At 47.6% G+C, this 60,948-nt stretch overlaps 2 protein-coding genes across 10 annotated transcripts; both read right to left on the bottom strand.

The window, feature by feature from the left end:
- Positions 1-1,016: 1,016 nt before the first annotated feature.
- Positions 1,017-25,013, bottom strand: TPD52L2 (TPD52 like 2). 9 transcript variants are annotated; one of them, XM_073308927.1, is made up of 11 exons: positions 24,755-24,842; positions 24,057-24,237; positions 23,223-23,341; positions 21,833-21,981; positions 20,185-20,244; positions 18,791-18,850; positions 12,528-12,629; positions 6,279-6,305; positions 5,296-5,337; positions 3,162-3,210; positions 1,017-2,845 (listed from the first exon to the last, which is right to left on the bottom strand). In XM_073308927.1, the coding sequence occupies exons 2-11, from the start codon at positions 24,079-24,081 to the stop codon at positions 2,753-2,755; spliced, it is 726 nt and encodes a 241-aa protein (XP_073165028.1). In that variant the 5' UTR covers positions 24,082-24,237; positions 24,755-24,842; the 3' UTR covers positions 1,017-2,752. The 9 variants fall into 9 exon arrangements, with proteins under 9 accessions (XP_073165028.1, XP_073165027.1, XP_073165029.1 ...); XM_073308926.1 differs by lacking the exon at positions 24,057-24,237 and having other exon boundaries at positions 23,223-23,368; positions 24,755-24,858; XM_073308928.1 differs by lacking the exon at positions 24,057-24,237 and having other exon boundaries at positions 24,755-24,858.
- Positions 25,014-34,823: 9,810 nt separating this feature from the next.
- On the bottom strand, positions 34,824-36,170 carry ABHD16B (abhydrolase domain containing 16B). The gene has a single exon (XM_073309340.1). The coding sequence runs from the start codon at positions 36,168-36,170 to the stop codon at positions 34,824-34,826; it is 1,347 nt and encodes a 448-aa protein (XP_073165441.1).
- Between the last annotated feature and the right edge of the window lie 24,778 nt (positions 36,171-60,948).

Genomic DNA, 60,948 nt, shown 5'->3' with positions numbered 1-60,948 from the left:
CAGGGAGAGCGAAGCAGGGCAGTTGGTGCTGGCAGCCCGAGCCCCTCCATCCGCAGGGGAGCCAGCTGCCTGAACCCTAGCGCTCCACACAAGACTGGCAGCCTGAGCCCCCGGCTGACTGGGGCCAGGCAGTTGGGGCTGGCAGCCTGAGCTCCTCCGTCAGCGGGGGAGCCAGCCGTCTGAACCCCAGCGCTCTGCGCGGGGCTGGCAGCCCGAGCCCCAGGGAGAGCAGGGCCGGGCAGTTGGGGCTGGCAGCCTGAATCCCGGCAGTCAGCGGGACCTGTAGCCCAAGCTCAGTTGACTGGAGCGGTCAACGGGGTCCGGCAGCAGAAGCCCCACGGAGTGCGGAGGAAATTTAAACTTAAATCCCTGGAAATATTCATTTTTAGGAGGGGTTTCATAAGATTTCACAATTTAGTGAAAGGGGTTCGTGGCCTGTTAACGTTTGGGAACCACTGTACTAGACTGGTTTTTCCTGCTTTGGTACCTACTTTGCTTTGGTAGAAAGTATGTTCTGCTCTGTGCCTCAGACGATATGATGTACTGAGCTCTTTTCTGCTGATTCATTGCAAAACGAAATTGTCGGCTCATACCCTCATTCCACCAAGTTCCTTTTGGTTCCAATCTCTCCTCTTGACAGGGGCCAGCTCCTCCAATTTTGAAGCTGCATGCAAGTTCCATTACCTCCCATGAACTTTTTGTGCAAAACTGACCAAAGTTCCATTACCTCCTTTGGTCAGTTTTGCACAAAAAGTTCATGGGAGCATACCGTATGTATCAACTGATGTTTGCTAGTGGCTGTTATAGGGAAGTACTAGACTGGAAGTACCAGTTCATCAGCTGAAGCATACCACAGGCAGAGGCTTCTAGAGGCCAGAATGACGTACATTACACAGAAGTCACCAGTTTAGGCCTCCCTCCCAAAATTACTCTGCTAGTTGGATATTGCCCTTGATGGGTTCGTAACCTTTGCACTTACTCATTTAGATTTCTAAGTATAAATTCAGGACCAAAAATTCACGTAATTTGTTTCCCAATGGAAAGCTTTATTGACAAATTTCCCCAACATTCACCTGTAGAGAGAAACAGTTCAATATTTAAGCTCCAGCAGTCCCCCATTTAACTGACACTGTTTTCCCCACATTGCGGGTAATTTCAGCCACAAACAATAAAACCTGGTAAATGACACTCTACACTCCACCTATTTCCTATCACATCTGCCTTCTAATTTTTCATAGTATGCTTCCCCCAAACACCTGCAAAATGGGGGAACAAGCGTGGTTATTGAGGTTTATGATCAGCAGACTAAAATGTCAAAACTTGCTTCTCTAAAGGGCAAAAAAAAAAACTTATCCTAGAGGAACTCAAACCACAGAAACTAATTTGATATGTATGTAAGCAAACCTAAAGACCTGAGTAAGTCCCACTTAGCCTCTAAGGCACAGAATTGCTCACTCTAGGTTTTTATGCGGAGGCACCTTTGCCTAGAATAAGATCAGGCCACCATTGGGTAACCTTTCATTCTACAGCTCCTGAGTGATAGTGTCGGACAGCAGAATAGCAAAACATCCAGACGCTTGAGCAATAAGTTAGTCTCCAGGATTCTCTGCAAGTACTGTAAACAAAGATTATGGGTGGAGATATTAGCCAAGAGAATGTACCATCAGATTTAGGACCCTCCAAACTGAACCACCTATACAATGGCAGGGTAGAGACAGGATTCTCCAGTACAGTGCCCACATTGCTAGAGACAGAGTTTTGTCCTTTTCTAATCTGGCCACACTGCTAGCTGCCTTCAGAGCTTCTTCCTTAAAGGACGATGAAGGCATACACCCAAGAACAGAGAAGCAAGTTTTATACACTCAGGCAACAGAGTGCACCAATGAAATGAACACAATAACTGGCACATAGGCATGCTGCTACTATTGTATGATGCAAAACTCCAGTGCTCCAACCCCAACTTTGTAACCCTCACATTTCTCTCTATATAAAAAGATTATAAAACAAATAAAGCATAAGGTGATGTAAGGCTTGCGATTCAACTTCAGCGTCCAAGGTATTATTTCCCTATATGATGCTAAAGCTCTCTCACTTAGCTTTTATTTTTGAAGTTCATTGCATTTAAAAATAAAGATTTTAGTTCTGTTAAAGCTAGAGCATTAGTGTAACAACTAGGCAGTTATTTCCTTTTTGGGAGCCCAGAGAAAATGACTGTTTACCCCATTCCCATCTTAATGAGAGAGAAGATTTTCAATGCCTCTCAGGCCCTGCTCCTCTATGGTAGTGGGAGAGAGCAGTGATGGGAGACTGGGAACTACTTCTCTTCATAGATAATTTAGAACAGAGGGCTGCTGCCAGAAATTGAAGATTTGTGTTTCCCATGCAGTTGGCTTCTTCCATATTTGCTCGTCCCACCCAATCTTGCCTACTCAAACAGCTTATCACTGAGTGAGAAATGCACGTGTTTGGCACCAGAAATGCTATTTCTGGACTAGGCTGAGTAAACTCCATTTTACCTGCTCTCCCAAAAGGACAGCACAGTGATACATTTCATCTACAAACTTTAGTGTAAAATATTTGTGTACAAAACATTTTTATTTTACTTGACTCCAGCAGCAATGTCTGTGTATGGATGTATGGATACTTCTCTTCAGAATGGGAACTGCCCCCTTCCTGTATTTGCACGCTGTTGCGAAGAACTAGTGGGGCTCCTGCAGTTGTGCACAGCCGTGCAAAAAGCCACACTGAGGGGTTAGAAAGGAGCGTTGTCCTGGGGGGACTTGTCACCAGAGCCTGTGGGGGAGTGTGGGTCAGTGCTGTTCTCCCTGCTGCCCACCACTTTGGACTGCAAAAGGAAGAAAAGTTGTTGAAGATGACAAGAGAAGGACACTGGTCTTGTGTCCTCAGTGCAGACAGTTAGCACTTCTCCAAGGGGTGTACTGACATACAGTAAAGTTATTCTCCCCCCATAATCTATTACCAATTGTTAGCCTTAGAGACTGCACACTCTTAAGAACAGGGGCCCCAAAGTGCCATTTACCCCGGAAGTTCTCTGTAAGCACTAGAGCCCCTTTGACAGGTTTAAGCTAGTTTCACACAGACTGTCTTGCATGGGGATTTGCTTATCATGGGAGTTTAGCAACAGGAGAACAGACAGTTACCTTTATGGTTCCAACTCGGTCTTCAAATGACTTGAAGGTCGTAGAGTTCCTTGAAGGAAAAAAGGCAATGTAAAGTCAAAAGGGGTAAGCTACTGGAGCAACTGGTTTTTAGTTTGAATTGAGTAGGCTGAGAATATCAAGCCTGTGAAAGTTCCTTGGCCATTCAAATGCAAGAGCACCACCACCCACAACACACCTAAGGCAGTTATCACTCCAGTCATCTTGCCATCTTCCTGCAAGTTAGGGTTCACTATCTCTAACTAGCCAACTGCATTAGACATGCTATACTTGGCATACAGCAAGGTCTGGAAGGCAGATATTTATACCACATTGTATTTTTCCCATTGTTTGAATAAAGGCCACTCAAGCTAAAAACCTAAAAGACAGGCTGAGTTCCATTATGAGTCAACGGATTACAGATTAGGTAAGAGGGGAAAGCCTCATAGACAAAGGAGTGGTTTCTCGTTTATGTAAGAAAGCCATGTTTTTAGTCCAAAGGGGAAGCTGAACATTTTAGACAGGCTTGAAAAAAGTCTTTCAGCTTTCTACATTACCTACTATTAAGCTGAAAAGGAAGGGCTTCTCCGGAGCAAAAGAGATTAACGGAACATTGAGAGTTATAACCCAACAAGAATACACGGGACTCTATTCTCTGACCACATGACAGAAGTAGTCACTTATGTCAGCGGGAGAGATGTGTGTCCTTTGGTATGAGAAATGAACCTTAGAGGTAAGCAAATAATTTTAATTCACTGTTTGATAAATGCACCCTTTACACCTGATACACAAATGTTTCAGGAGTAGTAGTCTGTATTGAAGAGTTATGATTTAGCACATATATCATGGGGAATTGTTCCCGCGATGGACTGCAGTGCACAAGCTCTTCTAGCAAGAACATTCACGAGAACAGAATTCAGTTTCTGTTCCTAGACATTGCATACAAGACTCATTTTGAATATTTGCACCCATGCAACAAACTTACCTGCTTTAGTATGCCAGAAATGCAAAAGGTGCGAGTACAACCAAAGCAAAATTCATCTAAGAACCTGAACAAGTGAAAAGGGTCTGCACTCTTTGCCCAGCTCTACTCCCATCATACAGTTCATTCATCCCCATGTGTGGGAATGGAGATTACAGTTTATACCAGATTCTGCTAAATTCTGAAATTTAGCTAAAGTTTTTACTAGAAAATGAGCAGCTTTAAGGATAGTTTTGACTTGTAAGATACAGGATTAAGCTTCTCAACTTTGTGGAGATTACTTAAGAGTGGAAAGGATTTGTATTGCTAACTCCTATGAAGATGAAAACACAAAGGCACATTTCTGTTCAGGGAAATTATACTGTCCCAAACAAAAGTAAACTCATGCAAAGGAGGCACTAAGGGAACATTTTTCTTACATGTTAAAACCAGAGCTTCCAATTAAACATTTTATTGTCAAGAGAAACCAGGCTTTTTAATCAGTTTGTAATTTCTTCAGTAGCTAGTGATCATAAGGGTAGTTAAATTTTGGAAGAGGTTACATGGGGAGGTTGTGAAATCTCTTGCATTGGGGGTTTTTAACAGGTGAGCAAACACTTGTCAGTGATGGTGTACATACACCTGGTCCTGTCTTAGCACAGAGGGATGGACTAGGTGACCTTTTGAGGTCCCTTCCAGCTCTATACTTTTATGATTTTACCACATAAGGAAGACATTGTTCTACTGCAAAAGTCAGGGTATTTTGGCATGCTGGACCATTAGCTTGTAAACCAGGGATACAGCGGGAGGTCAGAGAGATGTCATCTGCACTACTAGTTACAACTGTATTGAAATTCTAAAAAAAGGATCATAATTCTCTTTAGGGACCTTTGAAAGCCATAAAATTGCAATTTGAGTTTTGGCAGGGTTACAACACTTCACTTGACTCCTCATTAAGAGAGTCTAACATAGCCACTAATAAACCTATGCAACAGGCCTCAAAGCCCTGAACTAGAGGGGCTGCAGGAGACATTACCCCACAGTGCACATTTGAGGTCAACTGAAGGAAACAGTCCCAATACACAAAATGAAAGTTGAATTTAAAGGCCCTAGAAGTGGGTTGGAATTAACTACGTCTCCCACTCATCCCACTTTTATAGACATTTCGTACGTTACCTCATCGCTGGCATACTTATCGAATGGCGAATGGAATAACTGCTACTCGGAAGCATTAAAAGTGGAGAAGGAAGAGTTAGACAATTCAAACAGACATTGGGAGCATATGAGGTTAGGTCTTGCACAATTTCCAGACACGTACTGTACCCAACAACATTAAGGCTGCTGCAAATAGCTGAGGCAATAGAAGTAACCCACAAAAGCCCCTCTCTCCTGCCCTTTGACACACTGTAGTCCAAACTAGTTTTGTAATTATAGACTAGTTAGCCTGAATATCTCTAACTCAAGAATGCAAGATATGGACAGAGTGAATGGTGTTTAGAGGCTTTATGCTTCAACTGCTGACAGATTTGCTTATGTCAGTACAAAGAGCCAAACCTCCCACAGAAAAAAGTTTAATTTAGGAAAAGCTTTTTAAACACCACACTATGCCCAAGAATATCCAGAAAAGGCATCTGGCCCAAGATCCAGGACTAGATTATTTTTATTTGAGAGAGAAGAGATGTTGCATAGGCACCACACAAAAAAAGAGCTGACAGGGTCTATGACTGGCTTTCTTGCACCAAGTTACTCTGTTACTCAGGGTTTAATTTTAAGAGGCAGGATATTCCCAGAATTTAGGAACAGCAGCGAGAAGTACAAGACGTATGCAGCGAGCCTGAGAATGGAACCGCACTGAGCTGTCAGCTTTCAAATAAAAAAATCTGCTGTAAACTGCCTACAGCCCCATCTACACTACAAATATGACCAAGTCAAGGGACTCAATTACAGCACTGCAATTATTTATGTTCAACCCTCTACCAATGGCAATCTCATTGTAAAGCCAGTCCAGGGGCATCTGTTGCAACCAAGTTCCCTAACTCGTCTGTATTACCAGTGCAGATGGCCCCACAGGTCAGCTCTAAGTCTGCAGTGCCCCCTGGAAAGATTAGCAAAAAAAATAAATAAGCCTCCTCTTTTAGCACCCCTGGAAAGCACCTTACCTAAAGGAATGCGAGAAGGGATGAGCCCTGGAAGAACCCATCGGCAGCAGCAGGAGAGAAAAGTGAAATGTTAGTTAGGCCCCCGTGTCCAGCTGACTGCCCCACATAGCTGCCCATAAATCTTGCATACAAATGCCTTAGACAGAAAGCCCACCTATCTACAACAAAATTTGCCTCAAGAGGGATTAAGAAAAGCTGCCCAAGACGTATTTCTTACCCTATGATCTTATATTATGTGAACTGAGGTATGAAGTTTTGCAAAGATCAATAATGGTACTGTCTGCAGTAAGAAGTTACAGCCAGATCACTGCATATTCCAGCACTACTGAATCTAGCCCCTGCCACAGAGCTGTGTTCACACACTCAAGCCTTGTCTTCATTAGAAAAAAAGGTTTTAAATCCACAAGTTGTCAACACTTGGATTTTACCAAGGGTTAGCAAACAATGGAAAACCCACCTCTACCCCCTACAGTGGCCACACCCTAAGCTTTCATTTAAAAAGCTTTGCTAGCCTTGCTGTTGTGAATACTCCTTACAGGAAACAAATGAAAGCCAGGGCACTGTTTTCTTCCTGAGTCTGCAGACATGGCTGGTGAGGGCATGATAACAAGAACTGTTCATCCTTACTATAATTTATGCCACAATCCCAAACTGCCTTCCACCCATTCTTGGGTGCCAAGTCACAACTACTCCACCCCCCAAGACTAAACTATCCTATCCAGGCCCGTGACAGCTTCTACAATGGTTACATGTTGCCAATACAAAAGAGTCTAAGGCATGATGAGAACATGGAGATGGCGTAAAATGAATTTACAAAGAAACACCACTGCGGCTACTCTGATTTCTCTTTCCATTTTGTATTATTTAAACGTAGCTGTCAGAGCTTCATCCTTTGCAGCCAGTGCAGGAGAAACTAAGTAGTCTCGCCACACACTTCAGACAAAAACTTTCCATGGAGAACAAGGGGCTCTGATTACACCAAAGCCCAAGAAGTTGTGGTTTTGCCCCCAACATATATTAAGGCTCTCTCTTCAACAGCTAGAGCCAGAGGCAAAGCCAAAACATTGGTATGTTTGAAAGTCAGAGTTTCTACAACTCATTCCTGTAAAAAGATTAACAGCTTGGACAATATACACAAACATGCACCACTCCCAACATTGTATGTATTACCACAAGCACAGCTCAGCCTATTTAGCACCTAAAACGGAACTTTTGAAGATCTATTTGTGCTTTTTGTAGCCCTTTTCCTTCTTTGATAAAATGTCTCCAGATTACATAAATTCAGGAGCTGTCCTGCAGCCAATCATCAGCTCAAAATAATATTTAACAATCAGTATGCTTGTAGTAGTAGTTACAGTAGCAGACTCCTTCAAACATTGAAATGAAATGTATATTAGAAAATATACATTCTGAAAATTATCCTCTCTAATGAGGAAGATGGCATTCCCTTAAGATTAGTTTACTGAAATTATACACTACAGTAAAATGCTGTAAGGTAAGAATGCCTGAGACCTGCATCAACAGAGAATGCAGAGATAACAGAGAAAGCTAAACTGGCTAAGACTTTTGTAGCTTTAATAGCAATGCTGTACACTACTTGCAGAACACCCATTCCCATTAGTTAAGCTAGCCCCCATATGGACTAGTCTCAGAGATTAGGCGGCTGGGGAAGATGTAATAGAGTAACTAGCAACATCAGTCCTCTTATACATAGACAACTTCAAGTACCACAGGTTAACTATTGAACATGATGAATTCTAAAGCTATTAGATTTCAGACAATCCAGCAATGCATGGCAACTAACTGATGTACTGAAGATGTCTCCCAACACAAGTTATTTTGATTCTATAGTGGCAACGTTTTATACAAGGGAATTGTGACCAAGCGTTCTGCACATTTATGTTGTCATTACCCCCTTCTAGCATTTTTCAGTAGCTAACGAAGGCTGACAAACAGTCTGCAGTGTCCCTTTCCGTTACCTCAATCCTTCCAGCAGATGGGAAAATAAATGTCTGGATCCTTTTCTTATAACAAATGCAGGATGAAGGGACAATCAGAGATAAAGCCCCAGGAGAATTCTAACAAGCAATTACAGTTAAAGGCTAGCACCGAGATTCACTGAAAACAAGTAACATCTCACCCATTCAGAGGAAAACTGCTCACTACAAGAAACCAACCTCACTCACTGTAATCTCTGATCACGTTTCGACTACCAACAGTTTACAGTTCTATTTCAAGGGAACATTGCTACTGAAGACTTTGCTCCAAAAAAAAAAAAAAAATATATCAATTGAATCTGTGTTGAAAGTCTCAGGACCGTATTTTTTCCCTGAAGACAGCAGAGAAGTACAGACAGAGAGCAATATAGGTGTACACACACAACAGAGGAAGACTGGAAGAAGTGTTATTAAATCTTCACAGGAAAGAAGCAAAGGTTACTTTCATCTATTTTCCACTATAGGGCCATAAATCCACAGCAAATCCTGCTGAGTTATTTGGTAATGCTTTGACTGATGTTACATATTTCTGACAGAGAAGCTGCCCACAGACCCACCACTTTGTCTTCCAAGAAGGAAGTGCTAATGGCACTAATGTAGGGTGTTTCCACAACCTTAGTGCTGCACGTTTAGACAGGAAATTCAGGAGTTTCTTTAATGTAAATTACAATGAACGTGTGCCTTTTTCTATTCACTTTTTCTTGCTGAACTCATACTACGCAGCCTATGGCTTCTGATGGGGCCACTGGCATTGCTCTAGGAAACGTAAGGTTACAGAGTTAAATAGAGAACTAACAAGTTCACACTGCTGAACAAATAATATTTGTGCACGCTTTAGTCATGCCAGGTTCATGGTAGCACAAATGCTCCCAATCAGACTGTGAAGGGATTGTGCTTGGAGGGGACAGAATTCACACACTTCTGCCACAGCTACCACATTTGGTAGGTAGACCCCCACATTTATTATGCACTTATGACACTGGCAAAAGGAACCACATTTTGCCCATTTCAGTCTGCTACAGCATTAAAATAAATGGGAGAAAAAAAAGAGTTATACAAATTGCGGTGTCATTAGTAGGAAAGAGGAGTCAAATGTACACTAGAAAGGTTAGAAACTGGACTAGTTCTCTGCCCAATTCACACAAGCTGGGTGCTACTGAAGATGTGCACCAATATCTGCTAGTCCAGGAATGCCATGTACAACTCAGTGAGAGTAAATTTGGAATATCCAGTACTATGATCAGAGATTACATCAAGTGCTTACCACCTGGGTACTCCCAGCCACAGAGGAAAAGGACAATCTCTGTGAAGAATTCAGAGGAACAGCCGTGTTAGTCTGTATTCGCAAAAAGAAAAGGAGTACTTGTGGCACCTTAGAGACTAACCAATTTATTTGAGCATGAGCTTTCGTGAGCTACAGCTCACTTCATCAGATGTTTACCGTGGAAAGTATCGGTATACACTGTGTGTATATAAAGTCTGCTGCAGTTTCCACGGTAAACATCTGATGAAGTGAGCTGTAGCTCACGAAAGCTCATGCTCAAATAAATTGGTTAGTCTCTAAGGTGCCACAAGTACTCCTTTTCTTTCTGTGAAGAATGAGAGCTGTGATGAAGCAACTGCCCAATCTGAATTTTGTCAAATGTCATGTTTAAAGACAGTTTTATTTTTGAACCAAAAAAGTTATTCTAATAAACTAGGCAGCTGTGTATGCAGAGTCCAGGGAAGAGTTGATATCCTGCAAAAAAACTCTAGAGAAAAAGTTAAATACTGTATTTTACAAGGTATCTTTTCTGTACACTGTCATTAACTGTCTGGAAGACTTCCAACATCATCTTTCCCCATTATGTTTGGCCCATGCAAGACAGTTCTGGCACAAAATGGAGTAAGTGGGTTTCTGCTGTTCTAACACCTTAGTGCAAACACTTTGATCACAATGCTTTTGCTCTGACCCTGTATGCAAAGTACAGCTTTACAAAAAACACACCATGTAACTCCCTTAGGACTAATACACATGTAACAGAGTTTAAGAGCAATGGCTGAAGTCATCCCGAGACTCTTTTCCCCATCCCCCCTGGAGGGGATTACACTCTACAATTACTAGATACTAGTTTTGCATGAAGGTTCTGGACTACATATGACAGGTTTCAGAGTAGCAGCCGTGTTAGTCTGTATTCGCAAAAAGAAAAGGAGTACTTGTGGCACACCTTAGAGACTAACAAATTTATGTGAGCATAAGCTTTCGTGAGCTACAGCGTTCAGCATCCAATGAAATGAGCTGTAGCTCACAAAAGCTTATGCTCAAATAAATTTTTTAGTCTCTAAGGTGCCACAAGGACTAAACATGATCACATTTAGTAATCAGCCTTGCAAGACCTAGGCAACTAATACTCAAGCACAGGCAATAATAATATTTAGAGATGAGCTAAAACTGCAGTTGTTCATCTGAAGACCTTTGAATTATTTCCACTTGAACCACTGACTCAAATCTGCCCTTATGGTTTGGTTTCCCTGTTAGACACCATACTGATGGGTGCAATATGGGCACTTAAATCAGAGCAAGCACTGCACCTAAAGCCAAACAGATAATTTTTCAGTTAAAGTGTGGCTAAAATCTAAAGAGTTTTTTTTAAAACCAGTCTGAACCCTAGTTCTAAGCTGACTTTGAACCTGAAGGGAAGGCTAAACCTTATACAGATTTGAACAGTACCTCTTTGATGCATCTGAGTTAGAGATATTGTCAACTTAAGTTACCTAGGAATTCTCTTAGTTCAGTGAAGACTGTTAACTTGGAACTTCCCTTTGCATAGCTACGAATGCAAAAAGCACTGGGCTAGTACAAGAGAACTAGGAACTGACTAGTTTAGCCATCCAAGCCAAGTGAAATGTTAGAAAAGATTCAGCAGAAAGTGAATCACCAGAGTTTCATAGCTCAGTTGAAGGAATTCATAAAGAAATTAAATTACTTTGTCAGTATCCCTTTGAGATAGGTGTTTTATTGACTGATACTTCCTGCCCTCAAAATCAGGTCAAACCAATACTAGATGGCACTTACTGAAATCCTGAGTTGATCGCACATGAATGCCTGGGAATGCCTCATTTCCTAACTTGCATTATTTCATTGTTTATAGCAACCTCAAGTCATTAGAGATATTTATGAGGTTAAATATCCCCCATATCTAAGTGAAAGACAACTGAAATACAATTGGTTTTGTGCTCCAATGGCTAATATGAACACTGGCTTATCCATAGTTTCTAAAGCCACCTTCTGCTGTCCCAGGGAGCTACCTCCTCGGCTACACGGTGAGACATTAGCAGCCTTCCTGGTACAGTAGCTAATACAAGTGTCTAAAACTTATGCAATAATTTAATATTAGCTTTTACATCTAAAGATGTGAGAATTTTGGGTAAGTGACATTAATTTAGATCTTTAAACAATTCCTCCTGTTCCCTTTCACCAAATTAGTGGGTTTATAAACCTCTGTAGTTACTGAACATGGAAAGGAAAAGTTCTAGTCCATATTAGTAACAAACATCTGGACTGAGTCACTTCCCTTATTAAACCCCCCCTGCTCCCAATACCCATTCCCCACTGTGCTAGGTAGTTGTGCCCATCAGCAAGGAATTTTAATTTTCCATACATCAGAGAACTGACGCATATTATTTTCGTCCACTTTTCTCCATCTTGAGGTTCTCTACATCTCTGATGGAGCCAAAGAGCTAGACTCTATTTTAACGCCAGCATAAGAAGTGAGAAAATGGAGTTCCATTTTCCTGCAGAAGAACAGAAAGGTCTCCCCTCAAATCTTTTCAACACCACTATTCAAAGAGGATGAATGAGCTGCAATGAAACAATATGGTACTTCTTCCCGGTATGAGGGAGACTACAATATTTTATCAGTTTGTGGAACAAGAGAATCAGATATTTAAATGTTCTGGGAACTGCTGAATATTAAAGCGATAAGTGTTACCAAAGACAGACCTCTCAGAACACTGCTGGGGAAAGCGATAAAGAAAGGATTCCTGAGAATGAAGCTCTGACCAGAAATAGCTTAGAAAAATATGTATTAAACCCTGAGCGATATATACCGGGTCACAGGGAACAGCTGTATCAGATTAATTTTGCCATTAACTGCAGTGCACAGAACTGAAAATGGAAAAAAAACTAGGCATGCATTCCAGATTTTTAAACCTCAACGTTGTGTTAATCCTGGACTCCAGTGCTATAGCGAAAGTGGAACAGAGCTCTTACCTCATGTCACCAAGTTTACGGCTGATAACAGAGCCCACATTGGAAAGGGCAGCTGAAGTCTTCTGTCCTGCCTGGGACAGGGTTTCCTGAGTCTTCTTATAACTAAGCAGAAAGAAGTTGAACAACTGAAGGTTAGTGGGGGAAATATTACAAGCAGCAATGTGAGCAGCACCTGCCAGCATTTTGGAAAAGATGCCGAGGCAAAGAGAGCGGGGCACTAGGTTAGCAAGTTGCACTGACATGGCTGAAAGCTACTCTTCTGGTCTCATATGTACTTACGGCTTTGAATCTTAGCAAGAAAATGCAAGTAGATTTAATTTATTTCTTCATATTTACTCTATATTTTTTACGATGTTGATATTTTAGTTTCTCTCTAACCATTAAATCTGATTAACATCGGATATTTCAGTGAACATTTCGAAATTTCCAGTTTGGGATTTTTTAAAATGCTTATAGCTCCCCATTCTTCCTTTTCTCCTTTTAAGGAAAAAAAACTGCCCCCTTCAGTATTAAGTAAATTGTTCTCATAAATAAACTTTCAGCCTTGAGTGAAGAGAAAGCATTTTTGTTGCAGAATTCAGTATGGAAGAAGAAACTGGTAATAGCGACATGTTACAAAATAGATAAGAATTGCAAGAATGAGCATCACCTTTGCAATTGCAGCTTAGAACCAATAGCTAGAAAAGTTTCCAGTCAGTTACCTTTAACCACAGGTAAATTAGAAGTCTTGGACAGCTTTACATCAGTTTGATTTTATACATATTTGAAAAGTTCATAAGAGGGGTCAAGAGAAGAGGCACTTCAGAGCCTTCCTATTTCAAGCCATGCTCTGGGACCACAGGTGAACAAATACATGCTAAGCCACTTGCACAACTGCATCCTATCCAAGTTACTCTTGAGTTGGCAATTAGCATCTAGATCTACAACAACTTCAACTTGTTAGAGAGAAAAAAAGTCAGCTACATACACCAACAAGAGAATATTAAATTTGGGGTAAATTAAATCTGGGTTTTCTGGCTCCTGAATATTTAAGCCTGAAGTTATCCTTCTTACATAAACTGTGCTAGAGTATTTTGGAACAGGATGTGTAAGAGTCACCCACAACTCTCTCAACCCTCAAATACCAAAGCAAGAAGCAACAAGTTCAAGTAGACAATTTAGGCTGACAGTTATTTCTCTCTCTCTCTCACTCACTCTCCAGATGGGAGTGTGGGAGTGAGAACACAGTGGCACTTTGAGCCAGATTCCAAGAAGTCCTCTTAAACTATGCTTTTTTAAGCCCAACAACCCACATTCTGTAACATGAACAGGCTCTTGACTCAACTACACTAGTTACTGCACATGCCTAGTACTTCACAAAGCTCAGTAATGAACCAACTTTACTTTTTCACCCCCCAGTCCCAACAAAAATGACTATTCATATTGTGTAATCTAGTCATTTGCCAAATTCATGCCCCCCAAATTCAGTCAACAAAGACATAAAATCCGCGGGACATTGGATGTCTAACATCCAAGTCTTCCAGCTTCACTCATGATCCTTCTCCACAACACAATTTGTTTTGTAAGAAGTGGTGGTAATTATATGATTTAAGGGTGAGAGATATGTATTGAATGCTGTTAGCTTTAACACAGGCTTTTGGGCATTGTTGCAGCTAATGAATTTACACCTGACCTGCAGAGTCAAAACTTCCTTGGAATACAAGGAATTCAGGCCCATCCCTCCTGGGTACTGGGCATCTCCCCTGAGCAGGCTGTCACGCTGTTCAGTAGTGCTATCCAACAGAACCGTGACAAGAAATGAATCACACCACACATTAATTTTTGGACTCCAGTAATGCCCATAAATTGAGAGGCCTTAGGCTCCAATACAGGTTGGGACAGCAGGTTGCACATATTAATGAAGACCAGTACTATGGCAGTGGACACATATGCAATATTATACAAACTTAAATTGGCCCCATATTTCATTTTTATGAAATTGAGAGCACGGGGAGCATTCCACATGTTTAAGATGTAATCTTCCTTTTTTAAAGTAATGCTGCAATGTTTGGGTTTCCAACACTGCAGCATTAGGAATCTGAAAGTAGATCCAATTAACAAAAGTTAGAGGCATCATTAGTTTCCATTGTCCCAGCTGACAGAAATGCAAGAGTAAACAGAGTGTAATTAGGAACAGGAACATTTTTACCGTTAACCCTCTAGTCATAATAAAGCTTAACAAACGACTTCAGTAGACTGCCTCCAGTAGGGACAACTCCATCCTCACTTAAATAAGGGCACGTCTACACTTTAGCTGGGGGCCTAATACCCGTGCTAGCGCTGAACAAGCTCAAGCACTAAAAATAGAGCGTAACCACAGAGGTGCAAGGGGCTACCCATCCCGAGTATGGGCGTGTCCAAGAAGCTAGGCACACATTCAGGGCAGCTGGCCCCTCTTGCTGCAGCTACACTCTTCAAGCTAGTGCACTAAAATTATCAGAGCTAGTACGGGTATGTCACAAGCTGGGAGTTACAAGCCCTGCTCAAAGGGTAGATGTGCCCAGTTACACCCCACCCCACGTCACACAAGCCAGAGAAAGATGGCCTTGCACTGTACTATAAACAGGTCAAAGCCAGGCACTGTCAGATCAGCAGAGAGGGGAGCAATTCCTAGAAGAGAGGGCAGGCCCTTTAATAAGTACACTGTCATCCCCCTTCCCCACCCCAATCAGTTATTTAAATATGGGAACTACTACCTTGAGAGCCCTTGATATTCTTAACAGCTGAGGTCAAAGGCAAAAAGAGAGGCAGGTCTCTCAAAGAGCCAGGACTCAACCTATACAGGACTTCAAAGTAAAAATTTTATTGTACCTGGAAGTGACCAGAAAGCAAGAACTATTGAAGAACTGGTCCAATATGTTCAGTGCAACTGACCCTGCTAGGCAGCAGCAAGTTACAGCTAGTGCAGAATGCAAATGGTCTTAAAAGGGAGAACACATCAGATTATTGCTATCTGCAAGCCAAAAGCATGAACTACTGTAGTGAGGTATGGATCGTGAAAACAGACTTGCAAATTGATGCTATATGCTGCTGAAGGGAGGTAGTTTTGCATATGTCAGATAGGTATCCAGGAGTATCAAGGATGTAAGAGCACTTTTGAACTGCATACCTCTTGGACAAATCCCTTCAACACAGCGAAGGCTTACATCTAGACCCATAAAATCCTCCCTTCTCCCACTAGCATCACCTCCCCCTTGCTTGCTCCCATCCAGCTACCAGTGTGAAAGACAGAGAAAGCAAAAATCACAGAACGTCTACAGCTGCCACTGACAGTTCTCTCATCTGACTAAATGATTCTGCAATCTCCCCCACCCACCTCATGTACACATTAGACAAGTGCACCAGCTTCTACCCTCTCTCCACATTGCATGCTTTGATTAGATGGCAAACCACGCTCTGCATCAAGGACTGGAAGCTAAGAGAAGCCTCTCAACAATGCACAAAGGATTTCTCTTCGAAAGTGCTATAAGTGTCATAGGTTAGGTCTTTGTTTTCAGTTCAGTCAGGAAGCTTGTAAGTTACGCTGCCTAGCAGCTCACGCAGTGGTACAGCAGAAGAGTCCCAAGAAACCTGGCAGGAAAAACAACCTTGTATTTCTTGAATCTGACTACTGGCATTTATTTAATCCTAGATTGAGGAAATGGGAATTCTGCACTTGTTTCCCAGAATGCCCTAGGAATATCACTTTTCATCCCTTCCCACTTTATTTTAAATTTGTGTTTAGCTTGCTAGAGTGAGACAAGGCAGATGAGGTAATATTTTTAATTGGACTAACTTCTGCTGGAGAGAGAGACAAGCAAAAACTTGTCTCTCACCAACAGTAGTGAGTCCTATAAAAAAAATATTACCTCAGTCACCTTCTCTCTCTAATATACTGTGACCAACACGACAACAACATTGTCTAGCTTGCTAGCATTCCAACTGCCAGATAACATTCTTTGCAGTGCCAATCCAAGCAGGAAGACTGGCTTACAAAAACTATTTTAGGTGTAAACAAACAGCTCTTGAACAAGCAACATAGGCAGGCTTCCTACTGCCGTTTTCTGCCATTTATTATCAATGACTGCAAGGAAACAGATCTAACAGGAAGTTTCTTATTCTAGGAGAACACACCCATGGACAGAACTCTGATTAAATGCTACCAGGGAAAGTTATTCACTGACTTAGGTCATAACTAGCATTTAAAGAACAGTGCTCAATATCACCAAGTAACAGAACAGCCAGGGTTTACTCTCATTTTGTAATACAAGTGGACAGTCTACTTGGAAAGTAGAACCCCACACTCTGATAAGTTCTGATGTTTCTCACCCCCACACAGTCCACACTGTATTACACAATGAAAAAAATCTTCCATTTGCTCCCATGACAGGAAGCCATCTTTACACTGACACACACACTGGCAGTTAATATAATTCAAGTTACCAGAAAAGAAACTGAATTCCATACCACGAAGTACAGAAAGGAGTTCAGCTACAAGTGACCCATGACCTACATCTGCCTTTATCTAAGCAAAACAGGAAAATTAAGGAGATCCTACCGACCTCTCATAATCTACTCAGCTACAGTCCATTACAAATGGAGATTGCATTAAAAATGTAATAAGCAGTTTGAGGGCTACGGATAATTTTTATATTATATTGGTAGCATTTACTCCAGAGAAAACTTCAGTCAGCTAAGCAGAAAAAAATAAAAAGTAGTCTAATTTAATATTCAGCTCCAACCAAGGAAACAAATTATGTAAGAACTCCCACAGTCAAGCTACTGTGCAAGCAGGCAATTTTGGCCATACTATGACAGGCAGCAAGGCTATTATGCAAGCTAAGCAAAGTTTATCTTTAGAAGACAGTAGTTACTAGGATTCCTGAGGAGTGAGATGTAACAATTTGCTTAGATATGAGTTAAGCTCACAGGTTAGACCCAGATTTTACTGCAGCACTGTTAACACCCTAAAATTAGCATGGAAAGGAGGAACCTCAACCCAAAGAAGGGATTGCTTAACATCAGAAGAGTGATTAAAGGGCTATTTGAGATTGACAGACAGAATACAATAGCTGTGGGGTTCGTAAGCTTTTAACATTTACTCGATGCTCTTAAAATGGTGTACTGAATGCCTTGGAAACTGAAGCCATATTGATTCTGAGATCAGACACCAAATAGGAAAAAGTGCATGCTGCATCACAACAACCCATTACTACCCCTCACCTTGTCTAGGTATTAGATAGCTCAATCTGTCTCTTCAATCCATGGCTTGTCAGGTCAGACTGACAAACCCAGTGCCAACTCTGAAGATGGTCAGAGTGATACGGATCCCGTCCACCAAAAACAGGAATGTATCAACTCATTTCTCCCAGGTCAGCAGACAGATGTTGGAGGGTAAAGATGTCACTACTGACCACAGTTGGATTTACATCAGTGACTTGAATATGAAATGTGTATTGATTGCAGGGGCGGGCAAACTTTTTGGCCTGAGGGCCACATCCGGTTTCCAAAATTGTATGGAGGGCCGCTTTGGGGAGGCTGTGACTCCCCAAACAGCCAGGCGTGGCCTGGCCCCCCGACCCCTATCCAACCCCCCCCCTTTTCGCCCCCTGATGGCCCCCCCGGGACTCCTACCCCATCCAACCCCCCTGTTCCCCGTCCCCTGATGGCCCACCCCCAGGACTCCTGCCCCATCCACCACTCCCTGTCCCTTGACTGCCCCCGGACCTCCTGCCCCTGACTGCCTCCCACTACCCCATCCAACCCCTCCTCTCATTCCTGACTGCCCCCCCCCCGGGGCCTCGCCCCCATTCAACCCCCATTCCCGACCCTCTGACCGCCCCGCCCCCTATCCACCCCCGCCCCCCACCCCGAACTCCCTTGCCCTCTATCCAACCCCCCCGAGCACCAGTGGCTGGTGGCGCTAGAGCCAAGCCGCCCAGCTGGAGACAGCCATGCCACCATGCAGCTCAGAACACCCGGTCAGGCCGGGCCCTGCAGCTACGCTGCCCCAGGAGCTTGCTGCCCTGCTGCCCAGAGCATTGGGCCAGCAGCGCAGTGAGCTGAGGCTGCGGGGGAGGGGCCCGTAGTTTGCCCACCTCCGATTTATTGGGTAAACATAAAAGGGTTTTGTCGGTAGAACTTTATGGGACTAGTCAAAGCAGAAAATTGTTAGCTTAGAGCAGAGAGTTAGTGACAATGTGCTTTTTTGAAAGGTGGTTTACACTAAACGTTAAAACACTCACGCTTCTGATTGGGTTAATTTTTCATTCCAGTCCTCCAGTGTGCTGCTGGCTGAAAGATATCTACAAATACAACGGAAATTAGAAAAGGTGCCAAAGCTTTCAAGACAGATGCTCTCCTTCCTGGACCTTCCACATAACTAATGCCTCTAGATGTTTAAGGAAACAAGTGCTATTCCCATGTGATAGACGGGGGGAGGGAATGGCTATTAGAGGAAAGAATTATAAAACACTTTGTTCTTTTAGATGTGGGCAAACATCCAAGCCCAGGTTTCCTCTTTATTCAGATAACTGTTGATGGCAAAGAAATTGCACAGATTTAAGCTAGGAGATTTAAGCCAGAAGATATCAGGCCAGTTCAAAGTTGTACGGTCTGCCACTTTGCCTCCTATGGGGAATCACTCCCTCCCCTCCACGCACTATATAGCGGCTACACTGCAGCATGGTATAGCACAGAGCATAGGAACCAGGAATTTGAGTTCTATTTCCAGTCTGATACTGCCTTGCATGACCCTGTGCAAGTCATGTAACTTTTATCTCCATTTCCTCATCTTTAACAGGAAATTACATAAATCCAAAAACTTACAAGATCTCAATCGCTAGACGTTCTACTACATGGCATAACCTACATTATTTTAGAACTAAGATCAATGAATGCCTAAGACAGATGACCAAGTAACTAGAAATGCATTGTAAGAACTACTGTCTGCTAGTAATTGAATTTCTACCACACCACACCAACTAAAATTCACAGCATTCTAACCTATACTCGCATCCAACAGATTAACAAAAGGCCCATATTTGTAAACTGTCAAAGTCACACGAACATGGTAGCAGCTACCAGTAGCTGACACATACATGCCCAAGTTTGTTTGGCCCTCATTCCGCCTAGGACTGAACACATCCAATTATCTTGTCTACCTTTGTGGCCAGAAGAATAGAGTCAGTCAGCTGGTCCCCAAAGTGTTTGCTATGATTTTTATGGAGTGAAGGGGAGAAAGTACAGATTAACTTTAAAACAGGAAATGCAATGTTCACTCTGATACGGCATGGGACTTCATTCACACTTGGCCTAACAAGGGCTAGCTGACAGGCAACAGTAATTCTTAACATTTCATACTTCATTTTATGTAAAGTGTGTCCTGGTAACTGACTGGAATTTTACTTCAGCTATGGCAACAGACAGCTAAAGAGATGACAGCAATATCTTTTGCTTCCATCATCTCTGCAGCCGTTGAAAGTCAGGTACATTGTTAATAAGCAAGAGCCTTGAACAGGACTTCACTGTGCCCCAAGCATACAATCAACCCCTTGATGCCTAAAAGAACAATAAGCAGTACAAATTGGAGAATAGCGTGAGGAGCAAGTAGGTGGTGCTGATGACCAGAGGAACTCACAGTTCTGACTGTGTCACTTTCTCATTCCATTCTCCAAGTTTCTCAGATGTTTTCGTATAACTAGAAACAAAAAATCTGATTAATCATATTTTAAAGTGGGAACATTTTCATAAGGATAAGTCATCACTTTTGAGATTTAAGTGACATGTTGAAACCAGCCAATGATCAGAGACTGAGGGGAGAAGAAATGGGGAGCAAGATGTAGAGCAAGAAAGTCCTTCCCCACATGATGGCATTATCAGTCAGTTCAGATTCTAGTTATAGTCAACATGAGAACACTTATATTGGATAGGGTTCCTCTGGTTGCAACGCCTCCTTTCCCTCTTGATCATATTCCTAATGGCAGTCAATTGTGGTGCTCTTAACTCACCTCGTTTGCATGTGCTTCGTACTGCCAGACATAGGAAAAAATCTCAGTCTCAACACTAGTAGTGCCAGTCAGGGATACAGATAGTCTGGAATGACTCATTAGGCTGTCTAAACCATGACCTCACATCTTTTCATGAAGTTTAGGTGCCTCACTATATTCTGTTCCTGGATGCAGTTTGCTGTAAGTAGGGCCCTACTAAATTCATGACCTTGCAGCCTCCCAAAACTCCTTTTTGGGTCAGGACGCCTACAATTACAGCACCGTGAAATTTCATATTTAAATAGCTAAAATCATTAAATTTACGATTTTTAAAATCCTCTGACCGTGAAATTGACCAAAATGGAGCGTGAATTTGGTAGGGGCCCTAGCTATAGGGCTCAAAAATTGGTGACCTGAAGCAGGGATTGAGTAAACTGTGGTTTTCTACGTATTAGAAATGCCTTGTGCCCTTCCCTCTGAACAGTGAGGCTTTGTCTACACTATCACTTTTGTTGGTCAGGGATGTGAAAAAAAGCAAAAAAAACCCACCCCAACCAACATAAATTCAACCAGCAAAAGTGATGGTGCGGACAGCGCTATGTCAGCAGGAGACGCTCTCCAAGAGGCATAAAAATGTAAAGAGATTAGACTGTTCTGTTTAAAAAAGGAGAGATCTCTGCAAGTTCTTTAATAGCAAAACTATTACGGAATGATTCACCTGAGCTCACAGGAGTGATATTCCATTTAGGATAAAATAAATGGGGCAGCTGCAGCAATGAGATTTAGAGCTCAATTACAGTTTGTTTCTCTTCACCTCTGTGCGTCATCAGGTGAGCTCTACTGAGCATTACATGCACTAGGCCATATGCACTATAAAACCAATTCCAATCCCTGCTAAAATATGAAATTAAGAACATTAAGCTTAACCAATGGAACACAGATCCCCATTGAGCCAACATACTGGTTTACATTACAAATACTGAATAATAGTTAGCATTTCAAAGTTTAAAAAGAAAATACTTACTCCAGGACCATTCCAAATGATCACGCCTCTGAACTATGACATGCACTCATTAGAAAATGCTTTACCCAAATCATTTCCCAGATAATCACAAGTGACAGATTTCTGGTACTTTTTGCTTGGCAGTCACATTTTACTATGACAAGCAAATATTGTGAGTTTCTTTACCCTCTCTCCACTAAGAAAGTCACAGAGCAACCTCACTGGCAAGGAACTGCTTTTTACAGAGAGTTATATACATATATATGTTTGAAATCTTTGGCACAGGGAACACCTACGCATTGGAGACTTGGACATCATGCCAGCTCTTTGACAGGTTCTGCTTCAGCCCATCAAAAGTGGTCAAACCCAGTTTTCTCTTCAGCTCTCCACAGTGCCTCTCTTTGGCAGCCAATACCTGACGTAAGGTACCAATTTCCTCTTCCACCTACAGGACAGGTTCCCAGTTAGAAGCATGCCTTAGTGTTACAGAAATTCAGTTTGATCACAACTTTTAATTAAGTGGTTAAACATGGAAAAATAAGCAATTTTTCACAGCTCGCTCAATATAAATCTGATATATTTATATACTGAAACTCTGCTAACAAAAATGTGAGAAGAAATCTAAATTCCACAGACACCAATTAAATTTGATTTTAAAATTTTAGACAGTTTAACTTAAGTATGCCACTGGTAAAAAAAAATTGGAGGTTAAGTTAGGAAAATTTCCAGAAAAATAACCCTACTGGGCCACTTAATGTCACAAAAAAGTAACAGAAGCCTTTTCTAGGGCTGGATCATCAGTTAACAGTAGATTCTATTAACAGACCTGAAAAACTGCAGAATCCTGCATACAAGGAAAATGGTTTGTTTTTATAATTCTGTTTCTTTGTTTTTATTAAGAAACTAAGATCCATCTTTTTCTGTGGTTTATTTTCTGGTTTCAATCCTGTTTGGCATCAGAACTGTAAGCGTCAGAAAATAAGTAGCGGCAGAAGGAAACAAATCTTAACAAGCCACAACTCAGTACCTCTGGACTACTTTGCATTATTGAAATTGCGTTCAAGTCAAACAATCAGACTAGGTTTCTACAGTGAGTTCAGAAACTACAAGAAAACAGCTGTAGCTCTCACTTCCTGTTTTGTTTCAGGTGCAAGTTAAAGAGGTCACCTTCATTATTTGCCCATTCACATTTGAGTGTAAATTTGCAAACCCGCAATATCTTAAAAGCTTTTAGATCCAAAGCCATTGCCTATAATGGGAAGGAACATAAAAAGGAACTCCATGTCCTCATAATTCAAGGGTAGTTTCTCCCCCACACTCCACCTGTTTTCTCACTCTAAATGGAGCTTGACGTTAAATGGCTTTTTGTTTAGCCTCAGTTTGGGGAAAAGCATTTTCCTTGTAACTTTGATGTCAGGAAAACTCTGATACAGGTGCTAAGTGCTGTAGCAAAACCAGAAGGGAGAACATGAAATAAAGCATATTGTTAAAGTCTACAAAGTTAGCAATTAATTTTATTCTTCAGCAGTGAAATGATGGATTTAGATTCCAGAGGAGAGATTAACATTACACCATCGCTGAAGTGTCCCTTAAGCTTTCTTACAGCGGATAGAATTACCACTTGTCTCTTTTACTTCTCTCAGATATAGAGGCACAATCTAAACAGAAATGGTAGCACCATTTTACCTTGGCAAGCTCAGATCTTAACTCCTCTTCCTCAGCTTCAGTCAGCCCCTCTGGTGCAGAGGTCCTTGCACGAGCAGTATTATCCACGGGTACGTCTGTCATGGTATCCGACAACAGACCTTTGTTGGGAGAGTTAAGGTTGATATCTGTCACAGACAAGAAGCAGAATGTGGAAAAAATAAGCTGCTAGCAAGCAAAGCATGTTATGCAAGCAGATGTGTCCAGAGTACATACAGATGGAGTCCAGGGGAGAAAAAGAGGAAGAGAAACTTCTCATCTAATAAAAGACTTAGCATCTTTCAGAAGTATCAGAAGAAAAATTTACTTGTCAAAAATATTTTAACAGCTCCTTGGCCTAAAGTAACACATTAATAATCACTGAGCACATGCATTGCTAATACACAAGGCAGGGTAAACAAGGTGCATCTCTCTACACAGGAGTGATAAGCTCTGGATCAGAAGTCAATTATAAACTGGGCAATCCATCGGAACCTATAACACATCAGAGAGAGACGGTCCTGCAGGGAACATCTGTGCCAATACGTCCCCTGAACTAGCTTGAAGCATCTCTCTCATTTACGGAATGTGTATAAGGGAAGGCAACAATTCAGCTTCCATTTAATTAACAAGTGTCATGACCTCAACTAGTGGTTTAGTGACCTACATGCACTACACTGCAGCTGATACTGTTAGCATTGCAGAGGCAAGAACCTTTGAAGCCATTCCAGCAAGCGTGCTCTCTAGAGCAGCATGGCATCTACAGACTGACAGAATCAAACCGTAATTACTACAAAGAATGGAGTCAGACGCCCTCATTCCTATAATTGCAAATACATTTGTTTATAGCCTCATCCTCCATTTCTCAGTCTATTAAAAATAGGGGTGGCTCCAGCTCCAGGTGAGTTTTCTAATGCATGAGAAATCGTAGAAGTTAAGACATTTCCTCTTCCACAGAGAGTTCAGCCGTGATTCTTCCGGTCTAGTATCTTCTAGACAGTATCTCTTGGGTTTCTGCCTAATGCCAGACAACATAATCAGGGTAATATCAGACACCCCCTCACTCAGCCAGGCAGGGGGATGGGCTTCCCCAGGGGAGGCCTTCTCCCCCGATCATTACTGCCCGGGGCGGGGGCTCATCTCCAGCGGGACCACGACCGTGGCTGCCAGGTTGCCGGCGCAGCGTGCTGCAGGCGGAGCAGCCCTCATACGCGCCCGCGACAGGAACAGGAGCGTCCAGCCCTTCCTCGCTCAGCCCCGCCCCGGGCGGCAGGTAGGGAGCCAGGCCGGGCCTCAGCAGCCAGCGCCCAGGCACCCCGACCCGGGCAGGGGAGGCGGCGGCGGCATGGCACCCTCCCCCCCCCCAGTCCCCCTCACCCACCGAGACCCGGCCGAGCCGCTACAACCCTGAGAGCAGGCGCCGCCTCAGCTCGGCCAGGGGCGCCCCAGCTGCAGCCGGCCCCCCCCCGAGCCCGCGAGCCCCCGTCCCCAACGGGCGCCCCTCCCCTCAGGGCGCGGCGGCCCCGGCGCAGTACCCTGGCTCGCGCTCTCCATCTCGGGCCCGGGCCCGCTGAGCGGCTGCAGAAGGGGAGCTGCGCCGCCGCCGCCGCCGCCTAGCACGCAACCCGCCGCGCGACCCCTCAGCCGCCCGCTTCCGGGGAGGCGCGGGCCCAGCACGTCATCAGCTACGCCACGTCCCCGGACCGGAAACGGCCGCTTCGTGGGTGGGGCCACGAAAGGGGTGACTCGGGCGTGGTGGGCGGGGCACGGAGCAGAGGAGCCGGCAAACGTCATGGGTAGGGGGCGGGGCCAGAAGGCACCCGATGACGTCGGGACGAGGGAGAGGGGAGCGAAGGTTTAACGGGTCGGTTGGCGAGAGAGGTGGGGGGCGCTCGGGGTGAGGGGACCTTGGGTAGGTTGAGAGGGGTCTCATGGCCTGATGGGAACTTGGGGGGCCAGGGACGGGGGGGGGCTGAGGGGATAATGGGAACTTGAGGGCAGAGAATTGGGGGCTGGGAATTTGGGGGGCTGGAGGGGTTAGGGGTTGTTGGGAACTTGGGGGGGCTGGAGGGGCTAGGGGTCGTTGGGCTGGAAAGGGTTAGGGGTTGTTGGGAACTTGGGGGGGCTGGAGGGGCTAGGGGCTGTTGGGAACTTGGGGGGCTGGAGGGGCTAGGGGTTGTTGGGAGCTTGGGGGGGCTGGAGGGGCTAGGGGTCGTTGGGCTGGAGGGGCTAGGGGTTGTTGGGAACTTGGGGGGGCTGGAGGGGCTAGGGGTTGTTGGGAACTTGGGGGCTGGAGGGGCTAGGGGTCGTTGGGCTGGAAAGGGTTAGGGGTTGTTGGGAACTTGGGGGGGCTGGAGGGGCTAGGGGCTGTTGGGAATTTGGGGGGCTGGAGGGGCTAGGGGTCGTTGGGCTGGAAAGGGTTAGGGGTTGTTGGGAACTTGGGGGGGCTGGAGGGGCTAGGGGTTGTTGGGAACTTGGGGGGCTGGAGGGGCTAGGGGTCGTTGGGCTGGAAAGGGTTAGGGGTTGTTGGGAACTTGGGGGGCTGGAGGGGCTAGGGGTCGTTGGGCTGGAAAGGGTTAGGGGTTGTTGGGAACTTGGGGGACTTGGAGCAAAGGATGCTCCTGCTCCTCTGCCAGGCAAGCGGCTACTTTGTGGCTGTGTTCGTGCCCAGCACAGGGGTACCTCTGGATAGTTGACTGCCCTGGGGAGCTTCTTGAGTCCATGTGGGGGCACTGTGCACATCTGTAGCATTTTTCAGCCTCTGCAGGCCATGGCTTTCCTGCGTATTAGACCCATTAACTTATCCCACAGTGCAGTCGAGTTGGGCTCCAGCCCTGCACGGGCTGCTCCCTTGTGCAGCTGAGTAGGCCACATTGAACCAGAACAATATGCCACTCCAAGCCCCAGTGCAGAACTGAATAGGGGCAGCAGTGGATGGGGAATCAGCACAACCCTTGGGTTCTATTCCTAGCTCTGCATGATCTTTGGCAAGTCTCTTCACCCCTGCAGACCAAATTCAGCCCACTAAAGTCACTTACACTACAGCTGAATCTAGCCATCTTTGCCTCGGTTTCTGCATCTCTGGAATGGTGCTAATGCTTCTCTGCCTCAGCGATAAAGCTTAACTCAGATACGTTATGCTGAGAAGTGCCTAGAGGCAAAATATCATCATGTTCTGCTGGCTTGCAACCTGAGCAGTAGCCAATGTAAAGGCCGTGCCATCAGAAATACAGTCAGCTTTCTGTGGGCCTGCCACTTGTCAGGGTGCTACTGGGAGAGGAGAATTGACAGCTCCCACTATATGCTGTCTGAGTAGTTATACCAATTTCCCAGATTATGAAACAAACCTAACAGCAACAACCCTATAACGCAGTTGGGACACCTAACATTTCAGTTTGCTATTCTATAGCCCCAAACTAGCACTGATTATCAAAAACACCCTATCAAAGAAGTATAAGATGGAAGAGATACATTATGCCATTTAGAAAAGGAGTACTTGTGGCACCTTAGAGACTAACAAATTTATTTGAGCATAAGCTTTCGTGAGCTACAGCTCACTTCATCGGATGCATTCAATGGAAAATACAATGGGGAGATTTATATACATAGAGAACATGAAACAATGGGTGTTATCATACACACTGTAACAAGAGACTGTCCAGTTTGATCAATGTACATGGCAGAGGGGCATTGCTGGCACATGATGGCATATATCACTTTGGTAGATGTGCAGGTGTATGAGCCTCTGATAGTGTAGCTGATGTGATTAGGCCCGATGATGGTGTCCCCTGAATAGATATGTGGTCATTGGCAACGGGCTTTGTTGCAAGGGTAGGTTCCTGGGTTAGTGTTTTTGTTGTGTGGTATGTGGTTGCTGGAGAGTATTTGCTTCAGGTTGGGGGGCTGTCTGTAAGCAAGGCATGCACTGAATGCATCCGATGAAGTGAGCTGTACCTCGCAGGGCAACATGTACATTCATTAAAGCTGATACAATAATAAAAAAAATACTCTTCCCAAATCCAGTAAACCTTGTTTTTAGGCCCAGTGTGTAATTTTCTTTGCATTTTTAGGAGATATATTTCATACAGAAGACACATTCATCCAGCCCTCCAGCCACGTCTGGCTGAGAATTGGGAGGTGGAGAAGAAAGGGCAAAGCAAAAAGAGCTGGCCACGGCTGTTTTTCTTTCAGCCTCTTCCAATTCTTGCTTGCTATGTCCTTGTTTGAAGGGGAGGTGGCAGCACCAGCAAGAGAATCCTCTCTGCCCACTTGCCAGGACAAGTGCTATTTATGTTATTTTTATTATTGTTCCACCCCAATTGTGACCTAGGTATGAGCCAAAGCCATGATGTGGTTCCGTTTAAAAAATCCCCACCTTGTCCTTCGTCATTGGAAATACCCCTTCTTCCACCACCCGAAAAAGAATTAATAGGAAAATCCATTTTACTCTGATCCATATTTCCTTCTCTGTTTTCAAAGGGCCCCCTTGCTCCAGTCATTGCATAACTACTGTAAGCCATCTCTTCCTCTGTAAGAACCCTTCACAAAGGAGTCATACCCCAGCACCACTGAAAATAGCAAAGCTCTCTTAATCTAGGACTTTACTTGCCACAAGGAGAACCCACAGCTAGCTGTTGTCTTTACATCTTGTGCCTTCATTATCAGCCTTTATGCAGGACCACAAAGGTCATTTCAAGACAACTTTGCCGTTAGCAACCATATGGCTTCCATACCATGTGACCGCAACGAGACAAACTTCTTCCCTGCCAAGTGGAATTCTACATTTCCTTCCCAAGAGGGAATGAACTCTCAGGGTGGCTCATTAATTCACAATGAAACATTTCCAGTCATCCTGCCCATTAGTCGCCAGAGGATTTGGAACTCCCATAGTGATCAGGACCTCCCTAAGAAATGCAGATCCCTTTGCTAACCCTCCATGTCTTAAGGACACACAAACATCCAATGAGAGAAAAAAATATCTCTGAAAAATGAGGTTTTTGCTCTATGTTTGTATGTGCGTTTGTGTGTGACATGTGCAGAGACTCTATATGTAGGAAATACCCCAGTTACCGAGAAGCAGAGCACAGAATATATAGCAACATGCTCTTCTGTATCATACCAAAAGGCCACTGCCAGGTCAGAAATTTAGGTTTTGTTAAAAAGAATGGCTTTATTAATAATAAATGATGATAATACTTATAGAACTTTCCAGCTGAGCATTTCAGTGCTCTTCACAAACATTAAAGGGGCATCAGTGTCGTGAAAATCCCACTTCTATGTAAAAATGCTCTATTCTGGTTAGAAGTAACACAAAGCTGCAGAGAACTGAAAGGAGTTAGCAGGAAAAGAACACTCTTTTCTATTTTCACTGTGTTCCCTTTATGCTGTTGGCAGCACTTTGCTTATACTCGGTTTCATGGTTTCCCTGTCAAACAGGTCGGCTGCAACCCTGCACATGTTTAACTTCGATTTCTGTGGGACTGCTCACAGGCTTAAACTTGAATACATGCCAAAGTGTTTGCAGGATCAGTGCCTCAGTCAGTTTCTCCTTTGCTGAAAAGAGCCTGATAACAGTTGAAAGGGGATCAGGAAAGGGCTCGTCGGTTGCATTTTTCTTTATTTTTGCCATTTGGTGTGTTGAAATATCTAGTCAGTTGTATTTTTGTTTTTAGTCAGTTTCACGTTCTGATTTTCTGCCACTAGTCTGTTTTCATTGCCCAAGATAAGGCACATGTAAAAAGGCAAGCAAATAGAAAAGGTGGAAAGTGCATTCGTTCTCCAACATTATTTCCAATAGGAACACATGCAAGGCTACATGATGGTGCAGTGGCGTATAAAAGTTTTCTCAGGATGAGTTTGTAATAACCCCATTATTCACGAGAGGCGAGGTCACCAAGAACTTATGCAGGTCATCCCAAATGAGTGCCCAAAGCTCCTTTATGCCACATCAACACACATCCTGCACATGCTGGATAGTTTACAGAAAACGTTTTTTAAAAATGTTGTAGGGAGCTTAACATTTTGTATTGGGACTATTTTTTGCATCCCTCCATCGATGTAGGTATGTGCCTGAGTTAGTATGGTCCCGATTTTAAAACAGCCCAGCACCCAAAAGCTCCCAATGAAAACAATGGGAGGGGGCCACTGAGTGCTGAGCCCTTTTGAAAATCTGGCCACTTCATTGAGATGCCTAGTCAGGAACTGAGCTCTTTTGAAAATCTGGCCACATGAACACGGATGTACAGGGCTCAGGAGGAGCCATAAAGCACCCTACCATTACCTCAGATAGCTTTGCTGTACATAAATGTACTACTTTAAAGTCCAGTATCTCCAGAGGTAGGAGCAAGAGCTGTGTGTGTCCCACTGGGAAGCTGGGACTCTCTCCCTTTCCAATGGTATAAAGCTTCTGTTTCTAGTTTCACTGGATCTCAGGACATTGGGCCTTAAATCTGTCCCAGGTGCTGCACTGATTAGTCCCTGTTCTGCCCCACTGGACAGTGAAGTTTTGAGGGAGGGAAGGTGCAACTCCACATCTGGGGGGAAGAAGAAACCATTTTTGTGCCAGGCTGATTTTTTGTATTTGAAATGGCATCTATCCGAAGCCGCTAGATGGGCTGGAAATGAATTTGTGGGCAGAGTGCAGGTGACCCGACCAGGTTGCCTGGTAACTACAGTGTATCCCCTGGCTTTGCTGTCTAACTCATCTCTGCAGGTGGGATGGATATTGATATTGACAGCTAGAGTTGTAACCAGATGAACCTGACAGCGTTCCCTTAAAGCTGGTTCCTAAGAGCACAGTTTACTCCAGCAGCGCCCAGGATGCAGGGCCGCCAGCGCTGTGCAGTGTACGTGCCTCCCCTTTGGGATGTGTTCATTTCTAAACTTCCAAACAGCCCTTTTCAGAAGCATTAGCTCACTCTCGCCACCACAGACCGGCTCGCTACAGACCGTCCCGGAGTTCCCTTTTTACTGTTGTGGTGTTTGTCATCTGTGTGGGTTTGTCGCCTTTTCTGCTATTCAACAGCAAACCGTGACATTTGCATCAAGCCTGGACCCTGTTGTCTTTCAGTTCCCTGCACATGGGGCCATGAGCAGAGAATGTATAATTGATAATTTATTCCTACGCCCCCACAGGAGCGGTGTGTACTCTCCCCTTCCACACATCTAATCCCTGACACACACATGCACACACAGTGCTTCCCAACTGGGCAGTGCGCTTCAAGAGCAGCTGGGAATGGAGAGGGAGAAGGCGGGGAGGCAAGCCTTGAAGGGCAAAGGGAACATCCCATTGCTTTCTGAGAGGCAGGTGGAATCTAGCCCACGTCCCATGGGCCTGCTACATGTCTAGAGAAAGCAGAGGGCTCCGCGGGGCAGCACACCTTATGCCAGCCCTGCTCAGCCAGAGTCTAGCCACAAAACTTCCTTCTTCATCAGCTGTGAGACCTGTTTGTTTTCTAGCTGCACTAGCTGCAGCAAATGAAACCCACAGCCTTAGGAGTAGATGTGCACTGCACTTCTGCCACCTGCCCCCCCTCTCTGAAATCAGAAGCCAGTGTTTGCCCAGGGCTCAGGCTCCTGTTGGCACCAGCTGCTTCCAGACCATGGGACAGACCCAGAATCCATTCCAGGTGGGCACAAGCCTTTCCAGTCTGTCATTTCTCCGCGTCTGTTCTGCGCTCAGGCAGACTCTCTCTAGTCTGTTGAGTCCCTTGGAATCAGAAATGAATTGGGCTCAGTGCCCCTCTAAAAGAAAACCCTGACCTAGATTTCACTGCCCACTTGCCATGCCCATCCAGTACCGCTCTCTCCCATCCTTCCCCCTCTGCTGGAAAGGGCGAGGGCCTGATAAGGGGCCCTATAAAGCCATCTTGGCCTGCACTCATAAAAAGCAAATAGAGCAAGTCCTGTCGGCTGATAGGGCCATATCACTGTTGCCTAGCACTGCACATTTCCAAAGCATCTAAGAATTAACTCAACATCTCTAAAACACCAGTGTGAGGAGGGGGAGCAAGTGTTATTATCCCATCTGGGATGGGGAAACTGAGGCACACAGTGGTGGATGGCCATATCTTCTCACTAGCACACAGTCCAGGGGAAGGGGTTCCATGCTGGGGAGGTCACAATCTCCCCATCAAGGCAGCAGAGCCACTCCCCAGCCGCCACTAAGGCCTCTGTCCCTTTCCCCCAGGATATGGTTTGGCTGGGAGATCTGCATGGTTCATGTTTGCAGCATTCTGGACCTGCTGCAGTCCCTATTTGGGCCACAGGACTTGGCCCTAAGTAATTTTTCCAGGACTAGGAGCGGAACTCAGCAGTCCCTGCCACCAAGGCCTGCTGTACACAATCCTCTCTTCCCTGCAGACTTCCCCGCAACCTGCCCTCCAGCCAGGAACCCCAAATGCCCTCTCCAACCGAAGTCACACTCTCTTTACCCTGCCGTCCAGCGGTGCTTCCCTTCTGCTCCACCCATGGGTCTTTAGTGGCCCTGTCCTCTTCCATCCAAAGCCCCAGTTTCTTCGGACACTTACCACGTCTGCTGCTCCTGCTGGTGGCAAGCAATCGCAGCTGCCTGCTACTGCCTAGTGGGGGTAGGGGAGTGATTCCCCACATGAGGAGCTCTTGCTCCCCCAGAAGAGGCCACAAGATGGGTTGGTGGGTTCCAAAGAGCTGCCGGCCACCTGTATCCACTCCCTGGCTGCAGCACGAGATTCCTGCAGTAAGGGCAAAGATGTGGCAGGCTGCTCTCGGTCCACCCTGCTCTCCCCTCTGGCAACCCCTGCTGCCTCTACCCCACTGCCTCCCCTTGGGGGCCAGCCAGCCCCCATGGAGACTCACCATGCCCTTTGTGACAGCATCAGCTCCTGTAAGGTGCCTCCTATACTCACCCCCTCCCTCAGGCCCTGCAGAGGCTACCAGGGTGTGGGTCATGCCTGGGGTGTTCCATCAATTATGTCTAGCATTACGGAGCAGTTTTACATGAATGTGACTTAATGTCACCCTGTCTGGTCTTAAAAAGCTACATCCTCCCCACACCTCCCTGAGACCTTCATCCCATTCCCTAGAGAGCCCCAGTTCTCCCCATCTCTCCACTCCTCTCCCTACAGAGATTCTCTAATCTCCCAGGTCATCGCTCTTGCTCCTGTCTCCCAGAGCCCTGTGCTGAGCACCCCTAAAGCCCCTACTCTACTTGCGCTATATTGATGACATCTTCATCATCTGGACCCATGGAAAAGAAGCCCTTGAGGAATTCCACCATGATTTCAACAATTTCCATCCCACCACCAACCTCAGCCTGGTCCAGTCCACACAAGAGATCCACTTCCTGGACACTACAGTGCTAATAAACAATGGTCACATAAACACCACCCTATACCGGAAACCTACTGACCGCTATTCCTACCTGCATGCCTCCAGCTTTCACCCTGACCACACCACACGATCCATCGTCTACAGCCAAGCTCTGCGATACAACCGCATTTGCTCCAACCCCTCAGACAGAGACAAACACCTACAAGATCTCTGTCAAGCTTTCTTACAACTACAATACCCACCTGCAGAAGTAAAGAAACAGATTGATAGAGCCAGAAGAGTTCCCAGAAGTTACCTACTACAGGACAGGCCTAACAAAGAAAATAACAGAACGCCACTAGCCGTCACCTTCAGCCCCCAACTAAAACCCCTCCAACGCATTATTAAGGATCTACAACCTATCCTAAAGGATGACCCAACACTCTCACAAATCTTGGGAGACAGGCCAGTCCTTGCCTACAGACAGCCCCGCAACCTGAAGCAAATACTCACCAACAACCACATACCACACAACAGAACCACTAACCCAGGAACTTATCCTTGCAACAAAGCCCGTTGCCAACTGTGCCCACATATCTATTCAGGGGACACCATCACAGGGCCTAATAACATCAGCCACACTATCAGAGGCTCGTTCACCTGCACATCCACCAATGTGATATATGCCATCATGTGCCAGCAATGCCCCTCTGCCATGTACATTGGTCAAACTGGACAGTCTCTACGTAAAAGAATAAATGGACACAAATCAGATGTCAAGAATTATAACATTCATAAACCAGTCGGAGAACACTTCAATCTCTCTGGTCACGCGATCACAGACATGAAGGTCGCTATCTTAAAACAAAAAAACTTCAAATCCAGACTCCAGCGAGAAACTGCTGAATTGGAATTCATTTGCAAATTGGATACTATTAATTTAGGCTTAAATAGAGACTTGGAGTGGCTAAGTCATTATGCAAGGTAGCCTGTTTCCTCTTGTTTTTTCCTACCCCCCCCCCCCCCCAGATGTTCTGGTTTAACTTGGATTTTAACTTGAAGAGTGGTCAGTTTGGATGAGCTATTACCAGCAGGAGAGTGAGTTTGTGTGTGTATGGGGGTGGGGGGGATGTGAGAACCTGGATTTATGCAGGAAATAGCCCAGCTTAATTGTCATGCACATTGTGTAAAGAGTTATCACTTTGGATGGGCTATCACCAGCAGGAGAGTGAATTTGTGTGGGGGGGTGGAGGGTGAGAAAACCTGGATTTGTGCTGGAAATCACTTTAGATAAGCTATTACCAGCAGGACAGTGGGGTGGGAATAGGTATTGTTTCATATTCTCTGTGTATATATAAAGCCTGCTGCAGTTTCCACGATATGCATCTGAAGAAGTGAGCTGTAGCTCACGAAAGCTTATGCTCTAATAAATTGGTTAGTCTCTAAGGTGCCACAAGTCCTCCTTTTCTTTTTGCGAATACAGACTAACACGGCTGTTACTCTGAAACCTGTCACCCCACATATCAAGTCTTTAAAATTTACCACCCCCACCACTCACAAACACCTCCCACAGTCCCACACCAAGGTTGCAGGAGGCGTTAAGCGAATGACAGGCCCTAGTGTGAGGACAAACTCGTCTCTTTCCCATCTATACCAAACGTTGACTGGTTTATACAAAATCTGGTGCTTCAAATGCAATGTGACAATTAGCTGCGAAATATTCCAACCACGATAGGCGTCCCATCCAGCTTAGACCCCTCCCGTGTGATGATGTGGCTCTGCCGTCCCACTCCCAGGAGGCCACATGCCCAGTGGGAGAAGGGACGAGCAGGGGAATGGCAGATGGACGACAGCGTGGGTGGGGTAATTCACCACTGCTGTCCCAGTCCCACCACTCAGCACAGTGATGTCACAATCCCACTTCTCAGGTCTATGAGTCACAACTCCATGCTCAACAACACTCTGTCGCAGGGCAGCAGCTGAGAGGGCGGGAGATGGACAAGGTGGGTAAGTGGACGGGATGAAAAACCAGTCAGCTCCTCCTCCCCGGCCTGCGACAGGTTCCTAGAGACCCGCTAGTAGTTGCTAATCATTTTCAATGTTGTGTGATCTTTTAACCACTTTATTTTGCATCCATCCACTCCCCGCTGGGTGAAATAAAGCCCCTCGGAGCCTGCAGAGCTTGTCACTTCACCTTTACTGGGTGCTCAGATGGGAATAATTGGAAACGCACACAATGAGCATATTGAAGAGGGAAACCCAGCTTGTTAAGTCCCTCTTTCTCTCTCCTGGGAAAATCTCCCCACCACTCCCCAGCTACAGCTTCCAGGGCATCTGGAATTCATTGGGCAGTAAGAGAGACCAGTGTGTGGCCTCCACATTCTTCATGTGCTTCCTGGCCAGAAACAAGGCCAGCTGCTGCCTTCTCCTAGGGGTCACATCCCTCCCGACCCTCCAGGGGAAGCTGTCTTCACCTCCGAGACAGGATTTGTAGCCTTGCAACTTGCTGACACACCAGTCATCATCCACCTCAAAGCGCCTGCAGACGGCCTCTTCCTGCCTGGGGTTGGAGGCTCGCAGCCAGTGGCGGACGGCCGCCTCCCCTTCCCAGGACATGACCTCGGGGTAGCGGGACTTCAGCAGCTGCAGGAGCAGCTCATTGCCTCTGTTGGACCTGATGTCAGCGAGCTGGTCTGCGGCACTGATGCGGGTGGTGGTGACCTCATCCTCAGTCCTCCGGATCAGCAGCACCGGCCCCGGGTAGCGGCAGAGCTGCTCAGCCACGTTGAGGTTGAAGTGCTGCCGTACCGTCCGGACCACCAGCTTGGTCCAGCTCTTGGGCATGACCTTCAGGGCCAGGGGGAGCAGGTCGTCGAAGGTGGCGTCCAGCACCAAGGCCCCCAGCTCCGGGTAGGTCTTGGCAGCCCAGGTGGCTGTGTAGCCCCCCAGGGACCAGCCATAGAGGATGATGTCTTGCACCCGAAAACCCAAGCGGCAGATGGCATACTGGATCACCACGTCCACAGCGTTGGCATCATTCTGTGGGAAGGGCAGGCCCGTGCTCCCAGCATAGCCGGGGTGGTTCCACCCCAGGGCCGAGTAGCCAGCCTCCAGTGGGGTGGAGAGACACCCCACTTCATAGAAACCAACATTCCCCTCGCAGCAGATCACCAGCTGCTTCCCTCGCTGCTCCTCCTCCATCCCTGAGCTCTTTCTCCTGTCCACAAACATGGTGTCGATCTCGTTCCCATCACGAGCCACCAGCTTGGCCCGCTTCCCGTGAAACTCCTCCAACAGGCGAGCCTGCCCCTTCACCAGTAAAGGCAGCAGGGCTTTCTGCATGAGGTACAGGGAGCCTGGGTAAAGCAGCCACCGGCCTAAGGAGTGAGCCACCATATAACAGACCAGCTGGCCAGGCAACTGCTTCATCTTGCGGAGGTAGTTACACTGGGTGGTCCTAGGCCCTCCGTGCAGAGCTGATCTCAGCAGACCCTTTCTGGCTGTGGTCTGGGATGCAGCCCGGTGGCCGGGGCTGCTATCCTTGTCGCCTGCCTCATCCCATCGGAAGTCCACGGGCCAGCTCCTGAACTCAAAGTTGTAATTGGCCATCAAATATGTTTTAAACACGTGGCCAAGAGCTTTAGTGAAGCATATAATGCACATAGGGGGAGCTGAGGACCTCGTCCATGCAAGAAGGAAACAGAAAGGGCACAAGGAAAGGGGCTCCAAGAAAGCTAGAAATCACAGGGCAAGTTGCCGCCAAGGGCCTCCATTGGAGAGGTTCCCCAGCAGATGTCAGCGGCAGCTCCGGGTTAATTAGCTGGGTTACAGCCCTTCCGCCATGACGTGCCCCTTTAAGCCGATGTAAGCCCAGCAATGTCTCCGAGAAATGCACAGGGCACTTCCTCCATGGTCTCCCCATGCCAGGTAATCAAGGCAGCGTAATAATGAGTGGGGTCAGTCTCCATTGTGAGCACGCGCTTCACTGAGTGCGAGGATCAGCTACCAACTGGCAAACCAGGGGTGCAGTTATCACTGAATACCACTAGGTGTCTTCTAAAGGCATGACCATGTGGGGTGTGGATACACGAGAGTTACTATAGAGGAGATCTATCTATCTATCTATCTATTCCCATACACCCCCTTTAGCTAATCTATCTATCTATCTATCTAACCCCATACACCCCTTTTATCTAATCTAATCTAATCTATCTATTCCCATACACCCCCTTTATCTATCTATCTATCTATCTATCTATCTATCTATCTATCTATCTATTCCCATACACCCCCTTTAGCTAATCTATCTATCTATCTATCTATCCCCATACACCCCCTTTATCTATCTATCTATCTATCTATCTATCTATCTATCTATCTATCTATCTATCTATCTATCTATCTAACCCCATACACCCCTTTTATCTAATCTAATCTATCTATCTATTCCCATACACCCCCTTTATCTATCTATCTATCTATCTATCTATCTATCTATCTATCTAACCCCATACACCCCTTTTATCTAATCTAATCTATCTATCTATTCCCATACACCCCCTTTATCTATCTATCTATCTATCTATCTATCTATCTATCTATCTATCTAATCCCATACACCCCTTTTATCTAATCTAATCTATCTATCTATTCCCATACACCCCCTTTATCTATCTATCTATCTATCTATCTATCTATCACAACAAAATGCAAAACTGCCCCGCTCAGCCTAACAGCAGCTCCTGGCACATGCCTGGCAGATCAGAGACAGTTTTAATAACAAAAGAAGCCCATTATTTTTACAACCCATACCCCTTTCTTTGATCTCCAATAACCCTGTCCAGTGCAAGAGAGCATTTGCCTTCTGTAACCCTATGTAATGCTGCTGCACAGAGCTTCATGTACCTCTGTGCATCAGTAACGAAGGCATTATTAGACTCAACAGGAAAACAAAAGTAAAATTAAAAATGGATTTTTAAAAAAATATTTTATTGTTCCCCCCTCCCCATAGCTGCTTGGGTGCTACTGCTGTGATGTCCAAAGAGACGGCCCAGAAAAGAAAAGAAAAGAAAAGAAAAGAAAAGAAAGCATCACTTTTTGAAACTACCTTGTTATTTGTGCTCAGATAAAGGTCATGATCCTCAGGATCACCCCCAATTCCTACTGGAATCAATGCTTGGCATCTCTCAGGATCAGGCCCTATGTTCAGGAAGTACCACTGAAATGCAGCCCTCTCTGGGGTGGTGGGTAGCAGCCAGCACACAGCACGCTAGGGAGGGGGAGGAAACATTTTCCCCAAGGACATGGGAGCAAACCCCACTCTTCAAAACCATGATATCTTTAAAGGTCACAGCGAGCAAACAGGAACTGGGTTTTTAATTGCTCATCCAGCCTGGTACTCAATTTAGTTCCCTTTGCAGGAGGAGAGACTCCTACTTGCATTCAACCAGAGATGCTGAGGGGTCTGGACATTTCCTGCCTTATGCTTAGATCACTGTGTCACCCTGGGTCAAGAGCCTTCACATTGAGCAGAGATAACACGAGCTGGATCTATTGGGAAGTCACAGGTTTTACTGGCTGGAAAACCCCCCTTGTGCATCAGGTGAACCAGATCCTCTTTTCTTTGTTTAGTGCCTGAACTTCTCTCTGCTTCATGCCGGGAGGCTGTAGCCTCTGTACCTTTCAGGCAGGAGCCAAGAGGGAAGTGCCCCTGTGACTGCAAGAGGCGTTCCTCTTTCTCAGACCTCCTGACACCCCTCACCACTCCACTGCAAGGGTATCGCCTTCCTACTCCTCAAAACTGCCGCTCACCAGACGCAATCTTCCTCTTTTCTCAAAACCTAAAATAACCCCAAGCCCCACCGGGGAGACAGCTGGGGGTCACGGTTCCTCTTTCAGCACACCCAGCATGGGGGAAGAGAGCAGGATCATCAAGTGGGCCCAGAACAACGTGGGAGGGAAGGAGCTAACCCAGAGCCAATACGGGATGCCTGACAGCTTCCTCCATCGGACAGTGTTGCCTGAGACATGGGTCCTCATGGGGGGATGGGGAATAACGTGGGGGACCACTGATGTGGACCCTTGTAATTCCATTTGGGTTGTGAAGGGGTGCACTGGGAGGGGCGGGGGCTAGAAAACAATGTGTAGCTCCAGTCTCCGAGGTGGAACGTGGCAAACCTTCCTGAAGTAGGATTTGCGGGTTACTGGCTTCTTAAGAGGGACTTCTCTGCGCAGCAGGCAACTGGGGCTTGCCCAGTTTCTATCCGATCTCCAGTTTGTGAGCCATGCAGATTCAATATCCCCAGGTTGAGAGGCACCTGCACTGCCCTGAATATGCAGGGCCCTACTGAGACCTCACACCCATTCCAAACCATGCTCAAGGCAGACAGCAAAACCCACCAACACCCTGCCGCCCGGCGAACAGCAAGAAGCAGAGGAAATTCCCTCCTTGAAACCATCCCTTCCCTGGAAAGACTCAATAACTCCCCAGCCCAGGTCTGTGTTTTCCCAGCCCTGGGAGAGCTTTCAGTAGCTTGTGTTCTCATTTGCTAACTACCAGCCCTGGGCAGGACTCTGTTCTTATTTAATTTGCTGTGGATAACATTGGCGTTTATGAGGGGTACTTTCAAATCAGGGCGCCTGAAGTCAGGCTCCAGAGACCAGATATAGGCTCCTCCCCTCAGCAGGTGCTCCTGTACCTCAGAAAACCAGGCAACCTTTATTGAGGGGCAATTCAGGAGTCTAACTTTGGTATGCCAACTTTGCAGGTGTTGGCCCTAATTTCTCCTTGATTATCACAACTATTTTCAGTCCTGTGTCCAAGACAAATTTTTCAGTGGTTCTCAGCTGCAAACAAACCTGCTTCTGCTGGAAGAAGCGTCTGTCTGCCAGCCTCTCTGTCACCAGCCTATCTGCTCATGTCTCTCCTGCGTCCTGCCCCTGTCTGGGGGTTGCGCTCCTCCTGCTTTTAGTTTACTTTGTTTTGCAGCCTTTCAATGGTTTTCACCATTTGATGGCTGTGCATTTCCATTCATAGCCATGGGGTATTTTTTTTTCATCAGTTTTCAAAGGGAGGTTGAAACCGAAATTGACCGGTTTAAATAGAATCCTGCCAGGCTTGTGAATACTATAACAATTTCCTGACCGCCAAACATAGGCGCCGACTCTGGCGAGGCGGGTGTGGGTGCTTGCGGGAAGAGCTGACTGGGTGTGGGGCCTGGGGCAGAGCAGGGTTCGAGCAAGTCTGAGTAAGTCAGCACCTATGCCTCCAAAGGAATGCACAATTGGTACTACACTGCACACCGTGGTCATGGCATCAGCAGGCACAGAATTCAGATCTTCCTGCTGCAGAGACATAGAAACCTTGAATGAAAGGAGAACATGCATTAGCTGTTAGCAGTATAGGGACTATGACACACAGCTGAGCAGTTCTAATTCCCTCCAATAGATGGCGATGGTGCACATACAGCTGAGCCAATTCTATATAATCTATATAGGTGTGGATGCTACTTACTGCTCTCCCCAGCTTTGAGACTTTTCTGTCGCTTTCCTCCTCCCACCTGAGGAATTTCACAAACGTCACTGTGCAGACCTGGGTTTTGTTTTTACTTCACAGTTTGTGGGTTGAGGGTAAAGTAATCAAATGGAAGAAGAACTCTCTCTTTCAAAGGCTGAACCCAGGCTGTGTTCGAATGCTGGTGTCTGAACTGCGGGCCACAGCCTGGGGTGGGGGGCTCCCAAAGCACAGGCCAGGAGCATGCTGGGTCGTATCCCAGTCACAGCTCCACCTACAACCTCCCTCATCGACACCAGTGGGGTGGTACCACTGAGCAACTGGGGATCAAAGTGTTTCTCTCACAGAATGGGAGGTTGGAGGCCTAGTGTCAACCCTGGAGCCTCAAAGTATGATTAAAATCCAGGGCCTGTCCCCTCCCCGCTCCTGTGCAAACCAGCTTTGAACGGAGGATCTAAGATGGGCTGGGCCTAGGAAGGAATCCCCCCGCAACATAGCACTGGACACATCTGTACAGCCCCTCGCACCGCTAGGGCCCTGGGCCATGCCTAGGACTCCTGGGTTCTACAATCATACAAATCATAAATAATAATAATTAATAAAGAGGCAGCTGCTCTGTTACCACAGCAGTTATAGGCTGAAATAGGAGCTGGGGCCTGGGCAGGGGTTATGGCAGTGGATCCACGAGCAACTTCCCCTCACCCCTCTCTGCCATGCCCCTGAGCCGCTGTGAACAGAAGCACATCCACAGAGCGAACGGCTTGGGGAACCCACCCTGGGCGGTCTCCACACATCAGCCCCCCATACCCTCTGTGCAGTGGAACCGGGTCCATCCTGCCACATTTCGGAGGCTTCCAACTCCACAGCGGGGCAACTCCTGGGACCAGGGAGAGCTTCCCTGGAGCAAAGCAAAGCACGGAAGTCTGTCTAGTTAGAGAAGGCGGGGTAGTTTGAGAAACTGTGGGGGTGACCGGACCAGGAGGAGAACAGAGCAAAATGGGATCAAAGAGTAAAAAGCCAATGGGTGGATCAAATTCATCAAGGGGAGGGAGGGATAATTGATGGGGAAGAAAGGGAGAGGGAAGGGTCAGCCGGGCTCATGTCGACAGCTGGGAAGGGAGTGGGATGGGAAGTTAGCAGGAAAATAAGAGATCTGACCTGAAACAGTAAAGAAACAAGAGCTCAGTGGGGAGGGGAAGGGAGGGGAGATCTCCCCTAAACCCTGTTCTCAGGCCTGTTAGTGGTACTGGGTTCCCCAAAATCATTCTTTGAGGCTGGACCCAGAGAGGTCACTGAGGTCACCGTTACTTAGTGAACTGATGTAAGAAAACACCGGTGCCTTGAGTGATTCTCCCCAGGGACGGGGCTGGGAACGGAGACTGGCTGGGGCTTCCTGAAATCTTTAGAGCTTTATCACCAGCCCTTGATTCTCCCCCTGGAGAAATTACTTCGCGTGCAACAAAAACATGTTTTCCTAAAGGAATGAGCCGAGTTACCTCTCGCTACAGGAAAAAATAAAATGTAAACCACCCTGGACTGACCGTTCTTCTCCAGCCGCACGGCTCCTGCGAGGCCAGGGAGCGGGGGGCACGGAGGGTGGCAGGCAGGAGAAACTAAAACCAGTTAAACTTAAGAATGTGAAAAAGGAAGAGGGATGGTCGCAGGGTCAAGATACGGGTCTGAGCCATGGGACATCTGGAGTCAATTTCTGGCTCAGACCCAGCCTCCCTTGGGAAAGTCACATGGGACCAAGTTTCCAAGAACTCCACACCCACTGTTGGGGCTGGGTTTTCTACAGAGCCTCCCATGTTTCTGAAAATGTGATTCCTCATTTGCGGGCCTAAACATCCTTCAATCCTATGGCTCAGTTCCCCACACCTGTAAAACAGGGAGAGGACAACAACGTTTCCCTTCTCCCACCCTTGGTCTGTCTTCTCTAGTAAAACCATCGGCTCCACGGAGCAGGGACTGGTTCTCCCTATGTGTCTGCACAGCAAGGGCCCCGCTTTTGGTGGCAGCCCCTAGATGCTAGTGAAATAAATTATATACTAATAAACCCAGAGCAGTGTGACGCTGCAGGTAGGCCATGAGACGGGGAGGCTGGGTGCTAGTCTTGACTTTCCCCCTCACCCCCAATCTGCTGTGTGACTTTGGACACATGACTCATCTCCCCTGTGCCTCTATAAAATGGAGGTGATGCTCATTGTTGTAAAGCTCTTTGAGATCTACAGCTGAGTTTCCCCTGGCTCAGGTACCAGAAGCCCCTGGGTCAGGCACTGCCGCAGGGATTCTGGGGAGCGTTTGATGAGTTCAGGCGGTAAGCAGCTGAATTTGAGTCATGATATGAGAGTCGGAGAACCCATGACCACATTGTCAGACCAGGGCCTCTAATTCTGCACAGGTGGTTCCAGACATGCTATGATGTGCATGTGCTGAATCATCAGTGGTTGGAAGTGCAAAAATAGAGGCCAAATGAAGCCTGTTTGGAAATTTGGCCTAGTAAGGTAAATAGGGTGGCATTTTCAAAAGCACCTGCGAGACTTAGGAGCCTGCGTCCCACTTCCAGAAGTGACTTAGGGTCAGATTTTCAAAAGAATGTAGGGAACCCCAAAGCCACCGATGAAATCAGTTGGAGTTAGGCCCCAAGGCATTTCTGAAACTCCCTCTGGGCACTGATCTGAATCTAACTATCTTTGAAAACCTGGCCCTCGGCACTAGGAAGTTAGTGGGACTTAGGCTGCTATGTCACTTTTAGGCTGTTTTGAAATGTGACCCTTAGCATCTGGAGGTCCTCCAGGTATGAGAACATCTGCACCCACTGCAGGAGGTTCAGGGAAATACCCTACAAACCGTCATTTGCGGGTCCTGTTGTAGAACTTGTTCGATTTAAATCCATTTGCTCTCTCTCTCTTTTTTTTTTTTTTTTTCACTTTTTTGGTCTAAGGCAATGGTTGGTCTCCAGCCTTCTCCCCCATCCAGCTCACCTCACCTTTGGAGCCATCCAGCACCATCTGCTACTTGGAAAAACCCGGTCTGCTAATCTGCTCTAAGCTCTCTGAATCCTATCTGCTCCTTCTAGTCTGTACAGTTTGCCGGGTGGTTTGATGGAAGAAAATGTCGCTATCGCCCAGGTTTGCTGGGATATATGAACAGTGACAGCCACAGCTCTTCAAAGCCATCCCTGGGGAGCGCAGGTGGAGTGTCTGCCGATGCTGCTGGGCTCTGCAGTGTCAGCTGTAATTAAGGTTCCATTGGCATTTCCATTATAAATGGGATGGTGTAGGGAGAGGATCAGCTTGTTTTATTTTAATACCTCAGGCATCCCAATCTGCAGCTCGCGGACACCCACCCACCCCACAGGCTGCCAGCCTGCATCTTTCGCTTTAATGTAAAAAAAAAAGACATAAATTCTGCAGACATTTTTTGAGAGCAGGAAACGCAGCTCTGGATTTCAGCCCTCGCACCCTTTCAGCCCTCGCAATGACTGTTTTGTAAACAGTGATGGGCCAGTTCATCCCTTCCCCAGAGCTAGGCTCTGATCCTCTATTCTGGGACATGCCAGGAGCTGCCCTTAGTTGCACCCTAGCTGCAATACCCCTTATGGGCTGTTCCAGCTGTCAGGAATAGCCAGGGCGTAGGAATGCCCCAGTTATGTGTCCTCTCTCCCTGCCTCATGCCCCAGGGAGGATGCCACATGGGATGGCACGAGGCTGGCTATCACCAGCTGTGCCTGTGCTGGGGTCTGCTCTATGCCAAGGCTGCTCCTTATGGATCGTTCCAGGGGCTTTGTGGCACCTTTCCTTTGCAGCCTCGCCAAAGCGAAGGGGCTGCAAGGCTGTTTGTCCCTTTGTGCTTAAAGCAGGCTGAGCAGTCATTCTAACTAATCAAGCCACACATCTAAGGCCTCATTCTCCCTGGACCCTAGAGTCACTCCAGATTGACATCATGGTCACAGAGGAGAATCCTACCCTCACGTTGGAAAATTAGCGGCTAGAGGCTAGTTCCCTGCATTAATATCACATTGAAAAATGGCTCAGTATGGCATGAGAGGCCCTTTTCCCTGTGCACCTCCCGCAGCTGCAGCCCTAGCCTCCCACCGCTCTGCAGATGCACCTCAGGCCTGGCCCACAGCACCTCCTGCTATTCAGAGCTCCAGCAGAGACAGCTAATCACACTTGCTTGTGCTTTAGGGAGCTCAGCTCAAGCCCATGCAATCTGCAGAGAATCTTCGCGGTTGAATTCCTCCCTGAGTCAATTCTTTCTCAGCCAGGTTCAGTTTTAAACCAACCAGCCCTTTATTTTCCAAGTGGGTATCTAATGCCAGCCCGGATTGGGTACCGGCTTTTGGAGCAGCTTCATTCTCAGCTGCCTCCCCATAATCTGCCACCTCTGCTGATTCCCCAACAAAAGGTTTTTCCAAGCAAGGCTGCCAGAAGAGAGCTGCTCTGGGGGAGCCTTGGCTGTGCTGGGTAATGGTGGGTGACCTTTGCTTGCACTCTATCTCCCTTTGCTACTTTTGCAAATGAGTCCGTGATTCCCAACACCCAGGGTTAGTTAGTGTCACTTCTAATCCCCTAATGATCCCTGTAATTGTGGAGGCATATGGGGCCTCCTACTGCCTTGCCAGATGACCCTCTCCCATCCCCCCACACCGCTTGCAGGATAGCGTCCCCTTTTGCAAGGCTGACTTTGAACGAAAGCTCTGGACCCTGCTTCCCAATTCTGCCAGAGTCTGTTGTGACTATCAGATTCCCCCCCGCCCTCCAGCTCTGAAGCACCCATCTGCCTCAAACATGAGGTCAGAGGGGGTAGGGCCAGCAAAGAGCTGCTGGCTCACGTGGGTCCATTTTCCAGAGCACCTCACGGGAAATGTATCGTGCAAGAGCAAAGACACGGGCCTGAGCCTGCAATGCCACCTCAGGCAAAACCCTCCGCCACCTGAGTCCGGAGCGCAGGCTTGGCCCCTTGAGAGAACCAGCCAAGGAGAGAGGGGAACAGAAGGAGAGAGACCTACAGGGAGATGGAGAGGGGGGACATGACAGAGAGCGAGAGAAAGGGACAGATAGAGGGAAATGGGGAGCAAAATGCAGCCGGAAGGGAAAGGAAGAGGGGGAAGGAATTAGAAAGAGAGGTGAGAGCCAGACAGAGGGAGAGCGGAGCACAGAGAGAGGGGCAAGAACTGAATTACCGTGAAAACTGTGCCACTCAGGAAGCGGGGTCTGGAGGAAAGGTGGGGAGAGGCTCCCGCCTCGGAGGAAATGCAGGGGAGCTCTTCCTAGAGGATGCTGGGCTAGTGCGGGCTGGAGAGGAAACAGCTGAGGCAGCTGCAGAACATCTGGCAGCAGAGAGAACTCCCCAGGGACCCCAGAGGACAGTGTGACTGGCAGGCAGGCAGAACAGGGTGGATCCCGCCAGCTCTTCGCTTCCTGTGCGGGCCTTGTTTACCAGATGTTTCTCTCCATTCATCCTCTTTGCTCCCCAGCCCCCACCCCCTTCATGTTGAAGGTGGGGTGGGAGACTCCCCAGTGCTGCTCTGGGAAGGGCTGTCAAAGGGCGCTGGGAGGGGCATAGTCAGGGGCTGGGACGAGGCCAGGTGGCCCCTCTTGGTGCATCCTTCCTCATGCTGAGTCAATAGTTCCACCCAGCCTCTGTTTGCCTCCAAACACTTGCCTAGCGCCAGCCTCCATGTGCAATCCCAGCTGATGCAACCACCCCAGAGTGAAACACTCCCCCCATCACCCCAGGGTAAAACAGCCCCCAGTGCCTCCATCATCCCAGGGTGACTCCCCCACCCCCTTTTCCCCAAGGAGAATCATTCCCCCCTGCCACCGTAACCCCAAAGTGAACCTCCCCTCCATTAACCCCCATGGTGTAACAGCCCCCCACTTGTCTCCATTACCTGAGAGTGATGCCCCACAACCCTGGGTGAAACATCCCTCTCCCCATTGCCCCAGCAACAGTCACGCTCCAGTTGCTCTCCTAGCACCCCAGACTAATAACCGAACCCCCACTGCCAAGTGACCTCGGGGCAGCAGCCTAGTCTCGTTGTCTCCTCTTGGTTCTGGGTAACAAACGTTTACTTGCTTAGGAGCCTTTCGGCTATTATGGGCCTTGGGAATGGTCTGCTGCTGAGCCCCACTCCTTCCCGGCCCCCCAGCACACTGTGTGAGCTCTGGTTCCAAGGTTCCTCACTGGGCACAGCCCTGAGCTCCACTTGGAGTTGGAGTTGTTCAACCACCACCCCAAGCATGGTCTTCTGGGGGTGGGATTGTGCTGTTGGAAGAGCTGTCTTGCAGAGATGTGCATAACCTAAGGGTCCAGTCCTGGAACCACTGACTGTGGGATACAGCTCCTTCCCTGCAATGGGATTACACTCGGTAGCAAGCACTAACGCAAGCCAGTGAGCATTACACTGTAGTTAGTGTCTGTAGAGTTGGACGCTGTCATGGCCTGCTTATACTCTGTCTTGTTGGTTCAGTTGGATACAGTATTGTTAGCTCCCAGTCCTGACCTGCTGCTTAGTCCTGCCGAGTGCTATGAAATGGCAGCTGTTTCCCACCCCACAAGGAATTGATTTTGGTGGTGGATGAAATCAGGTCAGAAGTCCAGTCAGGTGCTGCCCCTGTATTATGGAGAACAGTGTAAAGGAGAAAGAGCATTGATTGAAATGAAAAGGCTGTGGATTTAAAACACATATGAGGAAATGCCTTTTATACACAAGGGGTAGTAATCCCATGGAACTCACTGCCACCTGATTATTGCAGCAAACAGCTTGGTAAGATTTTTTGTTGAAGGATTAGACACACAAATTAAAAGTAGCCTCTTTCCTTAAATGAGCTCAGAAAAAAAATAATAACCAGAGTAACCACAGCTAATGATTCAGGGACTAAACTGATCACCAGCTGGGATCAGGACACTCTTCCCCCTACAATATTGCACAATTAGGTGCATTATGGGGAGCTTATGTCTTCCTCTGAGCCATCTGGCACTGGCCACTGTCTAAGACCGAATACCTGTCTAGCTGGCTCATTGGCCTGTCCCAGCACAACAGTTCCTGTGCTCCTGGGAGACCATGTTAATGGGAGTTATGCAAACTAAATCCCCTCGCTCTGCTGAGCATTTACTCCTTAGTGTCCAATCAGTTTGTTTTATCAGGTGTTCATTTAACCCGGGTTTCCCATCAGTCTAGGGCATCCGTCCAACCTGCTGCATAGAACCTCTAACTGGGGTTGAGCACACAGTCCATTCCAGACAGGCCAATAGTCCACTTCAGGTTACTTTCCTCTCTAGGCTGTAAGCAGAGTCAAAGTTCCAGATGGCCTCCGAAATCCAGTTATTCTCCTCCCTAGAGCAATCCCTAGAGGCCATTTCCGATTGTCCCAGAAATCCAGGGCAGGATTTTCCCTACCTCAATCCACATGAAGAAACAGGCTGCGAGAGTCCTCTACCTCTCTTAACCCTAATGCAAGACTTAACCAACGTGCTTCCTGCAGGACAGTCAAAGGTAAATCCCAGCCTGGAGATTTGCTGGTTTCCTTGAAAGAGATTCGAGCTGGTCCCCCGCCTATCTATCTTTGCCATTCTGCATAGACGTTTGCTGGTACACCCCCGCCCCCGCTCCAGGGGACTGTCCCCTTCTCCTTGGTGGTACTCCTGCCAGTGGAAAAACCCTGCTTGGGGGTAATTTTCATGTGAAGGGCCAGGCCCTCTTGGGGAATGCTTCCTCTTTTTCTGGATCAGTATTTAAGATTCCTTTAGCAAAATGTACTGCTCTGATCTGTACTCTCTATTGGCTCAGCTCCCTGGGAGTTTCGCGTCAAGTTACTGCGAGAGCGATAGTAGCTCCGAAGGGAAGAAATAGGGAGTAAAAGTCAGAGAGATACAATTAAATTAAAAACATCTATTCTCTAATCCAGGGGATCCAAGGGGGGAAGAGAAAAGCTGAAGCCGCTGAATGTTCACCTGCAGCACATTCCTAGCAGGATTTGTCTGTAGGCAAATTGCATCTCATATTCACTGTCACTGCCTAGCTGAAATCTTAATCCAGGCACAGCAGCGAGGGGAGGATTCCGAAGGAACGCAACCGACACAGGGATTTTACCAGGGCTTCTAACCTTCCTTCACAGCCCTTAAGAGTCTCCTGCTTTAGCTGTTTTTTTATTTCATCCAGAATGCTCTGCTCCACGTGGCCTTACTCCTTGAGGCGTTAGCTCATCAGCACTGACACTAAAACTGATTAGCCACAATTTACCTACCTTTCACAGCTCCTGCTTGATCTTCCCTTGATCCCATGTGAGGCAGGAGAGAGGAATTTCCCTAAAGTCACAGGAAGCAGGGGCTCCTTGCTCATGTTCCTATTGTCCCCCAGAGGCCTTTACATACACGCAGGCCTAGTCAGGTCCCTGGGATGAAAACTCACCTCGCAATCAGCAGCCTCCCCTCACGCAAAAGGCCAACAGATGGCATATAGCAGCTGCCTCGCTCTGATGGTCACTTTAGGGTGGCATAGAGGGTAGGATAAAGCGGGGGCTTTCAAGGCCTGGTCTGGGGGAGCCCTGATTGTGGCAGTTTGGGGCTCTCAGATCCTTTGGTTGTGGGCAGGGCAGGGGAGGGGAAAGGCAGGAGACGGTTGTGTGTGGGGCAGAAACCCAGGGCAAGAGATCCAGTCTAGGTGCCCTGGTTCCATCTGTATCTGTCAGGTGACAGGCAAGGATTCTGGTCTTTGGTTCAAGTTCTCACGTGCAAGATGAGTGGTTTATAAAAAATAAGCCACCCGTGTTTCCATAAAGGGCGAGGGCCCTGATTTTGCAACGTCAGCAGAGTCCTGGGTTAGGTTATGTCAGCCCCTGACTGAGGACATTCACTCATCTGTCACCATCAAGGTTCACAGCTTGGGGGTCCAGTTAGATTCCCATCAGATAACATCACTGACCAGCACAGCTCTTATCCATCCACATCCAGTCAGGAAGCTGTGTCCTTTCTTCCTGGGTGGACCCATGCTGCCCATTCTCCATATCTTGATCACCTCGAGGCTGGATCACTGCAATGCTCTCTGCCTGGGGCAGCACCTTAAATCCATGTGGAAGCTGGTGGAGAATGTGGAGACTCGCTTGTTTTGTATCTGGCCGGGGGCAGGTGACAGCCATGCCCTCGGATCTGCACTGGCTGCCGATTGGCTCCAAGTGGAGCTTAAAGTGTTGGTGTTGACCTGCATAGCCCTAAGTGGCCTGGGGCCATCCCACCTGAGAGACCATGTCCCCCATCGCCCCACCTAGCACTGTTTGAGGTCAGCGGAGGGACTCATGCTGGAACTTCCAGGGAGAGGGGGCTGACAGCGGGGTGTTCTCCACAAGGGCCCCTTGGCTTTGGCATTCACTTCCCCTCCCTTGATCCCGCACAGGTGGAACCTGCTGCCCTTCAGAGCTCACCGTTGTGAACCAGTGCTGCTGGGACGGGGCTGAGCGTGCTCAGGGAATGTCTCCACGGGCGCTGGGGGGCTTCAGACGGGATTGTGCTCTGGGCAACTCACCCGTCCTGCCGCTTGCCCTGCTGCAGCTGGCACTGCTATTTGTAGCGCACGCCTTGAATCGGCGCTAGAGCTGATATGGAAATCCCACCTCCAGCTCCAGTGTAGACGTACCTTGGTGGAAACCCAAGGGGTCAGGAAAGTTTGTGCGGCAGTGTTTCCCTGGCTGTATGGTGTGGACGGGGGCGGGAGTTTCTGCTGTTCTGGTTTTACTCTCCTGGATTGTATTTTGAGTCAATGGTGGGCTGTCTGCAGCTTGGGAGAGCCCCAGTATGTGCGCCAAGTTCAGACAAACAAAGGCTGCAGGATCTGAGCTTAAGTCCAGGGCTCGGCCCTACATTCTCCAACCCAGCAGAGCTGGCCTCAAGCACAAGCAAGGCAAGCCCCTGCTCCTTGGCAGCAGTCACAATGTCTCACAGGCCATTTCCCCTTCGAGAGTTCAGGCTCCTGCCGGCCGGCCGGGAGGAAGGGCAGGTTTTGGGCTGCTGGAGCAGAGCAAGCAGATGAAAGTAGAGGTGGTGGGTTATGGGAACAGGCGAAGCCACGCTGCTCCTTCCGCGGGGGCCCAGGTGGCCACACACCATGGGAGGCAGGACCCTGGCGCTTTCGTCAGTTTCTTTTTGCAGCAGCTGGGGGAGAAGAATGTGCTCTGCCCCCCTCCCTCCCACACCAGTAAAGGGCACCTGCTCCTTCCCCAACCCGGCTCTCTGTGGCAGTTTTGTGGGGACGTGTGTAGCCTCAGGCTTCCTCCCCACCCCCAATAGTTGGAGAACGTCTTTCCGGCTAGACTGACGTCCCTCTGCCTCTCACAGCAGGAGGGTCTTTTCTCGGACAGCTCCCTGGGAGGCTAAAAGCCCAGCTGCATACCTTAGCAGGCCCCATTCCTGCACTGAGCTCGGCCTGGGCAAACTCTCCGCTTGCGAGGCACTCAGCGCAGGAATGGGGTGTAGGCAGGGCCCGAGGTGCTGCAGTTACATCCGTCTGCTTCTCCACCAGGCACTTTCCCTCCGTGCCGTCCCGTGTTCATGGAACACCCTCCCCACATAGGTCCAGGAAGCCAGCACCTTCTCCTCCTCGTCCAATTGCTGCCAGCGGCATTTGGATCACGCCCAGAGATGGACTGTCTTGTGCGTGATCTTGTCACTGTCACCTTCCCCTGAGTCTATGTCACATCTCCTCTTATGGTAGATTGGAAGCCCTTTCGGGCCTGGGCTGTTTGCAGAGAGTCCCGCACGCTGACGGGGGCTGCTGGGAGCTACTGTGATGCAAAGAGTAATCAACGAATCAAAACAGCCAGATCCCATCTGCTAGGTCATCAGTCAGCATTTCACTTTGATAAAAAAATCCCCCCCACACACACATCCCTCCCACTCAGAACAATCCTCCAAAGGAATCGCCAGCCTGAAGGACAGTGGGGTTTTACCTTATGTGATGAAGTGGGGATTTTCCCTTGTTATGTTGTATGTGAATCTAACTGTTGAGCCTATGTGAGTTTTACTGTTTTGCATGAATACTGTGTGTGCCTCAGTTTCCCTGTGTGCTGCACCAATACCTCGGTGGGGGGAATAGGGGTGTGTGACTTTGGCTGAGACCTCCAGGGCAGGTGAGGCGGCTCCAGCTTCCTGCACATATGCTATGACCTTTGTAACCTGAGACCCAGGAGGGGGATGCGACCGGGTGATGACCAGGTGACTCTTTGCCCAGGAAGCGAGACACAGACAAGGAGGAAGAGCAACAGAGGCGTCGGAGGTTGGGTGGCTGGAAGCTGGAAGTCTGCTTGGGGGGACTGGAAGAGGGGAAGTCCAAGGCTTCTGGCCCAGGACTCCCCAAGATGGACTCGGCTGAAAGTCATTGATTTCTGTGTTAACAAGTTCTGTTCTACTCTGTATTCCTGTCAGCTAATAAACCTGTTTTACTGGCTGGCTGAGAGTCACGTCTGACTGCGGAGTTGGGGTGCAGGACCCTCTGGCTTCCCCAGGAGCCCCGCCCGGGTGGACTCGCTGCGGGAAGCGCACGGTGTGGAAGGGGATGCTGAGTGCTCTGAGGTCAGACCCAGGAAGGTCGAAGCTGTGTGAGCTTCCTGCCCTGGCCACAGTATGCTCAGAGAGAAGAGGCATGCTCCCCCAGAGTCCTGACTGGCTTCTTATGGAGTAGTTCCAGAGCATCGCCCGGGGACTCCGTGACACCTTACATGATGGAGGAGGGAAAGGTATTTGTGAGATAGAACAGGGAAATCAGCAGCACCCAGGTCCTTTCCTGCAATTTTGGGAAGAAGGCTCAGGTGGGTGGGGACAATAGTACCACAGTGAGTGTCTGGGAGACAGCTTCCTCTTTCTAGCAGCAACTAATAACGTGCCTGAGCCACTCCCTATGTTCTGACTTTGAAAGGAGTCCCCAAAAGGAGCCAGCTGCCCAGGGCTACAAACACCCAGGAATGGTTTCAGAAACCCAGGCCAATGCTGGTCCCAATGGGACATCAGGCAAGCAGAGTCTCTCTGTGCTTCAGTTCTTCTACCTTTGACATGATCAGAATGATTTTTACCATCCTCTGGGAGCTGGGGGGAGAATTCTTGCCCACAAAGCTCCTCGGAGGGTACTGGGCTAAGTACAAAGCATCACCATCATCAGTAGTAAACACGAGTCACCTGCACGGCAGCTGTGACTTTCTGCGTCTCCTTTGCTGTATCACCGGAACAGAAAGAGCCGTGAAGGATAGAATTAAAGAAGGGATCACCAGGAGGTGTAAATTCAAAGCGTAGGCTCACCCAGAAACCTTTGGCATTGGACAAACAGTAGAACCCACTGCAACCCGTTGGCTTGATATAGGAGAGTCCAGGATCCAGATGGTCACTCTCTGTTGAGAGGTTTGAGAGCATCACCTAAAGGGTGACTCAATGTCAGAGCAGTGGGGGTGGGTCAGCTCTGAAATCCAGCTGAGGTTGATGAAAGGTGAGCCACAAACCAGACCTTCGTTGTCCCGAGAGATTCCCGGTCCAGAAGCAAAAGAACCTGCAGTGAAAAATTAGTAATAGGGCAGAGCAGCGCGGCTCCTTTCCCCAGCACATGAGGATGAATTGATCACAAGGGCTGGCTCACTAGAGGAAAGTGGACGTCATTAAAGACAAAGGGCTGTGTCGGGTGTAAATGATAACAAAGGGGAGGTATCGTGTGGCGAGTGTCAGGAATAGAGAGCTGTTTCTTCATCTCTCTAGCAGTGTTGGCAACTCTACTGATTTTATTATAAGTCTTTCAAAAAAGAAAAAGAAAGCCGTGTTTTCCTTAAAGCCCCAGCTCCTGGAGTCATGGGAAAACAGGAGAATTTCAGCTTGTTTTGTGGCCAGAGCCTGGCAGAGCACCACCCTCTTTAGTTCCCTATTGTGAGCCTTCAGTCCTTCTTCTCACCATACACATAGGGACCTGCCAGCTGTAGCAGCCACTGCCAGTGTCCACCTCCTGACCTGAGCAGTCATCTCTCAGCCTTGACAGGGCCAGGATTCCCCGCTGGTGGGCTGCAGATCTCCCCGCTCCCTCCCCCGCTCCCCCCAGTCCTGTCAGCTGCCATCTCCTAGCAGAGTTCTTGTGGCACGTTAGAGACTAACCAATGTATTTGAGCATAAGCTTTCGTGGGCTACAGCTCACTTCATCGGATGCATAGAATGGAACATATAGTAAGAAGATATATACATACATACAGAGAACATGAACAGGTGGAAGTAGCCATACCAACTGTAAGAGGCTAATTAATTAAGATGAGCTATTATCAGCAGGAGAAAAAAAACTTTTGTAGTGATAATCAAGATGGCCCATTTAGACAGTTGACAAGAAGGTGTGAGGATACTTAACATGGGAAAATCGATTCAATATGTGTAATGACCCAGCCACTCCCAGGCTCTATTCAAACCCAAGTTAATGGTATCTAGTTTGCATATTAATTCATGCTCAGCAGTTTCTCACTGAGGTCTGTTTTTGAAGCTTTTCTGTTGCAAAATTACCACCTTTAAGTCTGTTACTGAGTGATTAGAGAGGTTGAAGTGTTCTCCTACCTGTTTTTGAATGTTATGATTCCTGATGTCAGATTTGTGTCCATTTATTCTTTTGTGTAGAGACTGTCCGGTCTTCAAATCAGCGGCACTGCTATGGGTACCCGCATGGCCCCACAGTATGCCAACATTTTTATGGCTGACTTAGAACAACGCTTCCTTAGCTCTCGTCCCCTAACGCAACTATTCTACTTGCGCTACATTGATGATGATGACATCTTCATCATCCGGACCCATGGAAAAGAAGCCCTTGAGGAATTCCACCATGATTTCAACAATTGCCATCCCACCATCAACCTCAGCCTGGACCAGTCCACACAAGAGATCCACTTTCTGGACACTACGGTGCTAATAAGCGATGGTCACATAAACACCACCCTATACCAGAAACCTACTGACTGCTATACTTACCTACATGCCTCCAGCTTCCATCCAGGACACACCACACGATCCATTGTCTACAGCCGAGCTCTACAATACAACCGCATTTGCTCCAACCCCTCAGACAGAGACAAATACCTATAAGATCTCTATCAAGCATTCTTAAAATTACAATACCCACCTGCTGAAATGAAAAAGCAGATTGACAGAGCCAGAAGAGTACCCAGAAGTCACCTACTCCAGGACAGGCCCAACAAAGAAAATAACAGAACACCACTAGCCATCATCTTCAGCCCCCAACTAAAACCTCTCCAGCACATCATCAAGGATCTACAACCTATCCTGAAGGACAATCCCTCACTCTCACAGATCTTGGGAGACAGACCAGTCCTCGCTTACAGACAGCTCCCCAACCTGAAGCAAATACTCTCCAGCAACCACACACCACACAACAAAAACACTAACCCAGGAACCTATCCTTGCAACAAAGCCCGATGCCAACTCTGTCCACATATTTATTCAAGTGACACCATCATAGGACCTAATCACATTAGACATACCATCAGGAGCTCGTTCACCTGCACATCGACCAATGTGATATATGCCATCATGTGCCAGCAATGCCCCTCTGCTATGTACATTGGCCAAACCGGACAGTCTCTTCGCAAAAGAATAAATGGACACAAATCTGATATCAGGAATCATAACATTCAAAAACAGGTAGGAGAACACTTCAACCTCTCTAATCACTCAGTAACAGACTTAAAGGTGGCAATTTTGCAACAGAAAAGCTTCAAAAACAGACCTCAATGACAGGTTTCAGAGTAACAGCCGTGTTAGTCTGTATTCGCAAAAAGAAAAGGAGGACTTGTGGCACCTTAGAGACTAACCAATTTATTTGAGCATGAGCTTTCGTGAGCTACAGCTCATTTCATCAAAGTGAGCTGTAGCTCACGAAAGCTTATCCTCAAATAAATTGGTTAGTCTCTAAGGTGCCACAAGTTCTCCTTTTCATTTTGAGACCTCAATGAGAAACTGCTGAGCATGAATTAATATGCAAACTAGATACCATTAACTTGGGTTTGAATAGAGTCTGGGAGTGGCCTGGTCATTACACATATTGAATCTATTTCCTCATGTTTAGTATCCTCACACCTTCTTGTCAACTGTCTAAATGAGCCATCTTGATTATCACTACAAAAGTTTTTTTTTCTCCTGCTGATAATAGCTCATCTTAATTAATTAGCCTCTTACAGTTGGTATGGCTCTTCAACCTTTTCATGTTCTCTGTATGTATATATATATATATATATATATATATATATATATCTTCTTACTATATGTTCCATTCTATGCATCTGATGAAGTGGGCTGTAGCCCACAAAAGCTTATGCTCAAATAAATTTGTTAGTCTCTAAGGTGCCAAAAGTACTTCAGTTATTTTTGCGGATACAGACTAACAGCGCTGTTACTCTGAAACCTTTAAAAAAATACAATCCCAAGATATTTCTAAGTAAACCTTCCACACAAACTTCCTCATGGCTGGACTTTACAAAAACTAGACAAGCCATTTACAACACACACTTTGCTTCTCTATAAAAGAAAAAGGACACTAAACTATCTAAACGACTACATGCCACAAGGGGCCACAATAGTGGTTCCCTTAACCCACCCAGCAATATTGTTAATCTAGCCAACTATACTCTTAGCCCAGCAGGAGAATCTGTCCTATCTCGGGGCCTCTCCTTCTGCCCCTCCACCCCCATGAACATGATACAGTTCTGTGGTGACCTAGAATCCTATTTTCGACGACTCCGACTCAAGGAATATTTCCAACACACCTCTGAACAGCATACTAACCCACAGAGACCTTTCTACCAAAACTACAAAAAGAAGGATTCTGGGTGGACTCCTCCTGAAGGTCAAAACAACAGACTGGACTTCTACTGAACAGTCTCTACGTAAAAGAATAAATGGACACAAATCAGACGTCAAGAATTATAACATTCAAAAACCAGTTGGAGAACACACCAATCTCTTTGGTCACTCAATTACAGACCTAAAAGTGGCAATTCTTCAACAAAAAAACTTCAAAAACAGACTCCAGGGAGAGACTGCTGAATTGGAATTCCTTGCAAACTGGATACAATTAACTTAGGCTTGAATAGAGACAGGGAGTGGATGGGTCATTACACAAAGTAAAACTATTTCCCCATGTTTATTCCCCCCCTCGAACCCCCACTGTTCTCAGAAGTTCTTGTCAACTGCTGGAAATGGCCCATCTTGTTTCTCCCCCTCGCCCTCTCCACCCCCGCTCTCCTGCTGGTAATAGCTCACCTTAAGTGATCACTCTCGTTACAGGTCTCAGAGTAGCAGCCCTGTTAGTCTGTATTCGCAAAAAGAAAAGGAGTACGTGTGGCATCTTAGAGACTAACAAATTTATTTGCGCATAAGCTTTCGTGAGCTACAGCTCACTTCATCGGATGCATTCAGTGGAAAATACAATGGGGAGATTTATATACACAGAGAACATGAAACAATGGGTGTTATACACACTGTAAGGAGAGGTTTCAGAGTAGCAGCCATGTTAGTCTGTATTCGCAAAAAGAAAAAGAGTACTAGTGGCACTTTAGAGACTAGCCAATTTATTTGAGCATGAGCTTTCGTGAGCTACTCATAAGCTTTCGTGAGCTACAGCTCTGTAGCTCACGAAATCTTATGCTCAAATAAATTGGTTAGTCTCTAAGGAGCCACTAGTACTCCTTTTCTTTTTACCCATTGTTTCATGTTCTTTATGTATATAAATCTCCCCACTGTATTTTCCACTGAATGCATCCGATAAAGTGAGCTGTAGCTCACGAAAGCTCATGCTCAAATAAATTGGTTAGTCTTTAAGGTGCCACAAGTCCTCCTGTTCTTTTTGCGAATACAGACTAACAGGGCTTCTACTCTGAAACCTAAGTAAATGTGTGAGGGCTTCCTGTCGTTGCCAAGGCCATCAGGGTGTGATGAGGTACTAAGCAACCTCTCTGTTGGGGGAGAGAAGAGACTTGAGGATTCTCTGCTCCTTGAAGTCTTTAAACCATGATTTGAGGACTTCAGTAGCTCAGACGTAGGTGAGAGGTTTTTCGCAGGAGTGGTGAGTGAAATACTGTGGCCTGCGTTGTGCAGGAGGTCGGACTAGATGATCATAATGGTCCCTTCTGATCTAAATATCCATGAATGTCAGGCGGGAGGGGGAGGTTTTGAAGGTGGAGAGGAAGTTCAGGTTGATGTATCTGGGAGGAGTGACTGGTTATGGGGGGGATGGGAGTTGTGGCCGGGGGCTGATTGTGAATGTGCAAGGGATAGAATTTCTTTAAATGGGGGGACTGAGAATTGATTTGGCCTGGGGGGGAATGGACTGAGGGGCTCAATGATAATTTGGCTTTGGGGAAGAGGGGCTGCTCATGAGTGGAAACGGGTAGTGGGGGCAGAGAGGGAGGGGCAGGGTTGGTTCTGAGAGGGAGGAGAGGAGTGGGTAGTGACAGTAGCTGCCACGGGGGTGATGTGTGCTTGCAAATCCCAGGGCATCTGGGGGCCTGGGAGGGTAGGCAGCTCACCAGATGGCCTCACCCCTGAGGGGACTCAGTGCTAGGGAAAAGCCTGGGAGGGAGCCAGCCCATGGGTCCAGCACCGGGTGTCAGAGCTAGAGATCCCAGGCAATGCTGCCAGCTCCAGCTCTGTGGGGACCAGGACAAAATCAAGCCCTCTCTCGGGACCCTGAGCCTCCCAGGTGTCACAGATGGGTCCTCCCGCCGTTCCCTGTGGGTAAAGTGTCTCTGTCCACATGGTACAGATGGTGAGCCAAGGCCTCTTGAGAGGGACAGTGACTTGTCCAAGGTCATTTCTGTGTTGTACCCCTAGGAACATCCCACGCCCATGCTGAATCCTGCCCCCCAGCCCCCCCGGCCCCAAAGGCTGATCACCAGTGCTCACAATTCCTGCTCTGAAATAAAGAGGTACAAGGAGTCTCCAGTTCCTATAGCCCCTGCGGTATCAAGCCAGAACAGACAGGCTTGTAGAGGGGGCATCCTGCTCCCATTTTATGTCACCCCCTCCCACCCTTGGAGGATCTAGGCCCCAGCCATGCCCACAGCCAGGGCTCCCCATTCCCCAGCCTGTGGCATTATCCAGCTGGTCTAGTTTGCAGCCTTAAGCCTTGAGCTTATGCTCAAATAAATTTGTTAGTCTCTAAGGTGCCACAAGTCCTCCTTTTCTTTTTACAAAGTAAAAACTATTTCCCCATGCTAATTTCCCCCCGCCGCTGCCCATCCTGATTATCACTACAAAAGGTTTTTTTTCTCCTGCTGATAACAACCCACCTTAATTACTTGGTCTCCTTACAGTTGGTATGGCAACACCCATTTTTTCATGTTCTCTGTTTATATATATCTTTCTACTGTATTTTCCACTGCATGCATCCGATGAAGTGGGTTTTAGCCCGCAAAAGCTTATGCCCAAATAAATTTGTTAGTCTCTAAGGTGCCACAAGTACTCCTCGTTTTCTTTCTCTCTAAGTCACTTACACTGATTAAAAACAGCAACTGTCCCAGCTCTGACCCCAAGGGACCCCATTCAAGACTACTTCCCCAGCTCCTGTCACAAGTACTCTCTGTTCTCTAGTTTAAGCTGGGGGCTGCTGTGACCCTCCCACTCAGCACCCCCCCCCTCCATCCTGCGGCCCCACACAGAGCCTGGGGCTGGAGGCGTCTGCCGCAAGCATTATCTCAGTGTTCAAAGTCATCCCCTCCCATGGAAGCCAAGCTGACCCCACCCTTATCGTCTCCCTCCCTGTGGTTTCTGGAGGAGGGGGCACAAGAATTGCAGAAGTGGGAGACTATTTATGGGGCGGGGGGAATTGCAAGGTCTGGCCAGGCTACATTCTGCAGCCCCTCCCAGATCCAGCCCCAGCACAGAAGAGCAGACGACCCAGGACAGCTTCAGCTGTGGCATAAGCGGGGGCAGCTCCTAATGGCTTTGCTGTGAGCTGCACCCACATATCCCAACCATGGGCTTGGCCTGATCCACCTGCCAGCATCAGAGCCAGAGAGGGGCCTAAGTCTCACTATTCACGGCCAGAGCTGGACTGGAAGCCTCCCAAAGCTTGGGGTGGGGTTGGATCTGGGCTTGGCTTGGCCCACTGAAGTTCTGAGCCAGAATTGCAGACTGAACTCCCGCTCCCCACCGAGGAGGGGGAAGGAATGGGTTTGGATCTGGGGCTAAGTTCAGCCCCTTCTGTAGTTAACCACAGGGGACAGACACGTGTGACGATCCCTGTGTCAGGAGAAACTGACGGAGTGCCCTGTGCGTGGCCAGGGACACGTACACCGCTCAGACAATCACATCCCGCCCTAAAACCTCAAAGGGATACAGTATTGATGTACTGTTAAACAGCTGGCCTGTGCCACCCCAGATGTGGGTGCATTTCAGTGGTGAGCAGAATGACCTCCCTACTTCCCTCACCCACCTCCCTGGCTGTACCATGTCTCCATAGCTCGCAGAGCCACCTGGGGACAGGAGAAGCGTAGCTGTGGTACAACTATATTGAACGCAGCTGACTGAAGACCAGGAAAGCAGCATTCTCAAGCTGTCTCAGCAGCTACACGCTGTGGGTGCTGAGATGTGATATTTAGATGGGGGCGGCAGGAGACAGGAGTGGGACCCAAGGTCCACTCATTGCTGCCAGCACCCCCCCAGAACAATGGAGGCTGGGTGGATCCTGCATGCCTGGCTCTCCCCAGACCCCCACAGCCAGCCATCTCTCCAGCACCATGCCCCTTTGGGACACCATAGGCTGCCCCCAGAAGCTGCCCTCTGTGCCTGGGGAGGAGCAGCCTCCTCCCACCCCCCTTGCAGGGAATACTCAGGGGCTGCAGAGCCCCCAACCTCTGCCAGCAGAAAACATTTTAAGGTGGCTCCAGTTGTAGCCCCAGGTTGGGCACCCGTGGGAGGGGAGTTGGAGGCCTCGGCTCCGGCAGATCCCAGGGCTCTGCACCGATGCTGGGGGAGCTGTTGTTTGGGGCGGGGGGGAGGGAGGGGAGGGCTCTGCTTTTTCCATGGAGAGGACGGCAAGATTCAGAGGAACCTGGAGTTTTCTGTAGTGGGTATTTCCAGAGAGTTCATCGCTGTGGTAGCCATGGTAACTCCCTTCCTCCCCCTGACCCCTGTGGTTGGTTTGCTGGAGTCTGGTTCAGGAGGGGCAGCGTGGCAGATAATGAACAGCACCATGCATTAACTCCACCCATCCCCCGCAGCCTGCGGGGCTGGGGAAGGGATCCCAGCACCAGGACACGCAGAGCAGGGAGACGAGACACAGAGGTGACTCTGCCAGGGGTGCACGGAGCTGGGGTTCAGCCTGCCTGGCTCCCACTCCACTGGGCCCTGCTGACCAAGGCGTGGCCCTGCTAGGTGGGAACAGCCCCCTCTAATCCCAAGCACCTCGTGGAGTGAACATGGGCTACAGAATCAGGCCCCAAGGAAGCAGCCTCAAGGGGGCTGGGTAAATTTCCTCTCGCACAAGAGGCCTTCCCCCACTCTGTTCCCCACTGGGTGGGATTCGAGCCCCATCCAGGATGGGACGCCACTGGCTGGAGTGGGTGAGCAGGAGCCCCTTGCCTGTACGGCAGGGCCAAGGAGGGAGCAGGGCGTGCAGCTGGCCTGCATGCAGGCTGGAGCTCACAAGGCGCCCGCCCCAACTCCCTGCAGAGGAACTAGCCAAGCGACCACAAAGGCAGAAGGGGCCCTGGGCTGCTTTGGTGTGCCTGGGCAGCAGGCACTGCTAACCATGCGCCAGACAGACCTCAGCACGCTGAACCACATGCCCCGCTGCACCCAGTGCCCAGCCTGCTCTCAACGGTGATTCCTAGAGCAGTGAAGGGCGCTTTGCAGCCGACGGGCAGGCCCTCTCTCGGGCCCACGCCACTCAGCATCTGATGGTCA

The sequence above is a fragment of the Lepidochelys kempii genome, chromosome 13 (assembly GCF_965140265.1).
Source record: "Lepidochelys kempii isolate rLepKem1 chromosome 13, rLepKem1.hap2, whole genome shotgun sequence".
Classification (NCBI taxonomy): Eukaryota; Metazoa; Chordata; order Testudines; family Cheloniidae; genus Lepidochelys; species Lepidochelys kempii.
This window is presented reverse-complemented; position numbering and strand designations above follow the sequence as displayed.

What these genes read in the sequence shown, in the direction of transcription:
- TPD52L2 (XM_073308925.1), bottom strand. Translation starts at nt 25,013, where the DNA reads ATGACGTTTGCCGGCTCCTCTGCTCCGTGCCCCGCCCACCACGCCCGA. An exon ending in GATGGAGAGCGCGAGCCAGG is followed by an intron (nt 23,369 to 24,754) that starts GTACTGCGCCGG and finishes TGTCTGTGACAG; the next exon opens with ATATCAACCTTAACTCTCCC. An exon ending in AAATTAACCCAATCAGAAGC is followed by an intron (nt 12,630 to 18,790) that starts GTGAGTGTTTTA and finishes CTTTCTGCTTAG; the next exon opens with TTATAAGAAGACTCAGGAAA.
- ABHD16B (XM_073309340.1), bottom strand. Translation starts at nt 36,170, where the DNA reads ATGTGCATTATATGCTTCACTAAAGCTCTTGGCCACGTGTTTAAAACA.